This window comes from Mercenaria mercenaria, chromosome 15 (assembly GCF_021730395.1).
Source record: "Mercenaria mercenaria strain notata chromosome 15, MADL_Memer_1, whole genome shotgun sequence".
NCBI lineage: Eukaryota > Metazoa > Mollusca > Bivalvia > Venerida > Veneridae > Mercenaria > Mercenaria mercenaria.
The window spans coordinates 37,969,367-38,026,198 of record NC_069375.1 but is presented as its reverse complement, the minus strand read 5'-3'; the positions used below and the strand labels follow the sequence as shown (position 1 = coordinate 38,026,198).

The following is a 56,832-nucleotide window of genomic DNA, read 5'->3' as shown; positions in this document are numbered from 1 at the left end:
CTAAAAAAGGACCAAACTCCTAGACTCTTCCTCGCGTTAGATACTACATATTAACTGTATTCAATAAGACAGATCAGTGAAACAGACTAACCAAACTCCCCGCTGCGATTACTTCCCCTTACTGCAGTCATGAGTTGTTTCAGATTTGTTTATTTTCTTTAAAAGACTCTTCCACGCATTTAATACTGTATTCGATAAGACAGATCAGTGTAACAGACTATTTTTAGCTCACCTGTCACAAAGTGACAAGGTGAGCTTTTGTGATCGCGCAGCGTCCGTCGTCCGTCCGTGCGTGCGTAATTTTTTTGCTTGTGACCACTCTAGAGGTCACATTTTTCATGGGATCTTTATGAAAGTTGGTCAGAATGTTCACCTTGATGATATCTAGGTCAAGTTCGAAACTGGGTCATGTGCGGTCAAAAACTAGGTCAGTAGGTCTAAAAATAGAAAAACCTTGTGACCTCTCTAGAGGCCATATTTTTCAATGGATCTTCATGAAAATTGGTCAGAATGTTTATCTTGATGATATCTAGATCAAGTTCGAAACTGGGTCAACTGCGGTCAAAAACTAGGTCAGTAGGTCAAATAATAGAAAATCCTTGTGACCTCTCTAGAGGTCATATTTTTTATGGGATCTGCATGAAAATTAGTCAGAATGTTCGTCTTGATGATATCTAGGTCAAGTTCGAAACTGGGTCAACTGCGGTCAAAAACTAGGTCACTAGGTCTAAACATAGGAAAACCTTGTGACCTCTATAGAGGCCATATTTTTCAATGGATCTTTATGAAAACTGGTGAGAATGTTCACCTTGATGATATCTAGGTCAAGTACAAAACTGGGTCACATGCCTTCAAAAACTAGTTCATTATGTCAAATAATAGAAAAACCTTGTGACCTCTCTAGAGGCCATATCTTTCAATGGATCTTCATGAAAATTGGTCAGAATTTTTATCTTGATGATATCTAGGTCAAGTTCAGAACTAGGTCACATGAGCTCTAAACCTAGGTCACTATGTCAAATAATAGAAAAAACGACGTCATACTCAGTTCATGTGGGGACAGGTGAGCGATTCAGGACCATCATGATCCTCTTGTTTGAATTGCATTATTTGCACCTACATGGTAATATTCGCACACATAATTGTTCGAATAACAAAATAAAGTGATATTTGTAAAAATATCTATTGGGAGTTTGATAAATGCAACAGATTGCCGGACAGGTTGCCGGAATTTGTTTCTTTGGCGTCTCCGCCATTCTGCAGTATCATGTGACTTTCTCAATGTCACGTAGCATATGCAGCAGAACGCGCTGTGATGGAACATTTACATTCCAAGTACGTTTTTTGTTAGGTTTGGCGTCACACATGTTCATGGTAATTTTCTAGTTCGTGGTGGAAGAAGACTCCAGATGCCCTTCTGAGCTTTATTGCAGGCACAGACGAATGCAGTCTGCATAAAGCCGCCGACCTTCAACCAGCAAGATGAATGGCTTTTTCACTTTAATCACATTTTATTTATTTCCCCATATGGCAATACAACCTATAAGACGTGAATTATTTAATGCAAAGGTGGACAAAATTTTAGTTCCAAAATGCAAGGGTAAAAAAATTGTATACAAAAGCAACTTGAAGGATTGAGCTGCAAGTTTTAACAGTTAACATTAGATGGTTGGCCCTTAGCAACTGAGATTATATAAGACCTATAACAAAATGAAAATTATATAACTTGTATTTGTAACATTCAGATAACTGATAATGAGAAATATAACGACGAAGTTTAAAATAAATAATAGCAAAAATATTGGAGAAAGGAGAAAATGAAAACAGCCTTGTGTTGATATTTTCCTGCCCAAATGCTGGAACAACTGATACATATTAGACCTTCCTGCTAAATGTTACAAAAAAAAACAAGAGCTGTCCCTGAGACAGCCATTGCTCGACTAATCGAATCATTGTCCCAGAAGCAGGAATATTACTCTAAATGTTAAAATATCTATAGAGTTTCAATCCAGTATCTGCATTAGTTTTGGAGATGGTAACTTGTATGCAAAATTTTAACCAGAAGTTTTAAGTTCAAAAGGGGACATTATATGGCCAATATGCATGTTAGAGTTATAGGACTTGATGCAATCAACTAGTTTTTTTAACCCTGAAGACACATGTGAAGTTTCAATTCAATATCTGCATTAGTTTTGGAGACAGAAACTTGCATGCAAAACTTTAACCAGAACTTTGTAAGGCCAAAAAGGGGCATAATTTTTCAAGTTATGGGACTTGACCCAGTGAGATTGGTAACTGACCTAGAAAAAGAAACAAGAGCTGTCACAGGAGACAGCGCGCTCGATTATTTTGATGCTGGATAGTGAAATTTGGTACATGTGAGAAAGTTGGAGCTGTCACTGAAGAGTTTAATGACTAAAATGTGGAAGAAGATATTGGACAATAGCTTAAGTTTCAATAAATTAAATCAGTAGAAAAGGAACATAATTCATGCAAAACTTCTGCAAATGTAATGCACCATGTGTCATATCACATGTGACTAATAATTGGGAACAATTATATTAAGTTTTAATCAAATCAGTTTAGTAATACTGGAGATACAGCAAAAGTGCATCACAACTTGAACAGGAAATTCTATTAGTAAGAAGAGAGCATAACTCATAGTGTACAGCCTAACTGGTGCTGGCATTATCGAACTTGTTTTGTATGATGTGAGCGATGATGTGGAACAACCATTTAAAGTTTGATTAAATCCATTTAGTTAACAGCAGAGATATTAAAAACATCAAAATTGAACAAATTCTAAGTAAAAAGGAGATACCGGTATAACTCGTACAACATTTGTGCCAGAGTGACTGACCTTGTGCCATATAATGAGGATGATGATCTGAAAAAACTAGTTTAAGTTTTAATCAACTTCATTCAGTAATGACAAAGATATAGTGAAAGTGCACCAAAATTAACTTGAAATTCTAAGAAGAAAGGGGGCATAATTCAAGAAATATTTATGGAAGAGTTACGCCCCTTGTATCATATGATTTGGATGATGATGTAGTCAACAATTCTGTTTGAATCAAATTTTAAGTACAAAAGGGGGATAACTCATAAATTACCAGTGTCACAGTTATGACCCTTGTGCCAAATGATGTAGGTGGTGATCACTGATGACGAACAATTATTTTTCCCTCGTGAAATAAAAGTGATACAGTGAAAATGCATCAAGATTAACATAAAATTCTAAGTAAATGGGGGCATAATTCATGATAAAATGGGGCCAGAGTTATAAGCCTTGTGTCATATGATGTTGAACAACCATTTTAAGTTTGAATCAAATCCATCTAATAATGAGATAAAATGGAAGTGCACCAAAACTTTAACCTGAAATTCAATTAAAGTAAAAAAGTGGGATAATTCATGAAATATTGGTGCCAGAGTTATGATCCTTATGCCATTTCATGTGGGTGATGAAGATGATTTTAAGTTTGAAGCAAATCCATCAAGTAAGAACAAAAATAAAGAGAAAGTGCATCAAAACTTTAACCTAAGTGCGGACATGGAAAGAAGCCGACGCCGGGTCAAGTAGGATAGCTCCAGCTAAAAATAAGTTTCAAATCTATATGTCTTTAAGTAACAGCTATATGTACTTGCTAACAAACCTTTAACAGGCTTTCCCAAGTCCAAAAGGGGGCATAATTTGGCCAAAATGCATGTCCAAGTTATGGGACTTGATGCTATCAACTAGTTTCATAACTGGGAAGACAAAATTTGTGACCTTGTCTGCACAATAGCAGCTTCATTTATGATTTGATTTTAAGCAAACTTGCACACAACTTGTATCACCACAAGATCAGGGTTCCTTTCTTGAACTGGCCAGATTCAATTATGGGTTCCAGAGTTATGGCCCCTGATAGGGTCAGAATTAGCTATTTTGACATTGTCTGCGCAATAGCAGCTTCATTTATGATTTGAATTTAATCAAACTTTCACTAAACTTGTGTCACCATAAGATCTTGGTTCCTTTCTTGAACCGGCCAGATCCCATAATGGGTTCCAGAGTTATGGTCCCTGAAAGGGCCAAAAGTAGCTATTTTGACCTTGTCTGCACAATAGCAGCTTCATTTATGATTTGATTTTAAGCAAACTTGCACACAACTTGTATCACCACAAGATCTCAACTCCTTTTTATACGCTCGAAGGGACGTATTGTATTATAGTCTTGGTGTCCGTCTGTCTGTCTGTTGGTTAGCAATTTCCCTTATGTTGTGTAACTCTTGAACCCCTTGAAGGATTTCAAAGAAACCTGACAGAAATGTTCACCTCATAGAAACAACATGCAGAACGCATGTTTCAGATGGCTCACTTCAAGGTCAAGGTCACACTTAGGGGTCAAAGGTCATATGACTTTGTTTTGTGTGTATATTGCTCTGCATTTGCATTGCATTGCAGTGCTTTTGTTATACACCCGAAGGGACGTATTATGTTATGGTCCCGGTGTCCGTCTGTACATCCGTCCGTTAGCAATTTTGTGTCCGCTCTGTAACTCTTCAACCTCTTGAAGGTTTTCAAAGAAACTTGACACAAATGTTCACCACACTGAGACGACGTGCAGAGCGCATCTTTTGGATGTCTCATTTCAAGGTCAAGGTCACACTTAGGGGTCAAAGGTCATATGAATGTGTTTCATGTCCGCTCTGTAACTCTTGAACTGCTTGAAGGATTTCAAAGAAAATTGGCACAAGTGTTCATCACACTGAGACGACGTGCAGAGCGCATGTTTTGGATGTCTCATTTCAAGGTCAAGGTCAGACTTAGGGGTCAAAAGTTATATGAGTGTGTTTCGTGTCCGCTCTGTAACTCTTGAACTGCTTGAAGGATTTCAAAGAAACTTGGCACAAATGTTCACCACACTGAGACGACGTGCAGAGCACTTGTTTGGATGACTAACTTCAAGGTCAAGGTCACACTTAGGAGTTTAAGGTCATATATGACTTTGTTGTGTCCGCTCTGTAACTCTTGAACTGCTTGAGGGATTTCAAAGAAACTTGGCACAAATGTTCACCACACTGAGACGACGTGCAGAGCCTTGTTTTGGATGACTTACTTCAAGGTCAAGGTCACACTTAGGGGTCAAAGGTCATATATGACTTTGCTTTGTATATATTGCTATGCACTGCAGTGCTCTTGTTTTTATTTGGTAGATCCCTTTTTGTTCTCTTACAATAATTTTTTTTTTAATTACTTCCCTTTTTTTGTTACTATATATAGCTTATTTTGAAACTTTTTTATTATTGGCTGTAGGGAAAAACCGAGACCACTTTTCTGTGGTACAACATGGATGGTACATCCAATTTTTAGATGTATTTTGACATAACTTTACCTGGTAAGAATTTTTTTGTGGACTTAGAATTTTTTTTTTGGAATTTCTTCTTTTTGTTGTTCCTGTCCTTTGGGCTTCAACAGTCATGTTCTTTAAATTTTGCTCCCATCCTGTGATGTAACCCTTCGGGCGTATATTGCCCCGCTTGGCGGCGCTCTTGTTTTTATTTGGCAGATCCTTCTTTTGTTCACTTACAATATTTTTTTTTAATTATAATTACTTCCCTTTTATCTTACTATAAATAGCTTATTTAGTAATTTTTTAAATATTGGCCGTAGGGAAAATCAGAGACCACTTTCCTGTGGTACAACATGGATGGTACCTCCAATTTTTAGGTGTATTTTGACATATCTACATATCGTCATATGAGCGCAAAAACTGGATAACTGACATTTTTTTCAAAAATCACTTTTTTGCATATTTTAGTCCAAAATGATGTCATACATATGCCCACCATTTATTTTTTCAAGTTTTTATTTAAAAAAACCCTTTTTTCAGAAGTTTGCAAAAACCTGCTATCTACAAACTAAGTTTTAATAAGAGCAAAAACAGGATAAGTGCACTTGGCTTGTTTTTGCACTCTAAAAATATCATATAAATGCATAAATTTTAAATGCAAAAACAAGCTAAGTGCACTTAACTTGTTTTTGAATCAATAATTTGTTTAAAAACAATATAACAGATAGGCAAACAAAATAGTAAATTTGCATTTTATTATGATTTTAACATTAAGTGAGTTTGAACACCAATCTGTACTGCTTACTGATCTTAATTTGTTTTTTTAGCTCAAAATATTTTTGTTATACTTATGTTATTCAAAGCTAACAAACGCGATAAAGACGTAATTCTGTATATTAAGTAATTTGCCTAAGTACAAATAAAATAGCTAAATGCAGGTCTCTATGATTAAAGCATAGTAATAAACTTCTCTGAGCAAAAATGATAAAAAAAAATGGTTTTCAGTTTTCATATACATTAATTATATAATTGATACCTAAAAGATAAATGAGCCCCAAAGGGACAAAGCCAGCCAAAACCTTTAAAATTATGTGATGTACCCCTTTGGTTCAAGCTCCAAAGGGAGCAAATATTTTTTTCCTTATTTTCATTTTTTTTTCTTGTAAGTTTTTACTTCTTTCAAGACTTATTATTGATTAAAGGTACAAATTAATATTTATTGTACTCTGAAATAGAAAGGGTAGAGTTAGACATCTTTAAAAATACTGAATTAAATGCGGTATAAGTTCTTTAGATTACATATTGTGGAAGAAAATTTGTAGGTAGATTTTACTTTTGCCCCAAGGTTATTTTTGAATGTAGTGAGCAAAATTCAAAACACCCACAGGATTCAACCTTAATTTTTCAATGTTGGAGTTAGAATTCTGTCTCATTAATTCTGTTTACTTAAGGCACCCTAGAAAAAAGATATACTGACAGTTTTATTTTGTGTTTTATAATTCTTTGTTTCTTTTCTTTTATCAAAAATAATTCTCTGCGAACATTTTGGATAGTGGCCATCACTTTGAAATTTGACTCTACTTCAGGAAAAATCATGAATTATATATATATAAGTTGTTTAAAAATTGCAACACAGTTCGAAACACGGTCAACTTTAAGAATATACCAAGCAAATGCCATTCTTTCAACATTACTATTAGGGGTCCAATACCTTAACGTTTTGAGTTCTGTTTTGTTTGACAGTGAGATGTTTTCAGCTATGGCCAGTTCTTGATGACAGTCAGTTAAGATTATTTTTCAACATATTTCCAGCGACAACAAATGACAGAATGTCGTAGTTCATAATTTACAGTTCTAAAGCTAATGAAATTTTACACAAAGTCTGTGATGAATTCTGTGTATTGTAAGAGTTGAAATAGATACTGTTATTAACATTATTTAGTCTGTGTGTTCGAGGGCTATTCTTAACAAAAGCTGTCCTTGCCAAAGCTCGACTATTCGAATTGTGGAATATTACCATAAATGTTAAAATATTTATAGAGTTTCAATCCAGTATCTGCCTTAGTTAATTTGAATGCAAAACTGTAACCAGGATATTCTCTATGTCCAAAAGGGGCCATAATTTGGCAAAAATGCATGTGAGAGTTATGGGCCTTGTGCTTTTCACTTAGATTTATTAGGCTGAAGCCACAAGTGAGGCTTCAATTCAATATCTACATTAGTTTTGGAGATAGGAACTTGCATGCAAAATTTTAACCAGGTTTTTCTAAGTCCAAAAAGGGGCATAGTTTGGTCAAAATGCATCTCAGGTTTATGGGTCTTGATGCTATTACCTAGTTTAATAACCCTGAAGACACAAGTGAAGTTTCAAATCAATATATGCATTAGTTTTGGAGAAAGTTACTTGTACCCAAACTTTATAACAGTAAACAGGATTTATTTTCCAAAAGAGGGCATAATTGGCAAGATGCATGTCAGAGTTATGGGAGTTGATACTGTGGGGTTGATATTTTGACGTACAAAAAGGAAAAAATAAATGCCTTAAAATAATAGCTATATGTACTTGCATGAGGCATATTACATCTTGTATTACATTTTATTTTGAGAAAATGTTGTATTATTTCTGTATAAGGGGGAGGTGCGGGGATGTAAAATTTTGCAATTTCAACACTGATTATGGTTGTTGATAACTTTTGTTTGTTATGTATTGTCATCAAAACTTGCAAAAAATGTATTTTATGTAGAAATCTTTATTGGGTACAAGATGTTTGTTGGAAGTACTGCAGATGGTTCTGATATAAACAGCCAATTGCTGAATTCTAGTGAGCTTTTAGGAGGCAATCATCAGTATGGTCTTATACATAAGAAAATATACCGGTATATATAATACTCAAGAAATTGTACTCCCCCCCCCCCCCCCACCCCCCCCCCCCCCCCCCACACACACACACACGACTCCATGCACATATGCATTAGTTTGCAGTGTATGGTACTGTTCATATACTGAAATTATTGGTACAACATATTGCATTCACAATTAAACTACATAGAATCAATCTCATCTTTAGCAGTGTCCAATGTTTAAATGAAATGCTGCCAAGAAAAGTGTTATGCTATGAAATTATATACTAATTATACTAACCTTATTATGTAATTATAAAATATTAAATCTAATGAGTTTCGAAACAAAGAATATGGCTTTCGGAGTAATAAATATATATATTTTTTAAATCTGACTTGGAGCATTGCAGTTGCCATTGTACTTGCGACACCTCTATTAAGCGATTTTTTTTTTATTAAACGACTGGTCAAAATCCCCACGGAACGTTTTCAGTACCTAAATACATAAATACATTCCATTAACCAGCATTTTTATTAAGCAGCTATCAACCACATTACTGTAGTCCTGGCAGGTAAAATAAAACATTTGCATGTTGATTATGAATTATTTAGGAAATGACAATTACCATCATTCTATTTAACAACTTTTTTGTTGGAGAGTGTATTGTGCTATACTTTAAATTATTGGAGGAATAAAATTATCTATCTATATTATGTTGCAAAGGGGTCCAGCACATCAGTGGATTGGGTTTTGTGACTTATTTTTGTGTCCTAGAGCGCTGAGCCATATTATATTCTATGGAGTAGTCATATTAGTATGTTTTTTTATACCCTCTAGGACACACAAATAAGTCACATAACTCAATCCACTCATGTGCCGGACCCCTTTGTTATGTTGCATTGGACTGTTAATTAAGATTATTGAGATTATATGAAAATATGATCAACACTATATTATCTTCTTTATATTTTACATGAAAGAAACTGACACATAAAAACAAATATAAATACACAAAATCATGTATATTAGGCGAGCATAACATACATGTACATGAAACTACTATTATCTTTAAAAATAGAAAGCAGGAAATATATATATATATATATTTTAAAAGTGCTTACAAACTTGACAATTTCATTTTCAGTTATTATAAATAGATGTGAAATGCGTTTTTTATTATTATTATTAACCATATTTAACTTGTCAAAATTAATTTTGCTATGTAATGAACATTTGAAAAACATACTGTCACACACTGATGAAAAATGAACAGAAAAACAAACTAGCAGACATACTTGACAATGTAAAAGGTATCTTTTTATGACACCAGAGCCTGTTAATTGGAAGTGTGACCTATTTGCCCCCGAGCTAGTCATTGTGTAATAAAGTAAATTGCGAATTATGACTTCTCAAGGTTTCTCAAAAGGGACTGACTGACTAATTTAATAAATGTCAGATTTTTAAAATAAAAAGTGGAAAACCTAAGAATAAAACAAGCACATCATAGAAAAAAGTCTTTTAGAAAAGATTTAGGATAAAGTGACACTAATGTAGTGTAAAGGTTATTCATAATAACTATCACGAATATGTTTACTATATGAACAGGGGATTACAGATTTTTCATCTTTTAGCGCGTGCTATACCTTCTTGAGATTAGCTGTGCGTACATTCAGTTCAATTCAGTTTCGATTTATTGCATAAATACAATGCCTACAGCAAGTGAAAGCATTATATAATATGGAGCAGAGAAAGTACATAATAATTTTCAAAAGAGACAATAAACCAAAGAGCTATAAAAAAATTAAAAATGTAATTTATACTTCTTTGAATAAACTAATAAATCAATAAACGACAATGTTTCACAATGTTGTCACAAAACTTCTATAGTATAATATTTTCACTCTTAGGCGAACTTTTAACACGTGTTCTATATAGCTATACTTTAATATCGAACAATTAACCTGTATTCAGAAAAAATTCTGTTAATCAAATACAATTAAATACTCAATCACTGTCCCATTATCTTATGTATCTAACAACATTTGTACTTGAAAATGAAAAAAAAAAAATGATTGTGTATTTAAGTCTCGTTCATTAAACATGTTACAATTTTCAAAATGCTCTTACGCAGTCACCCAGAAGATTATTGTCTGTGTAATAAAAAGACCTGATCGTCCTTAATCCCCTAATAAAAAGGTGTTGATAAGCAATAAACTTGCAAACTGGTAATAAACAACAATCGAAAAGCGCTTTAATATGGCTGTTTCAGAGGCTCCGAAAACAATTTACTCAAATGTTGCATTATATAATTTCTTTATAACATATTTATGGTTAAAACTTAAACTAAGGGGTATAAGTATAATTAAACGAATCTTTAAAATACGAGACAATGGTTTAGAAAGAAATATATATAGTTGCAACGTGCATCATGTCTTAATTTTTTTTTTATTTATTAACATGATACGTCAGCATCTTTCTCTGTAACATTTATTTTGCGGAAAGCTTGTAATTCCCAAAAACTATGGTTCGCCTTTATATAACTGAAATTATTCCCGCACTGTTATTATCACTTAATACTATGTTGTAACAATCATATTTTCTGTATCATCGGCAGCTAAACTTCGTGCGAGTTCGTGCGTTTCCGCACGCGTCCGGAAATACCACGGACACGGCAAATAAAGAAATAATACAAAAATCACCAACTTTTAAACGTCTAGGGAAGCAAGAAGACATTAAAATAATTTTAAAATAAAAACATTTATAAAAAGTTTATTGTCTGTAGAATACTTCAATAGGATAATAAATATTCTCAAAATATGAATAAAGTGGCTACAGGGAAAAGAATAAGATAGGTATCACAGGTTTTTGCTTATTTTATTCAGTAACTATATGCCGTAAACAGAGACTGATAGTGATGTTTTTTAATCGCCAAGGGAAGCATTAATTTTTCATTTTAGATAAATAATTTTTGTATCTTTGTAAAGAGAAAAGAATGACGAACACTTCAATAGGATAATAAATATTGTGTGTTCATTCTAATTAAAACAATATTTGTTCAAACTTTTTTTCCTTCTTTGTTTCTATTGGAAAATATCAACCAGATAAAAATCGATATCGCACTGCCAGGTGATTTCAAGGGGGATAATTTTACCGATAAGACGACAAATTTTACCTAATTGTTGATCATGCAAATATGCATTAGGAAGTGCACATAGCTACTTTTTGCACACACAAAAATGATGCAAAAGCCAGTTATGAGCATTTAACCTGTTTTTGCACAAAACAATTTCGGAACAAAATCAAGCTATATGCATATTTAACAAAAAACTCTTTTAAAGTAATGATTTTATAAAAAATACATCTAAGGTACAATTTCATGAATTTTCAACTGTTGGAAAATTATACACATATAAAAGGAGCTCAAATTAAAGTAGGAGTTATTAGTTTTTTGGCTCTCCTGAAAAATTATGAAAATGTCAGTTATCCAGTTTTTGCGCTCACATGACGATATATACCTTGTAAGAATTTTTTTTCCTTTTGGTTAAAAAACTTCTTGAATGTATGAAACTACTGGCCTGATTTGAAAATAATTTATACCAACTATATTTTCTCATAATTCTTTTGATTGATCTTGATTATTGTTTTTTGACCTTCTTGTCCTTAAGTGCAATGATAACAGGTGAGCGATATAGGGCCATTATGGCCCTCTTGTTTCTTTTTCTAGGTCAATTACCAACCTCACTGGGCCAAGTTCCATAACTCTGACATGTTTTTTGAGCAAATTATGCCCCCTTTTGGACTTAGAAAATCCTGGTTAAAGTTTTGCATGCAAGTTACTATCTCCAAAACTAATGCAGATATTGAATTGAAACTAATTGAAAGCATCAAGTCCCATAAGTCTGACCTGCATTTTGGCCAAATTATGCCCCCTTTGGACTTTGAAATCCTGGTTAAAGTTTTGCGTGCAAGTAAATACAGCTATTACTAAAATGCAAATAGATTTGAAACTTATTTTTTCATTTTCTAGACCAATTACCAACCACACTGGGTCAATATTTTCCTGCTTATGAGACAACATTTCGAATACATGTAGTCAAGTTGGCTGTCTTACAGATAGCTCTTGTTCTTTGTTAAGTTACAGTGGAACCGTCAATATTTTGTTAAATTACATGTTGATGTCTGAATTTTATATTGAGGAGCATGTTATATGTCATTTTAATGTGTGTTTTCACATTAATTTGTTTATTAGCTCTTCTGTCATATAGTGACAAGGTGAGCTTTTGTGATCGCCTGTTGTCCGTTGGTGTCCATCCACAAATTCTTGCGAACACGATAGAGACCACAATTGCAATTGATTTTAATCAAACCTGCGCACAACTTGTATTGGCGTAATATCTTGATTCCTTTTGAAAACTGGCCAGATCCTATGATGGTTCCAGAGTTATGGCCCCTTAAAGCCATATAGAGACTTCATTTATAGTTTGACTTGATACTAACTTGCAAAATCTCTTTAACAACAATAATTCTTGTCAAATCCAGTTATAGGTTCTGGAGTTGTGGCCCTTGATTGAGCCCTGAAAGAGCCAAAATTTGTTAATTTTTACCTTGTGAACACAATAGAAGTGACATTTTACGTTTGAATTTAACCACACTTACACACAACTTAAGTCACAATAAGATCTTGGTTCCTTTCGAAAAGCTGCTTGATTCCATAATGGGTTCTAGAGTTACTGTCCCTGAAAGGGACAAAATTTTCTATTTTGGGCCTTTCAGCCATATAGAGGTTTCATTTATGCTTTGATACAAACTTGAGCAGAATGCACATGTAAATGTTTATCCTGGTGATCTCTAGGCCAGGTTAGAAACTGGGTCATGTTGGGTCAAAAACTATGTCACCAGGTCAAATTAAAGGAAAAAGTTATCACCTTAGAAGCCACATTTATGACCCTATCTTCATGAAACTTGGTCAGAATGTTTATCTTGGTGACTCCTAGGCCAAATTTCAAACTGGGTCATGTGGGGTAAAAAACTAAGTCACCTCAAATCAAAGGAAAAGCTATTTAGCAGTCTAGAGGCCATATTTATGACCCTATTTTCATGAAACTTGGCAATAATGTTTATATTGATGCCACATTTGAAACTGGGTCATGTGGGATCAAAAACTAGGTCACCACTCAGATCAAAGGAAAAGCTTGTGAACACTGTAGAGGCCACATTTATGACCCTTTCTTCTTGAAACTTTATTAATTTTAAAGATGAGCGATATAGGGTCATCATGACCCTCTTGTTTATGTCTATTTTGTCAGCTTTATTCTCGGTATTAAACAAATTCATTATACATGTACTAATATGGTATTAATATGTGTAGATATATATGTAATGAATGTATTGAGAAATATGCACTCATTTTTTAGTGGAAGAATATAGTGCTCCTATATTCGTGCAATTTATCCATTGCAGAACTCAAATACAAAAACCTATAAATATTGTACTGAAGTATCAACCAAGGTTCAATTTGTATCCTCTTTTTGTTTTTGTTGTGAATGTTCTAGTTTAAACTTTGTTGTAACATTATTTTTGTCAATCAATTCACATTTTGTTTCTAGAAAATATTTTAGTATGCTGAGAGAAAGTCATGTATTTTTAACTCGCATGAGCCAAAGGCTCAGGGTGTGCAATTGTGATCGCTCACCGTCTGGCATCCGGTCGTCCGTCTGGCATACGTCCATCCGCACTTTCCTTTAAACAACATCTCCTAAACCATCAGGCAAATTTTGATGACACTTCACAGAGATGTTCCTTAAATTCTTATCTGAAACAAAAAGATCTAGGCCTTTGATATTTAGTAGGTAGCATCGCCTTTTGGTTTCCTACCAAAATTGTGTAAATAATGCCCCTGGGGTGAAAAGAGCCCTGGGCGTCTCAAGTTTTACATAGACTTAAATAGGAAAAAAATATAAAAGTCTTCTTGTCTGAAACCACAAGACCTAGGCCTTTGATGTTTGGTATGTAGCATTGCCTTATGGTTCTCTACTAAGATTGCTCAAATTATGCCATGGAGTGAAAATAGGCCCTGCCCCAGGCGTCCCATGTTTTAAAAAGACTTATCTAGGGAAAAGCAAAAAAAGTTATTGTCTGAAACTGCAAGGCCTAGGCTTTTGATTTTTGGTATGTTGGCATGCATTGCCTAGTGGTCCTTTACCAAGATTGTTCAAATTATGCCTCTGGGGTAAAAAGAGACCCTGCCCTCGGGATCCCAAGTTTACATAGACTTACATTGAAAAAACTTTTAAAATCTTTTTGACTGAAAGTTCAAGGCCTAGGTTTTGATAGTCAGTATGTAACATTGCCTAGTGGCTCTTTAACAAGATTGTTCAAATTATGCCATGGGGTGAAAAGAGGCCCCACCACGAGGGTCACATAGTTTTTATATGAGTTATATAGGAAAAAATACTTCAAAAATTATCTGATCATATTTCCTAGACTGTTTAATTATAATTACCTCATGACCACAAGTAACTAGGGGTCATTTGACTGTAAACTTGACCTACTGACCTACTTTCTTGTTTTTTTTTAAGATACAGCCTTGAAATTTGTATGACATGTACAGTTTTGCACACCGATCTTAAAACTAACTTTCAGTGACCATGAATATGATTTACTTAAGAAATAATATATCTCATCGGTGATTTGTCGCTGAATAAATCACTGTTTGGAGTTCAGATGCGAAGGAATTATATCACGAGGGTGCAGCCCGAGTGATATAATGCTACGCATCTGAACGACAAACAGTGATTTATTCAAGAGCAAATCACTAAATGAGATATATTATTTCGATTCTAACACGTTATCAAGGACTTTAAAGTACACCCTTGTCGGCATGCATTAGATATTTGCCCGTTTTCAATCAGGTTCTTTTCTAGCGCGCCGCTTGACGCTATGACGTAATAGTTGTGACGTCAGAACAGTGAATTGTTGTTTAATAATTCACTGTTTCCAGCTTTCTTTGTTTAATAGGAAAATGAATCGGATCGTGTTAGAATTATGTACTTTCTTAATACATGTATTTTAGCATCAGTTTATCATTTGAAATATGTAGCTCATATTACTCAGGTGAGCGATCCAGGGCATATTACTCAGTGAGCGATCCAGGATCATCATGACCCTCTTGTTGTTGTGAATGTTCTAGTTTAAACTTTGTTGTAACATTTTTTTTTGTCAGTTAATTCACATTTTGTTTCTAGAAAATATTTGGGTGTGCTGACAGCAAGTGATGTATCTTTTGTTCTCAGAAAGTTCAAAGACATTTTGGTTGAAATTCTCTACTTTTATTAATAGAGAACACTGAATACTATCTAGTATATTTCTTTAAAGAAATGAACCTTTACAAATTTCTGCTGGATCTGGCATTTATTTTCCATTGGTATCTAGATAAAGTCAGTGCTTTATAGATTTATAGTATGGTGCTTTATAGATTCGTATAAAGTTCTTTTTTCTGTTCACAACACATGTAAGGTAATACACATTTTGTTTCCCACAAAGTCCTGGATATCTCAATGAATTTTCATTGCTTTAGTTTACCTACATGGCTTTTGGTAATAAAGACAGCTTTATATTAATTCCCTTTGAAATATTTTTTGTAAAACAAGAATAGTTTGAATGCATTTCTTTTTGTTTAAATTGTCTTCCTTGTATAGCATTAAATCGTGTCACTTTATAGTAACCCAATGGTATCAACATACCAGTTCTTCTTCAGTTTTAAGAATGTTTTGTATAATATTGTTGGGATTGAGATTTGGTACAGATTTATCTTCAATAAAGTGACTACATATGAGATCCTGAGTTTTATATGTAGGTTTTGTATCACTCACTCTAGCAAACAAGTGTTATCCAAAACAATACGAACATGTTCAACAACTCAGTTTGATCAAACGATTTAATGTATAATTGTAGTCCTCCTTTCTGTTGGTCTTAACACATTCTCATGAAGAATGATGTTCTGGCATGCATATGGATCCAAAAAACAGCAAATTCAAATGGAACAGACATTTGTAGGTATCCCATTGTGTCCCTGTCAAAGCTGACTGGTGACTTGACTGCTGTCTTACTGCTCACTGTGACTTAGTCCAATCAGTGACCCTAGTTACCTCTCCTGATCCGTCCACTGAATCACAAGACTGAAATGGAAGCGATAATTATGCCACAAGTTGGACTATTTGCGACTGAAGTTGGACTATCTGTGACTGAAGTTGGACTATCTGCGGCTGAAGTTGGACTATCTGCGACTGAAGTTGGACTATCTGTGACTGAACTAATATAATCATGTTTGCTGTAATTCTTATAGTTTATTATGGCAACTTTGCCTAGCTTGTTTCCTTCTCAGCATGTTGTAATATATAAATAAAATGAAAGTTTATGTCATTTGTCTATGTACTAATTATCCAAATTTACTATTGAAACATAGGTTTTAACAATAATTTTATCTTAAGATTTAAATTGTTACCCATTAAGTGACATTGCACATTGTTTTATTTTTTCTAAATTGATATTTTCATGTACCTCAGTGGAAATTTGTGCTTATTTGTTTGAAATAAAAAATGTGTCGCTGATTTTGTTGTTTTCATTTTTGTAGATCATGGACACTTTAGTGCTGGAGAGACACTAATCCTTTTTATGATTTTAAGTGAAAAACCAGTGTATGTACATTGTTATTACAGTTGTGAATAGACACTGAATTATTTTAGGGACCTAAACCATGATTTATTAAATCATAATTGTGTCTCCCAACATACAGTGGTGTGGGAGACATATTGATTTACTCTTGTTTGTGTGTCTGTCACAAATCTTGTCCGCACTCTAAGTCAAACATTTCTCATCCAATCTTTACAAAACTTGAACAAAATGTGTTTGACCATAAGTGCTCAGCCAAGTTCAGTACCTAGCCAAATTCACCTAGGCACTTCGGAATTATGGCCCTTGGATTACCGAAAATGGGCCTTTTTACCCTTGTCAGCGCTCTAAGTCAAACATTTCTCATCCGATATTCACCAAACTTGAACAAAACGTTTTTGACCATAAGTCCTTGGCCAACTTGGAGAACTAGGTAAATCGGCCCAGGCACTTCGGAATTATGGCCCTTGAATTACCAAAAATCGGCCTTTTTACTCTTGTGTTAGTGCTCTAAGTCAAACAGTTCTCATCCGATCTTCAACAAACTTGAACCAAATGTTTTTGACCATAACATTTCGGCCAAGTTCATTAACTGACCAAATCGCCTAAGGCACTTCAGAATTATGGCCCTTGAATTACCCAAAATCAGCCTTTTTACTCTTCAAAGAGTTTGTAGTGAGTAAACAGTATATAAAGACTGACTTACTATTTAGATGATTAGGCAGTTGTGGGAGACGCTTTTCTCAAATAACACGCTATAACAAAAACAGCACTAGTTCTTAAATGTTTTAAAGATACATAAGACCCAGCCTCATATTTGAAAATATGAACAATGACTTCATAGTTATTAAGTAAACATAAAGTTAATGTGTCAGTACAGTGTGTCGGATTCAAAATAGTACTAATACATGTGTAGCTGTGCACAGTGTATATATGTGTACTATAACTAAACTCCTGGAAGGTTTTTTTTAAACAAATGACTCATTAGTCAGCCATGTCAGCTCAAGGTCAAGGTCACAACTCTGCTTCAAATGTTTATGCCTTCCATTTTGTCTCGGCTCTGTATCTCCTTAACCCCTTAAAGGGTTTTCATGAAACTAGGGTCAAATGATCACGTCATCAAGACAATGTGCAGAACTCATGAGTCAGCCATGTCAGCTCAAGGTCAAGGTCAAAACTCTAGTTCAAATGTTTTAGCCTTCCATTTTGTTCTGCTCTGTATCTCCTAAAGCCCTTGAAGGGTTTTCATGGAACTTTGGACAAATGATCACCTCATCAAGATGATGTGCAGAACTCATGAATCAGCCATGTTGGCTCAAGGTCAAACGTTTGAGCCTTCTATTTTGTGTCCACTCTGTATCTCATTAACCCCTTGAAGGATTATCATGAAACTTTGGTCAAATGATCATCTCATCAAGACAATGTACAGAATTCATGAGTCAGCCATGTCAGCTCAATGTCAAGGTCACAACTCTAGTTCAAATGTTTAAGCCTTCCATTTTGTGTCTGCTCTGAATCTCTTAAACCCCTTGAAAGGTTTTCATGAAACTATGGTCAAATGATCACCTCATCAAGATGATGTGCAGAACTCATGAATCACCCATGTTGGCTCAAGGTCAAGGTCACAACACTAGGTCAAAGGTTTAAGCCTTCCATTTTATGTCTGCTCTGTATCTCCTAAACCCCTTAAGGGGTTTTCATGAAACTTTGGTCAAATGACCACTTCATCAAGGTGATGTGCAGAACTCATGAATCAGCCATGTTGGCTCAAGGTGAATGTCACAACTCTAAGTCAAATGTTTGAGCCTTCCATTTTGTGTCTACTCTGTAACTCTTAAACCCCTTGGAGGATTTTCATGAAACTAGGGTCAAATGATCACCTCATCAAGACAATGTGCAGAACTCATGAGTCAGCCATGTCGACTCAAGGTCAAGGTCACAACTCTAGTTCAAATGTTTAAGCCTTCCATTTTGTCTCTGCTCTGTATCTCCTAAACCCCTTGAAGGGTGTTCATGAAACTAGGGTCAAATGATCACCTCATCAAGATGATGTGCAGAACTCATGAATCAGCCATGTTGGTTCAAGGTCACAACTCAAGGTCAAAAGTTTGAGCCGTCTATTTTGTTTCCACTCTGTATCTCCTAAACCCCTTGAAGGGTGTTCATGAAACTAGGGTCAAATGGTCACCTCATCAAGACGATGTGCAGAACTCATGAGTCAGCCATGTATGCTCAAGGTCAAGGTCAAAGGTTTGAGCCTTCCATTTTGTATCCACTCTGTATCTCTTAAACACCTTGAAGGATTTTCATGAAACTAGGGTCAAATGATCACCTCATCAAGTCGATGTGCAGAACTCGTGAGGCAGCCATGTCAGCTCAAGGTCAAGGTCACAGCTCTAGTTCAAATGTTTAAGCCTTCCATTTTGTGTCTGCTCTGTATCTCCTAAACTCCTTGACGGGTTTTCATGAAACTATGGTCAAATGATCACCTCATCAAGATGATGTGCAGAACTCATGAATCACCCATGTTGGCTCAAGGTCACAACTCGAGGTCAAAGGTTTGAGCCTTCCATTTTGTGTCCGCTCTGTATTCCCTAAACCCCTTAAAGGATTTTCATAAAACCTGGGTCAAACGATCACCTCATTAAGACGATGTGCAGAACTCATGAGTCAGCCATGTCAGCTCAAGGTCAATGTCAAAGGTTTGAGCCTTCCATTTTGTGTCCGCTCTGCTTGAAGAATTTTCATGAAACTAGGGTCAAATGATCACCTCATCAAGACGATGTACAGAACTCATGAGTCAGCCATGTCGAATCAAGGCCAAGGTCATAACTTCAGATCAAGGATTTGACCTTACATTTTTTGTCCGCTCTGTATCTCCTAAACCCCTTGAAGGATTTTCATGAAACTTGGGTCAAACGAACACCTCGTCAAACCATTTGCAGAATTCACGAGTCAGCCATGTTGGCTCAAGGTCAAAGGTTTGAGCCTTCAATTTGTGTCCACTCTGTATCTTCTAAACCCCTTGAATGAGATGTCGTAATGCATGGACTATAAAATATACTTAACGTCAATGCTTCCACTCTGTACCATGAACACTTTTGCTATCAATAACAGCGGCGGGGGATATAGCTGTCTTTCAGACTGCCTTGTTGTTGTTGTTTTTTGTGTTTTTTTTAGCTACTTCTCTTACACCATTAGGCAGATTTCCACAAAACCTTACAGGACTTATCAGTGTCGAGTGTATATCTTGGGCATGTTCTGGTTCAGTGGTTCACAGTGGAGTTGTGGCCTTTAATTTGTCATATTTTATTGTGTTGGCACAACTTGCTGTAAACCACTTGGCTAAATTTCACCAAAACTTGTGAGTGATCAGTGTGGAGCATAGTGTTCAGTGATTTTCACTTGGGTAATGGCCCTTAATTTGTGGCGTTTTAAAATGTCTGCATGTTAAGTGGTGGTTTTTTTTCATGAAAAACTATCTGAAGTCTGTTTTAGAGCTGTGACCTTTTTCTAGACTCCGAAATAGTAAAACTACATCAGGATATTGTGTACTCGACTCGTCCTTCGTTTTTCATCCAGTTGAAATGAAACTTCCTAAAAATAAAATCGAGATGCGCGCATATTATTGGGACTTTTATGCCTAGTGTTTTCTGGCTCTGGACTTTATTTATTTGCCCCAATCAAAGAAGAGGGGTTACATTATTTTCCTCATTGAATATCATTATCTAGTCTGTAGATCTATCAGTAGACTGTTTGGTTTCCAGTCAATAACTAGAGAATGTTTGGATCACAATGGTCAAACTTCACAGAATGATTGCCTGTGACCAATAAATAACTCCCTACTGTTTTGTAGATCAGTAGTTCAAGGCCGAGGCCACATGCACAATTTTGGGATTGAAAACAGTTCCTGCTCAATAAATAAATAATATCTTCGCCTACTGTTATCAAATTTGATAGAACGATTGCCTGTAGTCACTAGATGAACACAATTTCTTAGGCTTTTAAGATTACAGCGATATCGAAACTCAAAACGGTTCAGTGTACACACCGTAACTAAAGAACTCCTTGACATACAAACACCAAGCTTTAATTGATTATTGCCTGTGGTCAGTTGTTGCATCGCACTGCTTTTTACGGAACATAGGTTAAGGCCATAGTGACATCAAGACTGAAAACGGTTCCCTCTAAATAAACTAAATAATGTTTTGGCCTACAGCCGTCAAACTTTATAGAATGATTGCCTGTTGACAGTAGATGAACCTCACTGCTGTAGCCACTTAGCAATAGGTCAAAGACAGACTGACATGTGGACTGAAAATGGTTTCTGCTAAATACCTTAAGAATTAATTTAATCCATTGAGCTTGCTGTCTTCAGACCTCGTAGAATATGATTGCATGTCAGTAAATAAGGCCTACCTTTTGTAGGTTTTTTTTTTTAGTCAATAGGTCAAAGAATCAAAGGACAATGTCACAGTGCTCTCGGGACTGGAAATGGGAAAGGCCGTCTTGGGGCTTACACATGTCTTACAAATAGCTGTTTTTCCGTCAAGCATTTTAGGAGGCATGTTATCATACAATGTTGTTCAGGACTATGAATTGCCATTGTAACTGTAAATACTGTATACGGTGTAAAAATTAGCTTTTTCAATTTGAAAATAATGGCAATGTTTGATTCTGGCGGAACTTAATGATACCGCAAAAAAGTTCACCCTTCTAAATTTTCTGCAACCGGGAGGGGAAGGGAAACAACTGTGTGCTTGTTCTGCAAACTCCAACACAGTGTTACTTCCCCTTATCGGTGACTATTCCTACGCAAATTTACAAATGTTGCTTCTATGCCAACAATTTTATAATAGTCTATCAGCAAAGTTTGATTTTTTTCCTAAACTTACAATTAAAAATTACTTCATAACAAATCGGTATTACCACCATTGGAGTTCTGTATGATGTATAATCTCAAAGGCATTGTAAAATAAACTGAAGACATTGTCTGACTACGAAGCCTGGAGTCGTTCGGCACAGCCTCCGGTTATCACCAAAACCGAATCTACAACAGATTATTATGCTCGGAAATTAAAGCGTTTTCTGTATGTTGGTCTATCCTCCTACTAACACTGGGTGAGTAGTCCATGATGGTTACCAGTGGCAACTATAAAGAAGCTTACACGCAGAAACTGACAGTTGGCAAAGGCGGCGGAAACTGTTCGGCCCTGTGGATGTAGGATGCTGTTGCAGCATTGTTCTTCAAAGTCATACTAATACTAATATAATATTGTGATATTTTCACACACAGTTCATGGCTTGGGGTGATTTATGCTTTGTCCATAAAAAAATACCAAAATTCAACATTGGCGCCGACTGTAGTAAGGATTCAGATAAACTGGATTCGAAGGCTACACATAATAATGTAGAAAATCTGGCGACCACTTGCGCAAGATAGTAGTCAGCGTCTACAAATATAATATTTAAATATTCATTTATGGGCATTTCTCGCTTTTAAATAAAATTCCCTTTGATGATGTGCACCTGTCTATGTTTGCTTCGTGCGGTTCCTACGACTTTCATATAGATGTTGACCTCAAGCATCGACACGTAACAGCTCCACTTCCCCGTATTACTTAATGAATGTAACCTTAAGTATGTTTGAGTTTATGATCTGACGTTTTTGTTGTTTGTTTTTTAGGGTGTTTTTGGTTGTTTTTTTTTTAGATTTTGAAACAATGTATACGGGACAGACAAATCAACACTATCCACGAGGTTTGGACGGGATGGGGATACTTTCAGTGAAATCAATTTCATTATATGGAAACTATGATACATAACTAACTGTGCATATAATTCTTAAGAATCTTATCTCAAAATATTCACACCGAAAAAGGTTGATAGCATTTTATGACCGAATTAATAGTGTTTTTTTTTTATGTAATTGCATTTTGTGATTGATAACAAACTCAGAACTCTTTTTTTAAATTTCACTTCACTAGATCTACTCTACCATGAGCAATATGTCATTCGGATGTCGTATGTTTTCACAAAAGAAAGATTAGCGGTTATTGTTGCGGTGTTCCTTCCAACACACCTGAGCTGTGTAGATACCTGTATAATCACCTTATATGGAAAAGCTGTTCTGTGTATTCACATACTAGTATCTGCTACGCGAATTTCATTACTAGTATGTTCCGCGTGTTTACACTCAGTGAAATTAGAATCATATCACCCCATTTCTCGTTACGTATGAACTTATTTTGCTGATACATTTGGCTTATTACATGTATTCTTTAGTACGAATTTCAATTTTAATGACTTGCCAATATAATTAACTATATTACATTGATTTGCTCTACTTAGAAAAATTCCTATACATGTACAAAGCATATCTCATTTGCTCTACCAATCATTATGTGCAGTCCGTTAAATCTCGTCTGTTCCTTCAATCAAAACAAGTCAGTTTCTTCATTATATCTCTCTGTTCTAGTATTGCAACCCGTCTGTTCCTTCATCAGATCTCGTCTGTTTTCAGATCATCTGTTCTGCCATTGCAGACCGTCTGTTCCTTCATTGTATCTCGTCTGTTTTCATCATTATATATCATCTGTTTTGTTATTGCAACCCATCTGTTCTGTTATCATATCTCGCCTGTTTCTTCATTATGTCTCATCCGTTCCTTCATCATATCTCGTATGTTTCTTCATTATATATCGTCTGTTCTGTCAGTGCAGCCCGTCTGTTCTATTATTATATCCCGCCTGTTTGTTTTTGTTATCATTAAATCCCGTTTGTCCCACCGTATCCCGTGTGTTTTATCATTATACCTCATCTGTCTAACTATTAGATCCCGTCTGTTCCATTTTACCTTATGTGTTCCATCATTGTAACAAGACTATTCCTGTATTATACTTATTCTGTTATATCATCGTGTATAATTGTTTCAGACTGGTTATAATGAAGTTAGAGGCGCGGTGGGATATGATGTTTGTTTGTTTTTGGTAAAGCGACGTTTTCCACAGTATTTACTTTATGTAATGACGGGTAGCTACCTGGATTCTATACCAGTACTATAGTCCGTTCTCTGCATATAACTGACAGCTACTCCACATGAATCAAACGTAGAGGACGACTGATTTCAGAATAAAAGCGTCACAGAGAACATACGCTTCTACTGGGTAGATCCAGCGCAAACTAGAGGCCATTTTATTATGTTCTCTTTAACTATTTAATAAAAGACATTTAGATCTATATGTCTGAAATTATTCATCTTCCATGCCTGTTTCTTCATTATAACAATTACAGCAACTTATTAAGAGGAGTAGTGGTTAAGGTGTCGTCTGCTCAGCCTCGAGGTCGGGGATTCGAGCCCCACTGGCGGTCGCGACCATGTCTTTTCATATGACATCAGTTACTGTTTTTTTAAGGAAGATTCAGATAAGCACCAAGCTTCGATCACAATCGAGCTGAAATAAATTAGTATAAACTAAAGTAACAATTCATATCTCGTTCGTCTGTCTATCTATTCATTTCGCCCATGTTCATATGTGAAAAACAATTCTACAGCATTTTTTTTCGCCAGCAGGATCGTTCTATTTTGGTGTTGCTCTTCGCGAATGCAATAAAATATAGCCCCTGCCAAGACCCGAGATCAAAAAAGGTCGGTAAAAGAGTGCAGCCCGTAGAATATCAGAATTCAAAATCCATTTGTTAGCTAAATGTTCTTTTTCTTAGTACTGGTAGAGAATTTTTGTTCAATTTCCGTAGAACGTAGAGGTTTGCCAGCATTTGGGTGACACTGCTTGTTTGACCATAGTTGTTACATACGTATCGAGCTGCAGTTCGTTGCACTCGTTCAATTTTGTATGTGAGGGATTTTTGCCAAGGGAGTCATAATAATGGAGGAACAGTATTCAAGATGTGGGTTAACATAAGTGTTGTAAGCTGTTTCTGACAGTTGAACCAGTAGCACTCTTTCAAAACTAGCCGCAACAAAAACCTAAGTTGTGGTTTAGAAAAATGAACAGTGTCGTACACAATATGAAATGTCGCTAGACAACACCGCATGTTCGGTTGAATTGTTATTATTGTGTAGCAGGTAACGGCTAGTGAATGTGTAGAGAAATCTGTCCGAAGAGCGAATCACGTGACATTTGTGTTGCGCGTGAACTCGTGTTCACTCTCAGTCAGTTGTAGGTAGTCGTTGGCGGACAAGGGAGGACAAAGAACGAACACAGGAAGGAAGGTAAAATTAATTGTAAAAAAACAAATGTTTAATTAAAGTTTTGCTTTTTATACTTTTATTTGATGTTCAGGGTGTTTTTTAATATCAACATGCAACAGTTTTGAGCAGTTTTGCAAGAAATATTTTTTGTGGTGAAGCAGTGTGTCATGATGTGTTGGGCTTGAACCAGTTTCCTGTCAATGCAGGATGGTTACAAAATAATATTTCCTTTCATTGTTATTTTTCAAGTCTTCCTGCAGTAAGGTCAACATATCCTTAAAATGGCTGTTAGGTATATTATACATCTGTCCATTGCGTAGAGCAATATTTGTTTATTTGGCATAAATGTTTGCCACAGTTGAAACAGTGTTTGCAGTAAGATACAGGTTTTTGTTCTCAAAGGTCAAGGATATATTAACTTATAGGGTCAAAGGTCATGTGAGATCTTGTCCGGGCTGTAACCTTTCTACCAAGTTATTTGATATCTGGATCTTTCTATTTATGAAGAAAGTATAGGGGAAGATATATATTCGATACAGAGTTATGGTTCTTGCACATTGCATTTAATCTCATTGTTATTTGTCAAGATATTCAGTGCAATTGAATTCTGTTTTTATTTGATGGAGTTACAAAAATGTCAAAGTACAAAAAGGGGAAATAAAATTATAAATATCCTTGCATTGAGATATAGTTAACTAAGGTTAAGGCATTTGTATTTCATCTCATTGCCTGGAACATCATTCCGTTTGTCACATACAAAAAGGGGAGGAAAATTGGTGGCTTTGCCGATTTAATACATAAATATCTTAATTTGTAAGTAGTACTGTCATCAAGTGTTTAGGCTTGTCAAAAAAAAATAAATAAAATAACCGAAACTTGTTTGCTATCAGTGGCAATATATTTGGATGTGGTGAACCATGAAAAGGGCCATAACTTATTTATTTTGCATAACACATGTATATCCTGATTATATGATGAAATTTGTTGAATTTGAGTACTTTTGTTTGTTTGGGTCAGGACTTAATCAGTTATCTGAAAAATAAAATGCAACATCTTGATTTGCCAGAGAAATGAACCAGTAGGCCTATACTCTAAAGTTAATTCTCTAAATAAATTAATTGGGTAAAAATATGTTGTAGCTCTAAAACCAATACTGTCAAAAGTCATTGTCCTGATTTGCAATTGATCTGAACCAGTATCCTATAAAACATTAATTTGGGAAAAACATGTCAGTGCTGTACATGAACCAACAGCCTCTCAATAGACATTTTCTTGGTTTACATTAGATCTGAACCAATATCCTCTAAAAGGTTATAAAATTGGGAAAACACTCTGGTCTTAACAAGTAATATCCCAATAGTCAATTTGGTTTACAATAAAACTGATTCAGTATCCTCTAAAAGGTTAATTGGGAAAATCAATGTCTGGTCTGAACCAGTAATCTCTCAATTGTTACAATTTGGTTTACAATAAAACTGGTCCAGTTAGTATCCTCTAAGAGGTTAATTAGGAAATATCAGGTCTGAACCAGTTATCTCTCAATAATCAACTTGGTTTAAAATGAAACTGAACCAGTATCCTCTAAAAGGTCAACTGGGAAAACCAGTGCCAGGTCTGAATCGGTATACTGTCAATAGTCAACTTGGATTACAATGTATTTGAACTGGTTAATTGGGAAAACCTTGTCAGGTCTGAACCAGTATCCTCTCATAGTCAACTTGGTTTTCAATAGATTAGTACCAGCTATCATCCTCTAAAAGGTTAATTGGGAAAACCAATGTCCGATCTGAACCAGTATGCTCTCATTAGTCAGCATGGTTTACAATATATTTGAACTGGTATCTCTAAAAGGTTAATAGGAAAACCAATGCCAGGTCTGAACCAGTACCCTCTCAATAGTAAACTTGTCAACATGGTTTATATTATATTTGAACTGGTATCCTCTAAAAGGTTAATTGGGAAAACCAATGACTGGTCTGCACCAGTATCCATACAATAGTCAACATGGTTTGCAATATTTTTGAACTGGAATCCTCTAAAAGGTTAATGGGAAATAGAGAATCCATCATTGGTCTTCGGTTAAGATCAGAAAATCCCAACCCGAGGGCGCACCGCTCAAGTCTTAAACGAGGCTGAGCCGAGTTTAAGACTTGAGCGGTGCGCCCGAGGGTTGGGATTTCCGATCTTCACCGAACACCAATGATGGATTCTATTTCTCACTTACCACAACAGAAACAATAAAAACAAGCATAAAAATATGAAACTACTTAAAACGCGGGAAATTGGCGTCCGTAAGCAGAAGTGACGTCGTGATATTTCAGTGACGCACAATAACAAAGTTCCGCTTTAGTTTTATCGTTTGTATCGTAACGGTTCGTTCTTATCATAAAGTAATGAATTTTGAATCGAGAAATACACTATAAGGAACGGAGAGAAAAGATAAAGGTACCTGATTTTTAATTATTTTACATAAATAATATGTATTCAGCGCATGAAGGAGTCAGTCACAGGAGTGTGGGATAACCCATGTGAGATAAGATTTTCTAGCACTTCTAAAAATAGAGATTTTTCTGTCCGATAAGTGAGAAAACCAATGTCTGGTCTGAACCAGTATCCTCTCAATAGTCAACATGGTTTATGGTATCCTTGGAAAACCAGGTCAGGTCTGAACCTGAGTATCCTCCCAATGGTCAATTTAGTTTACAAATAACAATGTATTTGAACCAGTATCCTCTAAAAGGTTAATTAGGAAAACCATTGAACCAGTTTGTGTCTTGCCAAAAGCCATTGTCTTAATTTGGAACGGATCATCAGGCTCTCGACCAGTTTTCTCTAAAAAGCAGTCATTTTGGCATTTTAATATCTTTACATCTTAATAATGATATTTTCCAAATTGGTTACACTTTCTAACATATTTTGGGCAGACAAATTTAGCTAATAATTTTCTAGAAATTTCAAAATTACATGCAACTTGGTAAAATGTGGAGGGCAGACTTTTTGCAAAACGTACATCTGCTGGTAACATTATCATTTTTAAGGTTCTAGAATCTTCTAAGGTACTTTATACTACAATTTTGATACGGGACTTTATGTTCATCCTTCCTTTGCATCCTTCCCTTGCACTGTTCTCCTGCATTGTTCAGCATCCCTGCACATACCCTGCATGCACTGAAGTTCCAAGTCAAATTGAGTGTAATGTACCATTAAATTTCAATCATTTTCATGTATTTTCATAATTAAGTCTACTTTTAGTATATAAGTTATTCAAATGAAATGTTCAGCATGATGTTATGTTGTGTAGGATAGTCTGGTCAGTAATCAGATCTCAAGGTCACAGACAAAGGCACATGTATTATACACATTCATTTAATTACTAGTACTTACATTGTGTCTCGGTAACAATACTGAAACTTAAAAAATGTTAATAATGAAATGTGTTGAGAGTCTGGTCTGTTCCTCAAATATTAGGTCACACATGACAGCACTTTGTCCAGATTCATCATATAATAAATCAGGTTTAATATGCAATGGATTTTAGTGAATCATTATCACTTCCATGTTGCAATTCTGAAAATCCTGGTGACCACATGGGGGTACTTAAAGTAACGTATTAAGGTGTTCTGACAAGCCGCCTCAGTCTGTGTTGTAGGTCAAATTGATACTTTTGTCACCATCTTAGTGTGTGTAGTAAACTTATATAAATTTAGACCTAGCTTTCTTTAATAACAAGAGTTTTTGGCCAGTAACTGGTTTCCGTTTATGATTTGGTTAAAGAATGGGGCTAACAGCACCAGTTGGGGCTGCTGGTTAATGATATATGTCCAGACTGACATAATGTCACCAAACCTGGTGTGTAACTAGTTGAGGCCATTTGGTTCAGCCTCGGGTCTGTGTTGCTTTCCTACTAAACTTTTGTTTGTATTGACATATTGTCACACAGAGGAATGTATAGCATTTAGTATATAATATTATGGGGACCTAGCTTTATAATATAGTATGTAAGGCTTTTGGGATCAAGGTCAAAATTGGTGTTGAACTACAGTTGGGGCCACCAGGGCCAAGGTCACTGTTACTAAAAACTGGAAAAAAAACTTCTGGTCAGTAAGATTATTTGGAATAACTTATTCCGACCAGTTGGAGTTGCATATAATATAGCTTGGGATGTATTTGGGGCTTTTGTGCTCAAGGTCAAGGTCACTGTAACAGTTATTAAAACAAAATCTTGTCACCAAACTTTGTGTGTGTAAGCACACTCAAACCGTTTGTATTAATGGATACTGGAGTCAGGTCACAGGGTAATAAAATAAAAAACCGAAACAGTTTCTGGTCAATACTTACCGAAGACAAAATGGCAAAGAGGTACTGGGTAAAGGTTTATGAATAAATCGTAATAAATTTTTAAGGACAGATTTATTTATTTTTGGCAACATATTGTTACAAAATATTATCTAAAAGGGACTAGATTCTGTAAAGAATAAGTATATAAAATAAAAGATCAGGTTTTTGAAAGCTGTCTACATAACATCTGTTTGTGATTATTCGAAATGGGGGAAATACTGTTACTGGTTCATATTTAAATATTGCATTTAAGGACAACTCGTTTATTTTTGAAGCATTAATTTTGTAATCTTTTAGCTGATTTTATAGCAGATATGGAGAAATTGTAAAGTAACATGTGTATATTGGTGTTTTCAGTTCTAGGTGGTTAACTATTCTGACAAAAATGCCATTAAAATTTCAAAAGGTAAGGGTATAGGTCATCTTTCAAAAATACTGAAAAAGTTTTTGATAAAGGAAATAGGGTGACTGGCTGCTGGTTCATAATCTGCATTAAAAGACACTTTGCATTCATTTTTAGGGAATGTTGTTTATGTTACAGGTCAGCTGATTTTGTCCCACAATTCAAAAAAGGTTACTTTTCTCCCATGTTTAGTCAAAATTCCTATAGTGTTGGTCATCTTTTGAAAATACTTTGTAGCTCACTATAATTGCTTGCTACTGGTTAATATCAGAATACAGCATATTTGTCAAACAAATTTGTAAAACTTAGCTGTTTGGAATATGGTAGGACTAGGTAAAGAAATTGTGGCTACTCACTAATATTGAACTTGTGTATTTCAGCATTAAGGTATAGTCTGTAAATTCTCATTCGACCAGAGCTCCAGATAAGCTGCGTATTTGCGTATTTACGCAATTAAAATTGCAGAAAACCCAATTGAATTCATACAGTGTGCGTACTGAAACGCAATTAAAATTCCTAATACCCAATTCGTAAAAAATAGCTTGCGTATCGCATTTTCCTTATAACTAGAACGGGTACGAGACTTTAACGCTAGATTTGACTGACTGGTTATACGTTACTGCAGAACAGATTGCAATTTATCGGAAAAATAACAGGACCATTCAGTCGGCTGATCGGTGTTATTTGGACGCTTTGTAAACAATTTTACGCCGATAAAATGTAAAGAGGTTGCAGAAAAAAAACATTGTTGCAGCACAAACAAACAATTAGTAGGATATTTTGTGTTCAACAATGACAGTTACCTGTTTGTGACGATTGTAGTGTCACCAATACTGGATGACATCTTTTGGGAGAATGCATATTGCGGTGACCACATCGTTCGGATATTGTGGATGAACTGATCTCAGACTGCATTAAAAGTGAAAGAAAACAACAGTATGAAACATTCATTACAATTTTAAATACATTTTTGTATTAAACATTGAAGGGCGCCATTAAAATACTTAGTCAGTCCTGTTTAATGATATATACCATGTATACTGTAAGCAAAAAAATACTCAATTGTTAGTGCGAGATTGGTAAAATACCCAATTGGTTTTAGCAAATACCCAATTACTTCTGAAAAGGCTGGGTAATGATATTATTTTTACCTAATTCAAATTTCCAATACCCAATTCAGACAAAAAGTGATGGGTAAATACCCAATTGCACCAAAAGCTTATCTGGAGCTCTGTTCGACTTCCAGCCCTGTTTGCCACAATGACATACAAATGTATTATGTATTTATTCAGTTTCTGACCTATCCACCCTATACATTTTGTTATTTATTCAGAAACTCAAAGCAATAGTATATATTTTAGGATTTTTAAGTGTTACACACACATATATATAGGGGCAAATGGGGATATGGTTTATATACTTTTTTGTTAATGCTCAATTTGGGAACTTACTTTATTTTTAGCTCCGTGCGTGCGTGCGTCAGTCCGTAAACTTTTGCTTGTGACCACTCTAGAGGTCACATTTTTCATGGGATCTTTATGAAAGTTGGTCAGAATGTTCATCTTGATGATATCTAGGTCAAGTTCGAAACTGGGTCACGTGCCATCAAAAACTAGGTCAGTAGGTCTAAAAATAGAAAAACCTTGTGACCTCTCTAGAGGCCATATATTACACAAGATCTTCATGAAAATTGGTCAGAACGTTCACCTTGTTGATATCTAGGTCAAGTTTGAAACTGGGTCACGTGCCATCAAAAACTAGGTCAGTAGGTCAAATAATAGAAAAACCTTGTGACCTCTCTAAAGGCCATATTTTTCATGGGATCTGTATGAAATTTGGTCCGAATGTTCATTTTGTTGATATCTAGGTCAGGTTTGAAACTGGGTCATGTGCGGTCAACAACTAGGTCAGTAGATCTAAAATTAGAAAAACATTGTGACCTCTCTAGAGGCCATATATTTCATGAGATCTTCATGAAAATTGGTCAGAATGTTTACCGGGATGATATCTAGGTCAGGTTCGAAAGTAGGTCACGTGCCATCAAAAACTAGGTCAGTAGGTCAAATAATAGAAAAACCTTGTGACCTCTCTAGAGGCCATATTTTTCATGGGATCTGTATGAAAGTTGGTCTGAATGTTCATCTTGATGATATCTAGGTCAAGTTCGAAAGTGGGTCATGTGCCATCAAAAACTAGGTCAGTAGGTCAAATAATAGAAAAACCTTGTGACCTCTCTAAAGGCCATATTTTTCATGGGATCTGTATTAAAGTTGGTCTGAATGTTCATCTTGATGATATCTAGGTCAAGTTCGAAACAGGGTCATGTGCGGTCAAAAACTAGGTCAGTAGGTCTAAAAATAGAAAAACGTTGTGACCTCCCTAGAGGCCATACTTGTGAATGGATCTCCATAAAAATTGGCCAGAATGTTCCTCTTGATGATATCTAGGTCAAGTTCGAAAGTGGGTCACGTGCCATCAAAAGTAGGTCAGAAGGTCAAATAATGAAAAAACGTTGTGACCTCTCTAGAGGCCATATGTTTCATGGGATATGTATGAAAATTGGTCTGAATGTTTATCTTGATGATATATAGGTCAAGTTTGAAACTGGGTCAGTAGGTCTAAAAACAGAAAAAACCTTGTGATCTCTCTAGAAGCCATACTTTTCAATGGATCTTCATGAAAGTTAGTCAGAATGCTCACCTTGATAATATCTAGATCAAGTTTGAAACTGGGTCATGTGTCCTCAAAAACTAGGCTAGTAGGTCAAATAATAAAAAAACCTTGTGACCTCTCTAGAGGCAATACTTTTCATGGGATCTGTATGAAAGTTGGTCTGAATGTTCATCTTGATGATATCTAGGTCAGGTTTGAAACTGGGTCAACTGCGGTCAAAAACTAGGTCAGTAGGTCTAGGTCTAAAATTAGAAAAATCTTTTGACCTCTGTAGAGGCCATATTTTTAAATGGTTCTTCATGAAAATTGATCTGATTGTTCACCTTGATGTTATCTAGGTCAGTTTCGAAACTGGGTCACGTGCGGTCAAAAACTAGGCCAGTAGGTATAAAAATAGAAAAACCTTGTGAGAATGTTCACCTTGATATCTAGGTAAAGTTCAAAACAGGGTCACGTACCTTTGAAAACTAGGTCAATAGGTCATATAATAGGAAAACCTTGTGACCTCTCTAGAGACCATATTTTTCAATGGATCTTCATGAAAATTAGTCAGAATTTTTATCTTGATAATATCTAGGTCAAGTTCAAAACTGGGTCACATGAGCTCAAAAACTAGGTCACTATGTCAAATAATAGAAAAACAACGTCGTACTCAAAACTGGGTCATGTGGGAAGAGGTGAGCGATTCAGGACCATCATGGTCCTCTTGTTTAATGTTATATCTTTCACAGACATTGCATGATTTTAAACTTGTAGGTCAGGTCATGAAATCTTTATCTTGGGAACTACTTTAGGAAATAAAAAGATACCTTTCTCTTTTTTTGTTTTGATTTCTGAAATTTCAAGCATATATTTTATAAACTGATTCAGTCGGCAACTATTGAAGTAAAGTTTTGATAGAGCATTTCTGTCTTTGCAGTCGGGAAGAAAAATTTGTATTCAAATCTGTGAGAAGATCATTTGGAACCATATACTGCTATTAGCAAAATTGTAGCTAAATGAAAAAATAAAACATTCAGGTCTTCATTTTCCTAAATTGTCATTTATATATACATTATATAGCTTTTTACAAATTCAGTGGAAAGTAGCTTTATGCTACATACATGTGGAATAAATTTTGGACAGAATTTCAGTATTTTGAAAAAAACAAAACATTTGGCAATATTTATTGATTTAATGTGTGGAATAAATTTTGGACAGAATTTCAGTATTTCAGTATTTTGAAAAAAAACAAAACATTTGGCAATATTTATTGACTAATGTGTTTTAATTTGTACTATGAAATAAATACCATCAGTTCACTACTTTGTGCTGAAAATAAAATGACGAGTTTTAATAAAATTCTATTAAAGTCATGTCAGTTCAAGGTCAAGGTTGTATGATGAGATCAGATGCAAGATCTTTATCTTTTTACCTGTTTAAAAGATTTTATTGAAGTTGGCATAAGTTTTACAAGTAAGATGACTTTCAGTCATATTGAGTCAGTGTCAAGGTCATATCTGGAGATCAAAGGTTAGGTTTTCATGTACATTCCACATCTTTAACACAGAAAAAAACCTATATAACTTGGCAAGATTCTTTTCATTATGCAACTTCCAGTCATGTCCAGTCTATGTTGTATATTGTAGGGTCGAGTTTAAGTGGTGAAAGGTCAAATAGGCAGTATTTCATGTATGATTAATATATATATTTACATTCTTTTTGGAAATGTTTTCAAATGAATTGGAACTAGCATATCTCTATTCAACAAAAATGTTACAAATATAGTTCTTACACATCAAGTTTAATGAAGCTGTATGTGGTGAAAAAAATCACACAAAAGGGTTTTACATTGGTGGATTGAATTTAGTTTAAACATTGTAAGTGTTAAGAGGATATTATGATTTGGGAGTAACCATTTTAGTGCAGAGTTAGAATCTTGTACTACATAAAGGTCAGTGAGCAGTTTCATACTGCACACCATTTTAGTCTTTAAAATGAATATGTTCAAAATTTAAAAAAAAAAAGAATGTTTTGTTTTGAGAGTTAATGAAATGTGCCATACCGCTCATGCGCCCTAAGCTCAGGCTTAAGCAGGTTACTATAAGTATTGTTTACTTTTAAGTTTGCCATATTTCTTGACTTTTCACAATCTGTATGAAATTAGTTCAGCATATGGTTTATTAAATGAAGTATTTAAAAAAGCTCCATATTTAAAGACTGAAAGATTAGATCAGTTCACTTTATTTTACTCTACTGCTTTTCTATCAATACAGCTTATCCGCTGTGCTTGTATCTTCATTCAGCTAGCTTTCCCATCCAGCTTCCTTTCCTATGCTACTACAGTGTCTATCACACCCACCTATCTCTCACTAACTACCCATGGTGTTCCTCCTTGATGCTACTTTAAGGGTCTATATAACTTCCTTCTAACTATCACACCCACCTAGCCTTAGATAGCTATCCCATGGTGTCCCCCCATGATGCTACTAGGGTATATCTTCTATCACATCCACCTAGCCCTAGCTAGCTATCCCATGGTGTCCCCCATGATGCTACTAGGGTATATATTTCTTCCTTCTAACTACCACATCCATCTATAACTAGCTATCCCATGGTGTCCCCCATGATGCTACTAGGGTATATATTTCTTCCTTCTAACTATCACATCCACCTGTCTCTAGCTACCTATCCCCTACTGCCATTTAGGCCAAAATTGTATGTAGCTGTCACATGTACTGCCGGGTTGTATATTTCATCCATCAAGCTAGCCAAAGCTGCTACCAAGAAAGATGTAGCATACAACCAGCCAGCCCATGTTTCTTCTAGGGAGCACTTTACATTCTTTGCTTCTTAAAGCCTATAGCCTATATATTCCAATATCCTATAGGTCTTATTGGCAGTATATTACATTCCACAAACACATCTCATTTATATCTAAAGTAGCTCTCCTGTGTGCTACCAGGTTGTATATTTCTTCCATCAAGCTAGCTAAAGCTGCTAAATTGTATGGTTGTATACAGCCAGCTAGCTTTTCATCTTTTCATCTAGCTATTGTTCTTCTTGATCTTAGTCTTTCAGTCTTTTAATATTTAGCAACTTTTAATTACAAAAATATTTAAACTAGAAAACTAGTTTATCATCATGGAAATATGGTAACTTATAATGAAGAAGCAATTTCACTTAAATGGCCTACCAATAAATTCAAAACAATTCAGCCTGTATGAGTTTTTGCTGTTTGATAGAATCCTTTCTAAGCAATTTAAAACTTGAAGCTTTTAAGCTCTGCAATATAATGGTTTTCAAAAATTAATATTTGAAAAATCATTGCTTTTTGTTACATAAATTCTAGTCCCAGAACCAAGGGATATACTTTACATTGAATTTAACCACCAAATTTGTTAGTTTGTATCTCGGTAACAATCTAGACTAAATTTGATGTGTCGGTGCGATGTTAAGTCCAAAAAAAATAAAAAAATTTGATAAGTAGCCTTTTTGGACCATTTTCTCCACAGTTACTGTCCTTGACTGTCAAATTGTAAATAATGGCTGTCTTCTGCTCAGTTTTTACTTTCCTTTGATATGGACTACACTGTTTCTTATATAATCTAGGTAAAGTTTCATAACTGTATCACCAGTCATTGCCCTTGAATTAGTCAAAATTCTAAAACTAATGAAGTCTGCTCAGTGAACAGAGTATCAGTTCTGTTCTTTGATCTCAGAAACACTGCTACAGAATATTGCCAATACAATCCGAGTAAAGGTCATTATCACTAAGTTAAGACCAGTATCTCCAGAGTAATGCCCCTTGAATTAGTCAAAATTTCCAATTGATACTGGTTGTCTTTATGTATTTAGTAAAGTTTTTGTTCTTTGATCTCAATCATACTGAATGTGTAGGTCATGTTATATAATCTGCAAGTGAAAATTTTCCAGAGTAATGACTCTTGAATTAGTCAAAAATTGCAAATTTGACATCTCTCGTAGTAGAGAATTTTAAAATTAGAATTAATTTGATTTGTATATATATTTGGTACTTCAGTTAATTGTTTCTGGCATAATGTTTGACAAGGGAGTGAAGTGTTGGTTGCTACTTCTTAGTATTTGTACTATACTCGATGGCTGGTGTTTTAAAGTAAATTTAAGGAATGAAAGTCAGTCCTGTTGAAAGTGAATACATTTTGGTTTATGGTGCATTTAATTCAAACAGGGATCTTTAGTGCTGACAAGGTTACCAAGTTACAAGGTCAAGAAGAAAATTAATAAGATTGCTAAGGTAGAAAATTGCTGTATCAAAATTTTTGCGGGTAATGCTACCAAAAAGGTCTTTATTGACTGTTTGTATTATTAATGTGGCGTTCCTTGCAATGTAACTGAAATATTATACTTCTTAAAACTTTGGCATTGTTTATCAAAAATGTTTTCTTTATGAATTAAATTTACTGAAATTAATTGGCATCTAGGAAAATCATTGCAATGTCTGTATAAGGAATAATTTTGTAAAATACAGTGGTTCTAAAAGTTGATGTAATGTGTAATGTTTAAGTGGCCGGGTAAATGAGTTGAATGAATGCAAGAGTTGTTCCAAAAATCACCAAGCCCTAGAATTAGCATAAATTGTCATAATTTATATTGTTACTATATTCCTTTATCCTAAAAATGTATGAACTTTGTCATCGGTCATAAACTAGGTCACTAGGTCAGGTCATAAAAAAATCCTTGGTAGCACAACACAGGAGACCTTTACCTATTTTATTAGCTCACCTGTCACGAAGTGACAAGGTGAGCTTTTGTGATCGCACAGCGTCCGTCGTGCGTGCGTGCGTGCGTGCGTAAACTTTTGCTTGTGACCACTCTAGAGGTCACATTTTTCATGGGATCTTTATGAAAATTGGTCAGAATGTTCCCCTTGATGATATCTAGGACAAGTTCAAAACTGGGTCACGTGCAGTCAAAAACTTGGTCAGTAGGTCTAAAAATAGAAAAACCTTGTGACCTCTCTAGAGGCCATATATTTCAAAAGATCTTCATGAAAATTGGTCAGAATGTTCACCTTGATGCTATCTAGGTCAAGTTCGAAACTGGGTCACGTGGCTTCAAAAACTAGGTCAGTAGGTCAAATAATAGAAAAACCTTGTGACCTCTCTAGAGGCCATATTTTTCATGGGATCTGTATGAAAGTTGGTCTGAATGTTCATCTTGATGATATCTTAGTCAAGTTCGAAACAGGGTCATGTGTGGTCAAAAACTAGGTCAGTAGGTCTTAAAATAGAAAAACCTTGTGTCCTCTCTAGAGGCCATACTTATGAATGGATCTCCATATAAATTGGTCAGAATGTTCATCTTGATGATATCTAGGTCAGTTTCGAAAGTGGGTCACGTGCCATCAAAAAGTAGGTCAGTAGGTCAAATAATGAAAAAACATTGTGACCTCTCTAGAGGCCATATTTTTCATGGGATCTGTATGAAAGTTGGTCTGAATGTTTATCTTGATGATATATAGGTCAAGTTTGAAACTGGGTCAACTGCAATCAAAAACTAGGTCAGTAGGTCTTAAAATAGAAAAACCTTGTGACCTCTCTAGAGGCCATACCCTTAAATGGATCTTCATGAAAATTGGTCAGAATGTTCACCTTGATGATATCTAGGTCAAGTTTGAAACTGTGTCACGTGCCATAAAAAACTAGACCAGTAGGTCAAACAGGTTTGAAACTGGGTCAACTGCGGTTAAAAACTAGGTCAGTAGGTCTAAAATTAGAAAAATCTTTTGACCTCTCTAGAGGCCATATTTTTCTTCATGAAAATTGATCTGAATGTTCACCTTGATGATATCTAGGTCAGTTTCCAAACTGGGTCACGTGCGGTCAAAAACTAGGCCAGTAGGTATAAAAATAGAAAAACCTTGTGACCTCTCTAGAGGCCATATTTTTCATGAGATCTTCATGAAAATTAGTGAGAATGTTCACCTTGATGATATCTAGGTAAAGTTCAAAACAGGGTCACGTACCTTCGAAAACTAGGTCAATAGGTGAAATAATAGAAAAACCTTGTGACCTCTCTAGAGACCATATTTTTCAATAGATCTTCATGAAAATTGGTCAGAATTTTTATCTTGATAATATCTAGGTCAAGTTCAAAACTGGGTCACATGAGCTCCAAAACTAGGTCACTATGTCAAATAATAGAAAAAAACGATGTCATACTCAAAACTGGGTCATGTGGGAACAGGTGAGCGATTCAGGACCATCTTGGTCCTCTTATATACAAGCTTGGTCATTGTGGGTAAAAAAAGTAGGTCATGAGGTTAAAAATCATAGAAAACCAATGTTAGCACTCTAAATAGGTATTTTCTACCCCTTTTTAATAAATTAAAGTCAAAATAGAAACTTGGCAATTTTATGTTGAAAAGTAGGTCACAAGGTCAATTTTGAAGTCTTACCAAGGCAGAGGCCAAATTTTCTAGGTAACCGGAATAAAACCATTTTGAATGGTGTGAAATAAAATTGGTTCATCCGTGTTATAATTCACCAGGTATTATCTAATACAACCTATAACTTTATTTAGTGAGAGGAATGTTCAAACTGAATCATTTGAGGTCAATGTTGGATCACAGACAAATCTTGGTTCAACACTCTAGTTTAATATAGTAAAACTTGGTCAAGCAATCTAGCACTATTGTGACCCTCTTCATTTTTGTAAAATTTATTTAATAGTGTAAAGTTTTGAATAATTTTGGTGTTAAAATCAGTTTAAATTATTTTTATGCTTGATATTGCATTAAATTCTGGGTAGGATAAGGACTTTTTTCCGTCTTTAAGAGGTGAGTTATTGTGATCACCATATGCCTGTCATCATGCGCTGTGCATCATGCATCGTAAAGAATTTGACTGAGAATACTTCAGAGGTCACAGTTTTAGCTCAATCTTTATGAAACTTGGTCAGAATCCTCGATAAAATTTCAAGTTTGTTAATGGGTCATCTTGGATAAAAAAAATACACTCTAGAGGCCACATTTTTTACCTCATCTTTATGAAACTATGTCAAAATTTTCTTTATAAGAAATGAGGATAAAATTTAAACTGGGTTGCCTGAGGTCAAAACTAGGTCAACTGGTCAAATCATAGCAAAGACAAATTTACTATGTGATCTTATAAAACTTGGTCAGAATAATTGTCTCTTAAATCTAGGTAAAGTTCAAAAACTTGGTTATCTAGGTAAAAATCTTTGTCACAAGGTCAAATTATAGAATGACATTATACACTCCAAATGTCACATTTTCTACCTTATCTCCATGAGACTTGGTTGGAATGTTTCTCTGTTTAAAATCTAGGATAAATTTGTAATTGGGTCACTTTGGGAAAACAAACTAGGTCATTTATTCAAATCATAGAAAAACTTTGTAAAAAAACTGTAGCGGTCTCTTTTCCAACTTGATCTTCATAAATTTTTGTGGGAATGTTTGTCTGTATGGAATCTAGGTCATGTTCAATAGTGAAAAACTATGTCACTAGGTCAAATCATTGAAAAACTTGATTAATGATCTACCTGTTTTACATAAGAGGTGGTCAAATTGTTTGTCTCTATGAAATCTAGGCCAAATAAGACACCAGGTTATAGAGAGTAATAACTAGATCAGGTGAGCAATACAAGGCCTTCAGGGCCCTCTTGTTTTGTTTCGTTTCGTTTTTCTGCCACTCTTCCAGACTGCTGAGGAGAAGATGCTGCTTCAAAAGATTGGCAGAGTTGTTTTCTGTTACAGCTGCCAAGGCCTGACAGATCCCTTAACTATTGATCAAGACATCATCGTTGACATCGAGGATAATCCGGTGTCTATATATCCGCAAGATGAAAAGGTGTGGAAGTGACTGGTCTACAATTCTGCGCCGGCAGTGTTTAGATGAAGGTTGTTCCTTTGTGTTTTGAGAGATGGGAATCAGGGATTGTGAGGATTTTATTTCTTTCAGGTCCACAGCCTGCCAATGACAACTGACTGTATGTCCCGTCCATACATGCAGTCGGCAGGATTTTCTTTCAGTGCCAAGACCTGCCTAGGACCACCTCCATGAGGTAGGCAGGATTTCTTTTTTTTTCAGGTCAAGAGTCTGCCTTAGACAGCTGAACATACAGAGATGGCAGAATATTTTTTTCAGATTTCAAGGCCTGGCAGATCCCTTAACTGTTGATCAAGACTACTTGCGTAACCTTCGAGGACCCGGTGTCAATATGTCCGCAAGATGGGAAGCATTAATGGGGATAACTGGTCTTCAATTCTCGCCGGCGGGTTGCTAGATGATAGTTGTTCCTTTGTTGAGAGAGATGGAAATCAGGGGGGATTGCAAGGATTTCTTCTTTATTTCAGGACCATACCCTGCCCAGGTCTTCTAATGCATGTTTTACTTGGACGGAACATACATTGGGCAGGATTTTATTTCTTTCAGGTTCAAGGCCTGCCAGGAACGGGCAGGATTTTCTCTCTTTCAGATTTCCTTTGAATTTTTGCCTTCTTTTACCAGGATAGGCCAGATTGTCAGATTTGTTTTTCATGTAGCTCACTTCTGCAGTATTAAATTCTTGCCTTATTAATTAATAAGTAACTTTTTTAACATAAAATAATTTCAAGTTCAGTTTTTCCTGTTTTGGCTTTTTTTCTAATTACAAGCTGGGGAGCCAGAGACTCTGTATTCCCATGGAAATGTGAAATGGTGCCAGTCCTTTAGTAGGGACAGTGAGGGAGCCAACACGGTGCAAGTCCTGTATTTCCATGCCTTCAATCTTCTAGACCTCTACTGCTGGTGTCTAAATCTGTTCATAAGTATATTCTCTTTAAGGTAATTAATAGTTATGAATATTCATTTTGTTCCCGGAATTTGCACTAAAATATTAAATATCGTTGTCAGAATAATAGTTAAAAAAAGAAATAGAATAAATCTGCAGGTTTCTAAATTTTCTTCAGCAAAACAGTTAAATGGATAGAAATTAAGCCAAATTTCTTATTTTGTCAGCTGGTAACTGTATGAAGATAAATTATATTCAAGACAGAGATGCTAGTATAAGAAACAGTTTATCAACAAATAGCTTTTTCAGAAGAAAAATATTTAAGCACGTAAGCTGCACTTTATATCCTAATTGATTATAATGATAGAATTTGAGTACATGCTTTATAAATTCTAAGATGTTTGAGATTTCATGAAAATCTAACATTGCTTACTTTTTGAATAACTTCCCATTATTTACAACCCAGAGTATGACTCCAAAACAAATAATTTGGTCCATCAGGCGTTTAATTTTAGGTTAAAAACAGACAAACGGCTGTCAAAATAGAAAATAATACTTATTTGTGTAGTAAGAAAAGCATATCTTTCATTATGGCACATGATTCTATACAGACAGAACCATAAAGGGAGGTAATAAAATCAGTGGATTTATTAATACTGTTAACTATTTTGAATCTAATGTTCAAAGCTGTGATAAATATATAGAGAATATTTGTTTGTTTTAGTGTAAGATTGAAATATATTTCACCCAGTGAACACTATATTTCAGTCGGTGAAATATGAAATATATCTCGATCTTACACTGAAACAAACAAATTTTCTATTTATTTTATGCATTTTTAATGGTTTTAACCAAATTATATTCAGTTTGCCCGCGCAGCATCACATGCACTGCAACTTATCATGATGGTGTCGTGACATCAGGATGTCTTTGTAGAAAAACTCTAAAAAGTTCTATTACGTTTTCTGATTTCTGTGACATTTTATTATGATAAAATGTACATATTTATGATCCTTTTATTATTTAGAACATTTTTACCTTTACTGAAGAATATTTTTTAAGGAATTTCCTATCATTTATAATTCATATCATTTCGCAAATAAAACTACAGCATAGTCATTGTGGTCCCTCAAACAGAACTTGTTAAAATTTCACACTCTAAAAGATGACATTAAGATTAAGTGCAGTGTACATGAACCATAACTCAACTTTGTTTACTTAATAAAGATATTCCCTGTAGAAATTATGCCTGAAACTTGAAAATAACTAAATTTCACATGACATTGTGTGTTTGAGAACCGAGTTAAACCTTAATTACAATGCTGAACACTATTGATCCTGCCTTTGCAACCATCGCAGATCATGATCAGCCTGCACATCCATGAAGTCTGATCATGACCAGCACTGTTCATCATTCAGTCAGTATCTTTTTGGTAAGCACCCCTTTTAACAGTCAACGGTACTGTCCAAATTTGAAAATGGACAAGTTCTGTATAGAAATTGTGCAGGGTAAGGATTAAAGAACTGCAGTGTGCATAAACCATAACTCCTGCAAACACATTATGACTCAGGACTGCAAACACATTATTCATGGTAGTTCTTGACATGCTTTTACTTTCTGCATACATTTCATTTAGTTTTGGCTGAGACAGTGTTTGGAGAGACTGGCAAAAATGACTGATGAATAAAACTACAACACCACCAATTAAGCAACATCAGATCAGATCAGCTAACTCGGATGCTGAACTACCAGTAGTTGCTGGAAATGTGGGACAGAGTTAGCATTTAATAACTTCCAGCTGGATCTTGTCTGGAACTTTCTGGAGTTCATTTGAACCACATCTGTACAGTCAGCTCTATAATTCAGGTAACATGAATGTTTTAAGTTACACATTGCAGGAATAGAATCTCTTTAAGGATAGAGTGCTGAAAAAAGACAAAAGTCACAAATGACAAGGCAGGTTAGCTGATTGACATTTTAAGCCCCTCTCTTATTTGGTTTAAATTAACAAATGGAATTTACAAGTTTGTTTGTTTTGATGTCTGCCATTACTTCAGTCTACTGTCCTGAGTATCACCATGGCCATGGCCTAGGTGTCAGAACGCTAACAAGAACATACCTTATTGAAAACTATTCTCATTCTTCCAGTGAGTCACCTGTATATTAGTTTTGCCAGTGAGGGTTGGATTTTCTTAATTACATATTCAAAATGAAAGCTACATTGCAGCTTTGCCAAGCTACATGACTGTAGTTATTTGCCAGGATTAGCTTCAGATGGGGAAGTTACATTATACATTGAAAATATTCTATATATATATATATATGTGAGAAAATTAAGTGAAACAGTTAAAAAAACTATCAAACACAATGGATCCCAAGACGTTGCATGAACTTAAAAATGAAATTGCACACCTTGAGGAAATAAAACAATGTTAATTGTTTAAATCATTAAATATATTGAATTACAGATCTGTCATAGGGTTCATGGAGGTCATAGCCAACATAATACAGATGCCTCTGTTTCAAGATTCATTCCTGCAAACCAAGACCAAACTGATGGATAAAATATCGGCTAATTCATGTAAGATTATTTTAGCTTAATTGACTATTCAAAGAATAAGGAGGGCTATTGCACTTGCCCTGGCCTTATGTGTCGGGTGTTAGTCAAGGCTTTACGTAGTCCGATATTTTCTTCATTAATTAAGATTCAATTAAAACATGCTGTACTGGTTAGTACTGAAAATGTTCAATAGTATGTTAGGCTGTGTAACTCCACCTGCAGTATTGTCAGAATTATGCACCTTTTTAACTTAGAAATTAGATTCAAGTTTTTATGATGAAGTCCAGTATCTTCATTACATAAGATATTCATTTGATACTTACTGTACTACTACTTGCTCATAGTGACATTGTATATTAGTGTGACTAGATGCAGAACCCTCCCTGCTATTACTTGAAATAGATTATACTGATTCAAACTGGTGTCCAACATCATAATCAACGTCAGTGGTTTTTAATCACTCCAGTGATATCTCAAGTTTCCTCAGTTATGCCTGTTTTTTCGCTATTCAGCAACAGAGTAGTCAAGTGCATTGTCTCCTATGATAGCTCACGAACATGTTTTTTTTTTCATAGCTGGCCTTGCAATTGGAGGTAAAATGCATTTGTTTGTTTGCATGAGAATTTCAAGTAAAAAAATTAATTTGATGGTGTTCAAATTGTAGATTTTCAATCATTTCCTCATTTATTTACCTCTATTGAAAACCTGACTTGCTGTACAGGTGAGCACTTGGAATGTTTTCATCTGGTAGGAAAATGAAGGTCCAAATGATATCTTTTAAAGAAATATTTTTACATGCCCAAAAGGGACATAATTATTATGTTATACCCTAGGTGTCCGTCCGTCAGCAATTCCGTGTCAACTGTGTAACTCTTGAACCCCTTAAAGGATTTCAAAGACACTTGACATAAATGTTCACCACACCAAGATGACATGTAGAGCGCATGTTTTGGATGTCTCGCTTCAAAGTCAAGGTCACACTTGGGGGTCAAAGGTCATATCAGATTCTTTCCTGTTCGCTCTATAACTCTTGAACTGCTTGAAGGATTTCAAGGAAACTTGGCACAAATATTCACCACACCGAGACAATGTGCAGAGCGTGTGTTTCCAATGAGTCACTTCCATGTCAAGGTCACACTTAGGAGTCAAAGGTCATATCAGATTGTTTCATGTCCACTCTGTAACTCCTGAACTGCTTGAAGGATTTCATGGAAACTTGGCACAAATGTTCACCACACTGAGACGACATGCAGAGCGCATGTTTCGGATGACTCACTTCAAGGTGAAGGTCACACTTGGGGGTCAAAGGTCATATATGACTGCTTTGTGTATATTGCTCTGCATTGCAGTGCTCTTGGTTTTATTTGGCAGATCCCATTTTTGTTCACTTGCAATAAATACTTTTTATGCCCCTGAAGGGAGGCATATTAATTTTCAACTGTCCAATCGTTCGTTCGTCACAACGTTAACTTTTTGCATGAAGGCACTTTACTCGTGAACCACCACACCCAGGACCTTTAAACTTCACATGCTGATAGTTCTTATTGAGTACACCACCCCTACTGACTTTGGGGTCACCAGGTCAAAGGTCAAGGTCACAGGGGCCAACGTTAACTTTTTGCATGAAGGCACTTTACTCGCGAACCACTGCACCCAGGACCTTCAAACTTCACTTGCTGATAGTACTTATTGAGTACACCACCCCTACTGACTTTGGGATCACCAGGTGAAAGGTCAAGGTCACAGGGGCCAACGTTAACTTTTTGCATGAAGGCACTTTACTCGCGAACCACTGCACCCAGGACCTTCAAACTTTGGGTGCTGATAGTACTTATTGAGTACACCACCCGTACTGACTTTGGGGTCACCAGGTCAAAGGTCAAGGTCACAGGGGCCAACGTTAACTTTTTGCATGAAGGCACTTTACTCGCGAACCACTGCACCCAGGACCTTCAAACTTCACATGCTGATAGTACTTATTGAGTACACAACCCCTACTGACTTTGGGGTCACCAGGTCAAAGGTCAAGGTCACAGGGGCCAATATTAACTTTTTGCATGAAGGCACTTTACTCGCGAACCACTGCACCCAGGACCTTTAAACTTCACATGCTGATAGTACTTATTGAGTACACCATTCCTACTGACTTTGGGGTCACCAGGTCAAAGGTCAAGGTCACAGGGGCCAACGTTAAGTTTTTGCATGAAGGCACTTTTCTTGCGAACCACTTCACCCAGGACCTTCAAACTGTACATGCTGATAGTACTTTATGAGTACACCAACCCTACTGACTTTGGGGTCACCAGGTCAAAGGTCAAGGTCACAGGGGCCAACATTAACTTTTTGCATGAAGGCACTTTACATGCAAACCACTTCATTCAGGACCTTCAAACTTCACATGCTGATAGTACTTATTGAGTACACCACCCCTACTGACTTGGGGTCACCAGGTCAAAGGTCAAGATGCTGCGGGGACATTTGTCACCGTTAGTGACAGCTCTTGTTTTGGAATTATTATGTCTCCCCCAGGAGACATATTGTTTTTGCCCTGTCCGTCCGTCCGTCCTTCCGTCCGTCCGTACGTCACACTTCATTTCCGAGCAATAACTGGAGAACCATTTGACCTAGAACCTTCAAACTTCATAGGGTTGTAGGGCTGCTGGAGTAGACGACCCCTATTGTTTTTGGGGTCACTCCGTCAAAGGTCAGGGTCACAGGGGCCTGAACATTGAAAACCATTTCCGATCAATAACTAGAGAACCACTTGACCCAGAATGTTGACACTTCATAGGATGATTGGTCATGAAGAGTAGATGACCCCTATTGATTTTGGGGTCACTCCGTCAAAGGTCAAGGTCACAGGGGCCTGAACATTGAAAACCATTTCCGATTAATAACTAGAGAACCACTTGACCCAGAATGTTGAAACTTCATAGGATGATTGGTCATAAAGAGTAGATGAACCCTATTGATTTTGGGGTCACTCCATCAAAGGTCAAGGTCACAGGGGCCTGAACATGGAAAACCATTTCCGATCAATAACTAGAGAACCACTTGACCCAGAATGTTGAAACTTCATAGGATGATTGTACATGCAAAGTAGATGACCCCTATCGATTTTGGGGTCACTCCATTAAAGGTCAAGGTCACAGGGGCCTGAACATTGAAAACCATTTCCGGTCAGTAACTTGAGAACCACTTGACCCAGAATGTTGAAACTTAATAGGATGATTGGTCATGCAGAGTAGATGACCCCTAACGATTTTGGGGTCACTCTGTGAAAGGTCAAGGTCACAGGGGCCTGAACATTGAAAACCATTTCCGGTCAGTAACTTGAGAACCACTTGACCCAGAATGTTGAAACTTAATAGGATGATTGGTCATGCAGAGTAGATGACCCCTAACGATTTTGGGGTCACTCTGTGAAAGGTCAAGGTCACAGGGGCCTGAACATTGAAAACCATTTCCGGTCAGTAACTTGAGAACCGCTTGACCCAGAATGATGAAACTTAATAGGATGATTGGTCATGCAGAGCAGATGACCCCTAACGATTTTAGGGTCACTCTGTTAAAGGTCAAGGCCACAGGGGCCTGAACATGGAAAACCACTTCCAATCAATAACTTGAGAACCTCTCGACCCAGAATGTTGAAACTTCATAGGATGATTGTTCATGCAGAGTAAATGACCCCTATTGTTTTTGGGGTCACTCCGTTAAAGGTCAAGGCCACAGGGGCCTGAACATTGATAACCAGTTCCGATCAATAACTTGAGAACCTCTCGACCCAGAATGTTGAAACTTCATAGGATGACTGTTCATGCAGAGTAGATGACCCCTATTTATTTTGAGGTCACTTGATCAAAGGTCAAGGTCACAGGAGCCTGAACAGTGACTTGAGAACCACTAGGCCAAGAGTGTTGAAATTTAGCGGGATGACTGGACATGCCAAGTAGATGGTCCCTATTGCAGCCAACCATCAGTGTCTCTTTGACTTTCGCTCCTGACCCCTATTGACTTCTTGCCTATAGGACTTTGCATTGGGGGAGACATGCGCTTTTTTTACAAAAGCATTCTCTAGTTTCCCTTTTATTAGCTCACCAGTCACAAAGTGACAAGGTGAGCTTTTGTGATCACCCTTCGTCCGTCGTCAGTCAGTCCGTCCGTCCATGCGTCAGTGCGTCCGTCAACAATTTCTTGTCTGCACGATAGTGGTTTCATTTATGATTTTATTTTAACCAAACTTGCACACAACTTGTATCACCATAAGGTCTCGGTTCCTTTCTTGAACTGGCCAGATCCCATTATGGGTTCAAGAGTTATGGCCCCTGAAATGGCCAAAATTAGCTATTTTGACCTTGTCTGCACAATAGCAGCTTTATGATTTGATTTTTACCAAACTGGCACACAACTTGTATCACCATAAGAACTTGGTTCCTTTCTTGAACTGGCCAGATTCCGTTATAGGTTCCAGAGTTATGGCCCCTGAAAGGGCCAAAATTAGCTATTTTGACCTTGTCTGCACAATAGCAGCTTCATTTATGATTTTATTTTAACCAAACTTGCATACAACTTGTATCACCATAAGATCTTGGTTCCTTTCTTGAACTGGCGAGATTCCATTATGGGTTCCAGAGTGATGGCCCCTGAAAGAGCCAGAATTAGCTATTTTGACCTTGTCTACACAATAGCAGCTTCATTTATGGTTTGAATTTAATCAAACTTGCACAAAACTTGTGTCACCATAAGATCTTGGTTCCTTTCTTGAACCGGCCAGATCCCTTAAATGGGTTCTAGAGTTATGGCCCCTGAAAGGGCCAAAATTAGCTATTTTGACCTTGTCTGCACAATAGCAGCTTCATTTATGATTTGATTTTAACCAAACTTGCACACAACTAGTATCACCATAAGATCTTGGGTTCCTTTCTTGAACTGGTCAGATTCCGTCATAGGTTCCAGAGTTATGGGTTAAAGGTCCAAAATTGGCTATTTTGGCTTTTGCAGCCATATAGATACTTCATTTATGGTTTTATTTGACACAAACTTCCAAAATATCTTCAGCAACAATAAATCTTGGATTCCATGACAAATCAGATCCAATCGTAGGTTCCAGAGTTATTTTATATCTGATTACCTCCCCTGATTATAATCAAAATGGATTTATATCAGTAAGTGCTTATAGGACTTATTTCAAATTTCATTATTGTCATTAGTTGGACTGAGCCAATCAGGGTAGATAACTATGGACTGATTTTATGTCAAATTACCTCCCTTTAATTCAGATTAAAATGGGTATATCTCCGTAACTAATGAAGATACTGATCTGAAATTTCATTTATGTCAACAGATTTATTTGGCAGATCCTTCTTTTGTTCACTTACAATAATTTTCTTTTTAATTACTTCCCTTTTACGTTAAAATAAATAAAATAAATAGCTTTTTTTTTTTTAAGTAACTTTTTTATTTTTGGCCGTAGGGAAAAACCGAGACCACTTTCCTGTGATACAACGTGGATGGTACCTCCAATTTTTAGGTGCATTTTGACATACTTGTACCTTGTAAGAATTTTTTTTTCTTTTTGGTTAAATATTTTCCCTTTGTTGTTCCTGTCCTTTTGACTTAGATATTTTTTCTGAGGACCTTCTTTTCCTCAAGTGCAATGATAACAGGTGAGCGATATAGGGCCATCATGGCCCTCTTGTTTGTTGTTCCTGTCCTTTGGGCTTCCACAGTCAAATTCTTTAAATTTTGCTCCCATCCTCTGATGTAACTCTTCGGGTGTATATTGCCCCGCTTGGCGGCGCTCTTGTTGAATATGGACTGGTCATATAGCATGAATTATAAACAGGCGTGGTCATATAGCATGAACTATGAACTGGCAATGTATGTTAAGTCATGCAAGAATATTTATAAATACTTTTAAACAGAAAACAACAAACATGCTTATACTTTTATTTGCAAATTGAGTAACTATTTGGGCCCAGTTGTTTGAAACTTTTAACAGGCGATCAAGCTAACCATCGATTAATTTTTAGGGTTATATTTCGACATTTTAGAAGACTTGGTATACATTGAACGTATGAGGAAAGGATTATGAACACAAAAGTGGGACACAGACTTAATATTTTGAATCAAAATCTAACCAGCCCTGTTTGTTAATCATGTATCAATTTTCTTGCATTATTTCAGTTGTGTCCCTTGCTTGAAGTTGCTTCCCATGGAATTTTTTCACAAAGTCATTGACTGTCAACGTGGCATGAAGACGGAATGCACTGATCAGACCCGAGTTTCTCGCTGTTTCCTGGCAGCCAATGGAAGAGCCGAGAATACCAGTGCGGGTCAAGTGTTGAATTTTCCACAAAATAGCGAGTCAAGTGTTGAATTTTCCACAAAATAGCACAGACTCCGAGCATTGTTTCTCTCTGGTCAGAAAAAAAAATCAGAGAAATAACATGTCACTGATATATTCCTGTCTGTTAGTAATGATTGATCGCAGACTGAATGCTACCATGGGTCTACTGGCAAGCTGGAAAGGTACAAAGATAAAGATAATTTATTAAACTTACTGAACAGGACATTGGAGAATATTCAGTTGTGAAAGTGAAATAGACATTAAAAATATTAAGATCAAGTGCAAATTTGATGGTTCATGATTGACATTAACACTTAATGAATGTAACATTAAAGGATGTTCAAGTGTGACAGTGAAATAGGCATTAAACATTAAAGATCAAGTTGTGGTTTAAGATAAAATACTGAAAAGATCAACACCAGGATGTTCACAATAATGTTACAATTTATTTTATGACATTTAGAACCCTAGCATTAATATGAATTTTGATATTGTACTTACCAACTTTCTCTCTTTGCTCCATCGTGCACACATGAGACATTGTAATTGACAAGATCCTTAGTTAGCTTTCAGCGTCTTCTAACAATTTTGGCCTAAAGACAGCTGAAACATCAGTTAGTTGATCAATGGTCAATGGCAAAATAACACCAGTTGAGTTATTTTCGACTCTGTATGTACGCTCACAACCAAGGCACTCAAAACCAAGGCAGTCTTTGTATTAAAATTTGAAGTGTTGTTTTCTTTATTATGCCCCCCTTCGAAGAAGGAGGGGTATATTGTTTTGCAGATGTCGGTCGGTCGGTCGGAATGTAGACCAATCCGTTTCCGGATGATAACTCAAGAACGCTTGGGCCTAGGATCATGAAAGTTGATAGGGAGGTTGGTCATGACCAGCAGATGACCCCTATTGATTTTGAGGTCAGTATGTCAAAGGTCAAGGACACAGTGACCAGGAACAGGAAAATGGTTTCCGGGCAATAACTCAAGAACGCTTGGGTCTAGTCTCAGGAAAATTGATATGAGGTTGGTCATGACCAGCTGATGACCCCTATTAATTTTGAGGTCATTAGGTCAAAGGTCAAGGTCACATTGGCCAGGAACAGTTAAACGGTTTCTGATCTTTTTGTCCAAAACCACAGGGCCTAGGGCTTTGATATTTGGTATGTAGCAAAATCTAATGGTCCTCTACCAAGATTGTTCAGATTATTTCCCTGGGGTCAAATATGGCCCCACCCCGGGGGTCACATGGTTTATATAGAATTATATAGGGAAAAACTTTGAAAAACCTCTTGTCCAAAACCACAGGGCCTAGGGCTTTGATATTTTGCATGTGACATCATCTAGTGGTCTTCTACTAAGATTGTTCAAATTATCCCCCTAGGGTCAAATATGGCCCCGCCCTGGGGGTCACATGGTTTATATAGACTTATATAGGGAAAACTTTGAAAATCTTCTTGTCCAAACCACAAAGTCTAGGGCTTCAATATTTGTAATATAGCATCATCTAGTGGTTCTCTACCAAGTTTGTTCAAATTATCCCCCTAGGGTCAAATATGGCCCCGCCCCTGGGGTCACATGGTACATAAAGACTTAGAATCTTCATGTCCATAACCTACATCATTCAAATTTGGACCACATGTATAGTTTTGAGTGGCAAGATGAAGCTTGACATGAGTTGACCTTGATCATGACCTAGTGACCTACTTTCACATTTCTGTAGCTACAGCCTTCAAATTTGGACCACATGCATAGGTTTGTGTACCGAAACAAACTTTGACCTTGTTATTGACCTAGTGACTTACTTTAGCATTTTTGAAGCTACAGACTTCAAATTTGGACCACATGCTTAGTTTTGTGTTCCGAAATAAAATAAGACCTTGATTTTGACCAAGTGATCTTTTTTTCACATTTCTCAAGCTACAGCCTTCAAATTTGAACCACAAGCATAGTTTTGTGTACCGAAATGAACTTTGATCTTGAGATTGACCTAGTGACCTACTTTCACATTTCTGAAGGTATAGGCTTCAAATTTGGACCACGCGCACAGTTTTGTGTTTCGAAATAAAATTTGACCTTGATTTTGACCAAGTGACCTACTTTCACATTTCTCAAGCTACAGCCTTCAAATTTGAAACCCATGCATAGTTTTGTGTACCGAAATGAACTTTGATCTTGAGATTGACCTAGTGACCTACTTTCACATTTCTGAAGCTACAGCTTCAAATTTTGACCGCATGCATATTTTTGTGTTCTGAATTGAAATTTGACATTGAATTTTACCTATTACCTACTTTCACATTTCTCAAGCTACAGCCTCCAAATTTGAAGCACATGCATAGTTCTGTCTACCAAAATTAACTTTGACCTTGAAATTGATCTAGTGACCTACTTTCACATTTCTCAAGCCACAGCTTTCAAATTTGGACCACATGCACAGTGTTTTGTACCGATATGAAATTTGACCTTGATTTTGACCTTGAGCTAGTCTTGAAATTTGGAACATTCAAAAATGGCTCAGTGGTGGACGCCAAGATCACTCTTTGATCTCTTGTTAGGTTAATAGGTTAAAGGTCAAGGTCAGATTGAACCAGAACGGTAGAACTTTTGTTTACAGTAAGCATATAATTTCTGTTCCCTTGTGCAATTACTGAATGCATCAAGGGGGGCATTTCGTGTTCGACAAGCTCTTGTTGTATTTGTCACTGACCTTAATCTTTGCTCCATCATGCACCTGGTTTTGAAACATTACCCTATGACATGCTAAATGCCACCAATTCTGGTGAGTAAAAGCACTTTTCCTTTTTATATGCCCGTCTGAACGTATGGTGTATTATGTGAACACCTGTGGTGGGCGGGCAGCATCCACAGCATGTTCGCTCTTTAAGTGGGTTATCATCCGATCTTCACCGAACTTCCTGACAATGTTTGTGGGCATAATATCTCGGCCAAATTAAGCATTAGGCCAAGTTAGATGACGGGCGTATTTTGTGATAGTCTGGAACTCTTGTTTCTTGAAACTGTCGTTGAATAAGGACAAACTCATTCATTAGTTCATAGTGCATTTGATCCAATAATAAAAACAAGAATCGCCAATCCATAACTACACTTTGCATTTTTACAAAATTATGCCCCTTCGACTCGGCAGTTTTTGGTTAAGTTTTTGTATGTAAGCTGGTATCTCAGTACCCAGTATGTAAGCTGGTATCACTGAGTACCCACTAATGGGAATGGATTGAAACTTACCATTGTCCACTTCATGAACTGATATGCATTTTACAGGTTCCTAACCCTGTTTAGCAATTTTACAAAATTATTCCCCTTTTTCAGCTTATTTTCATTCAACTGACATGGCTGTTGAATAGTCAAGCATTGCTGTCCTCCAACAGCATCTGTTACTTTACTCTCAGATGAACATTGAAGAATACACAGTATTAGTATTTGTAAGAAACTTTCAACATCTCTGCTGTGTTAACAGATTTATTTTATTGCACATAGTTGTTCCCAAGGGGATATCATTTAATTTTGGGGGCAGGAAATTCTTGGTATTGGCTTGGTTGTATGGGGAAATGAATATGCAGATTTCAACTTTTAGAAGATAAAAAGAAATAGCAATTTCAATTGTTTAATGGGTTGATGCAGCCATGAAATCCACAAAAAGTAGTCCCCCCTTAAATATTAAAAATTTTATAGCATGACTTCAAATGTCTGGTTTGTCTGTTTATTTTTAGCCCGACTATTCAAAGAATATGGACAGCTATACTACTCACCCTGGCATCGGCGTCCGCATTGGTTAAAGCTTTTTTATAATATCAAATAACTTGAACACTATCAAAGATATTCAAGTGAGACTTGGAATACTTTCATAAAATCATAGTGACAGTGTGCTCATGTATGACAGTGAATATTACTCTGTCAACAATATAAAAGTGAGTCTACCTTTGCGATCAGTGCAGACCAAGATCAGCCTGTACATCTTTGCAGTCTGATCATGGTCTGCACTGTTCGCTATTCAGTCAGTAAATTTTCAGTGAACACCCCTTAGAATAATAAATGGTACTGCCCAAATTGAACGATGGACCAGTCCAATTTAGAAATTTAGCAGGCTAAATGTTAAACAGCATATAAAACATACATACAAGTCTAGCAAGCATCATCAGTTTGCTCACATAAGTACTGAATTCTTGAAAGGGACTGCATGAAGGGGCTATAACTCTGGACAGTTCTCATCTTTAAACACGCGCCATTTTTAAAGAACTGTTACGTCTTTGTTTTTATGCAACTGCAGTTATGTCCCAGTGCATAAACTTCACATTTGAACAATTGTTTACTTTTATTATCCCCCGACGAAATCTGAGGGATATAGTTTTGGTGTTGTCCATCTGTCCAGAGCCATATCTAGGAAGTTGTTGGGAATATTTAAATAAAACGTATACATGTTAACCACTATGAGGTTTTGCGGCCCGTCAAGTTTCAGTCAGATTGCCCAAGTAACATCAGAGTTATGGCCCTTAGAAGTTTCTAGTGTTAACTATATAGGGTGATATAAATATGGCAATTTCTGCTTCACACCGTCTGATATATTTGACCTAGAACTATGAAACTTAAATTGAATTTAGATCACCATAATGTGGTTGTGTACACATAATTTTGTCTGGATTTCCTTTAAATGTTTAAAAATCCACATTTGTACATAACAAACTTACCACATTTGGTAAAATTTCATTAAATTTCTTTCATTCTTTTCCATGAACATTTATTATAAACATGTGAAGTTGTGTTCCCACACCTGATCACCCCCTTCTTTACAAATGGCATTCTTTATAAATGGGGATAACTTCTGAGAATATTTTAAGTATCCAATGGTACAGGGCAGTAAGGTAAAACATATGGTGCATAGGGAAATGGTAATACATATTTAACACTTTGCATAATTTGAAGCAGAAGTACATGTTGATGACATTGTTAAATCCCTCTAATTTTCAACAACAAAGCCATGAATAAGGGATGGCTTACTAAAATATTCATATCTATATCTATTTGTAATATTTCAACTGAATGGAAAAAGAAAGTTATGTAAACCTGTAGGAACACTTATCATGTCCCCTACAAAATTGCAGGGACTTTAATCGAGACCTTGTTTGTACAGCAATGTAGCAGAAGGTGTAAATTGTACAATATATAAATATGTATATTATATAGTTCGTTCGCTTGAACTTGTATAATTTGAATACAGCTTGCTCGAAATTATAGACAGATCCCTACACAATATTTGTATATTTGCTTGCGCTGCTAACAACAAAAAAAAAAAAGTTTGACTGTATGTCTGTCTTACATTATATACTCGATCGTAACAGGAAACCATGCCTTTTTATCTCGACTTTTCAAAGAAAAAGTAGAGCTATTGCACTTGCCCTAGCGTCAGTATTGCCAAGCTATTGGTTAAAGTTTATGATAAAGTCAAATGTCACTTATCAAAGCTATTGACTTTGAACTTAAAAGAGTTATATATTATCAAGGTCTACACCAGGGGAAACAATCCCCATAACTCTGATTTAAATTTTGACAGAGTTCTTTTTAACTTAGAATAGTTAGTTTTTAGCTTGACTATATGAAGTATGGAGAGCTATCCTACTGGGGTTGGCGGTGGTGTCTTTCAGCGTCCGTACTTTGGTTAAAGTTTTGATGCACTTTCTCTTTATCTTTGTTATTACTTGATTGATTTCCTTCAAACTTGAAATTGTTGTTCCTCATCATCACCCACATCATATGGCACAAGAGTAATAACTCTGGCACCAATATTTTATGAATTGTCTCCCCTTTTTAGTTAGAATTTCAGGTTAAAGTTTTGATTCACTTTCACTCTATCTCAATTATTCCTAAATGGATTTGATTCAAACTGAAAATGCCCAATGTGGTTCTGGGACGATCCGTGTATGAAAAGAATTGGAACCACTGCCTTACCCTTGCATGATCGTAAGAGGCGACTAATAGGGTCTTATCATTTGGTTTTGCAGTAACTCTGTGATTCCAGCAGGTATGCAGGTTTTGAATCCATACCTCACGTTTTTATTTCGAAGTAAATGAAGTGTGGAACCAAAATTTGTAGTCCTGTTTGGCGCCGTATAACCTATACTGTGTTGGTGCGCCGTAAAACCCAAATAAATAAATCAAAAACTGAAAATAGCAGTTCAAATTCATCACCCACATCATATGACACAAGGGCCGTAACTCTTGCACCAATATTTCATGAATTATCCCCCCCTTTTTACTTAGAATTTTAGTTTAATGTTTTGATACACTTTCACTCTTGAGTTTTTACTAAATGGATTTGATTCAGACTGAAAGTAGTTGTTCCAACTTGTCACCCACATCATATGACACAAGGTGCATAACTCTGGCAGCAATTTTTCATGAATTATATTTGAATTTTGACAGTGTTATACCTCTCTTTAACGTAGATTTTTTATGAAAGTTTTATAAAGGTTTTACTGGCAAAGCTCCAATTCAGAGTCAAGCGCTGAGCTCTTGTTAAAAAAAAACATACAAAAAAGAATTACATGTTATAACTTAAACCAATGAGAATAGCCGACAGACAATTTAAAGGAATGATAAAAATTTAAACGAATGTAAAAGAAAAGCTGCGCTCGTCAATTAAATATTTTAATATCTATTAAAATAGTCCAATTAACTCCTTT

General features: G+C 35.9%; 1 long non-coding RNA gene across 1 annotated transcript; it reads left to right on the top strand.

Moving 5' to 3' along the window:
- Window positions 1-24,952: 24,952 nt before the first annotated feature.
- On the top strand, window positions 24,953-53,237 carry LOC123554612 (uncharacterized). Its single transcript, XR_008367434.1, has 5 exons — window positions 24,953-25,080; window positions 41,112-41,280; window positions 42,865-43,094; window positions 43,697-43,809; window positions 49,975-53,237. It is a non-coding gene; the product is annotated as an uncharacterized LOC123554612 (long non-coding RNA).
- Window positions 53,238-56,832: the final 3,595 nt, after the last annotated feature.